The following is a 72,089-nucleotide window of genomic DNA, read 5'->3' on the forward strand; positions in this document are numbered from 1 at the left end:
CAACTAAGATCGTCCAATCAAGCCCTCGCCGCAGTCCCGCGTATCCGAAAATCCACAATGGGCGGCAGATCCTTCTCCTTCCTTGCTGCCAAGACCTGGAACTCACTCCCCACTCACCTCCGCCTTACTCAAAACCATATCTCCTTCAGAAAAGACGTCAAAACCTGGTTATTCGACAAATAATGAACCCCTTCCCCAAGCGCCTTGAAAACCTCCGGGTGAGTAGTGCGCTATATAAATGCCTGAACTTGAACTTGAACCGCATTGTGATGCAAGATAAAGCAGATCTACAGTTTTTCCATCTTGGAGTGGAAACTAAAGGAAGGCTGTTGAACTTTCTGGACGGTAAAAGAAGGATCTGCAAAAAATTTGGATGGAAGGTTGTTCAAAGGTTCCAGAAAAGATGTCTAGAAAAGTTTTGCACACATTGCAAATTCCTCTTGGCCGTTTAAATACACATCTTTTTTCTGACATTTTTATAATATCTTCACTATTTGCATAGGGCATAACACAGTTGTGTCAAGGGCATGTAGCCTTGTGTTTTCTCTGAGTGGCACATCGATATTTAACCATTTGCATTGGGCCTGTTCACCTGTTCAACATGTAATGTAGTACTCCAGTAGTTATATTTTGCATATTTGCAAATTCTCTTTCATAAGGGCCCAATTCACGAAGGCATTTAGGAGTATGTGAATTTGCACTCCATTAATACTACTTCTCGTACTACTAAATGCAATGTGCTAAGTTGCAAGTAGAGAACGGGCCCAGTTAACAAAGAGTTACTTTTTTAGTATGCTTGCATTCCAGTAGTAAGCCAGAAGCATTCCTGAATTTAGGACTAAGTGCCTCATTATGAATTTTGGCAGTCCTGAGGCATGCCAACGCTCTGCTCCAGGACAATCAAAACTCACCACCGCCCGCCATATTACAAGTAATTCTGTGGTGTGGTGGGCCGGCTTTGTGGCAGTCCCACGGCGGTGCTCTTTAAAGGCTCATTGTAAGCCCTAAACAGCACTGCAGCGGGACCACCAGTGCACATTCCTGCACAGGAAGGAATGCACCATGCTGTGCATTTCTTCCTGTGAAGAAACTGAGGGTGCAAAACTACATGTGCCCCCTACTTGCACCCCCTTGCACAGAGGCATAAAGGGGCCTTGTGGAGACCCCTTTGTTGGGGGAACATCACTTACAACGCAACTTTTACCACGCAGTGCTTTTACATCGCAGCTTTTACAACGCAAACCATTACAACGCATTGCGCTGGGGGGCGCTCTAGGATAGGGAATATATTTAATTTACTATCCAACACCTTCCCTACTATCCACGGGGACTGGAGTTGGAATAGTAAATTAAATAAATCACTATCCAGCGCCCCAAAGCACTATGCGTTGTAATGGTATGCGTTGTAAAACTCGCGTTGTAAAAGCATGCGATGTAAAAGCATGCGTTGAAATGTCGTACATCCCTTTGTTGCCTCACTGCCACACTTTTCATGGTGATTTTACCCCCATTAAAAGGGTGGCGGTGAGACAACTCAAAATATGCTTTGATCTCATATTTTGACCCCGAACTGCTGCCAGACAGCCGCAGGATCCTTGATCCAAGGCAGTAGCAGCAGTTCAGTGGCGGTCTGACCTCTACACTTATAATACTGCAGGCGGTCCCAAATTGTGTGGTGGTCGGACTGCCACCACGGCTACAGCGGTCCCCGGAACCACTATAGTCGTAATAAGGCCCTAAACCAGGATTAATACAAGAACAAGTAACATGTACACAGAGCAAACCTTTCTAAATGAGACCCATCTTGTGTTACACCTATGCCTTCAGCAGTAGTTTGAGACTTATGTCCTTAAACTAATTTGTGAAACTCAGTATCATGATTGACATAAAAATCATTTTAATCTTTTTTATACATTCAAGTTTCTAGCGATACTCCAAGGAGAATTTTCATACAATTTGGGAGCTGCCCTAGGGGTATTTTCTCATGACTTGTTTGGATATAGTAACACGACTAGAACTGTGTTGAGTTATGAACATTGAAAGCAAAAGAACTCCTGGGCTACCTTGTTCTTCAGAATATTATTTACCCTGGTTCCTTTCTAGGACTATAAGTTTGCTGTGCTTTGTAGCTGCAGATTCTATAGTAAGCAGATTTGAACCTACATGATACCCCTATCCACTTACACCGCTCCTATACCAGGGGTTGGATCTCGATCCCCAAGGCAGCCGCTTGGCTGGTAGCCAATCCCCTCCCTGTAATTTCACTAAAAAAGCATGGGCTGGATCTGATTGGCTATGTTTAAATTATATTTAAATTCTGCACCTGGTTTTGATTGCACAATTACAGTTATATTTTTAAGATGAAAATGACATTTCTCACCTTGAGTTCATGTATCATGGGCGAAAAAGAGTTCTTGAAGGCATACATTGTAAGGGCTCCTTCTCTAAGTGGTATATTTGTATTCTTTTCTGCAGTCGGTATTCTGAGTTCGCCGGACTACTTAAAACGAGACATCTTTCAGTTTCGCACTTTGTTTCTCGTACATTTTTCTTGGCATTTCAACATTTCAATGAAAAATGCCGTAACATTTAACATTCTAGTACATTGTCTGGTTCCCAGTTTCCTGTCATTGATGCCTAATTAATGGTTCAAGGGTTGTTCCCACTATTAATTCTCTAAAGTAAGGCAATGTAGACTGTCTCCTGTTGGCTTCATTTCTTCATCATAACCAGTAACAACCAGGTTTCTTTCCCAGAATGTTGGCAGGTCTCTGAGGTGGAATGTGGACTGAGCAAACCGATCGGACATGCATTTTTCCGTAAATCCTTGAATACTGGTGCAATCCTGTCGATTTTTGGGATTGCAGCATTTTAATAAACCATTTTATTGGCATTTATGAAGAAAAAGAGGTAGTGAATATTTATTACATTAAAAGGCCGCGAAATAGACTTTAATATTATAAGTAAAACATGAGCAAAAATTAATGCATGGCATTAGACGGAGGCTAATGGCAAGGCACTCTGAGGTTCTGATTTATGGGGAATTTTTGGAAAGTGCTATGGTTCAAATTACTTTAAAGAAGTTCATACATGGCCTGCTGATCGTGCCACATTTATGAGGACAGCCCTGGCCTCTTGTATCCCACACTCCGTGATTCTGCATTCATCCATTCTCAGCACCCCTGTATTTCTGGCACGCACCAGTTTTTGGGCAAAGCTCAGTCGACTGAGTTACTTTTCCTCGAAAATGTTAAGAAAACTATCTGAGGACGTAAGAGTCACACGTGAGCCCCATACCTCTGAAAGCACGTGCCACCACACCCCAGAAATGTCGCATGATCTGACAACCCCACACACTATTAAAGGAAGGTATCTCCCTTGGCGGTCTCCATCTCAAGCACACTAATGGCGTGTCATGTGTCATGTCCCAGAATAAAGTTTGTGTGGAGTAGGCTCCTTGTAGGTAATAAAATTGAATGATAGAGAAGTAGGTTGATATTACAACCACATGTGAAACTATGAAGACTGTCCCCCGTTCCGCATCATCTGATGATCCAAGATTTGCCTCCCAAGTAAGTTAAAATTTTGGGAGCGAGGCTCCGGGGTGTTAGCAAGCAGTCACCTCTAGATCTTTTTTGCTGCACCCACAAGCTTAGTCAGCAGGTCGCTAATTCTGGACAAGTCAATGAGGCCAGTGATACAAAATGGAAGCATGTGTTGCAATTGCAGATATCAATAGAATTGCATGGGCAGCAGCCCCAAGTCTTCGTGTAGGTCCAAAGAAGAACATATACATTTTTGACTTGTTCCAGAACATGAGTTATGGGTCCATTGTGAGATCCACCCCTTGAAGCCCTGCAGGCCAGCCACCTGTGTCATAACCCATGACAACCCACAAGGGAATTCTCTAGTGAGTTTATTAAATCACCCCATGATCTTCAAGGATTCAGGCCATACTTCAAGGGCCACCATAGTTACCCAAAGTTCTGTTCTAAATCGGAGTCAGCTATATAACCAAAGATTAATCCCCAGAAAAAAGGAACAGGATTGCAGCAATCTAACTTTTACTTTGAAAATCCAGGATAGAAAAGTTCCTCTTCTTCAATTGTTATAAGACTTTCAGATTTGGGTGCATTTTTAAGTTATTTTGTTGGACAAACAAGACAAAAAAAGACAGAGAAAGTTTAGAAGTTCAAAGTTCTCATTCAGTGTATGGACATAGGTAGGTAGGTCTGCCAAAAAAAAAAGAAGTGGAGCCACAGGACAGAAATGGGCTACTGGGCCCTAACCATGTTGGTTGAGGGTGTTTGCTATAAGTTTCCTGGGGTCCGTCCTACTATGGCTCTGAAAACTGGGTGATGTACAACCCTTTCTGCACTTGACTCAGGGTAAGGGGGGTAGCAACCCTGTACTTCTCGGGAAGGTAGTGTGGGGGTTAAAGCAAAAAACTCAATAATCAACCAACAGGCACAATAACTTCAATGTATAGTCCAGTGTTTGTTTTTTGGAAAATAAAATACTTTCTAAATTTCACAGCAGTACTCAACACTCCATAAATTAATCAAAGTTTACAGGTTGGTAGCCCTGATCACAATTCTCCAGTGGGTGCTGTTCCCCTGACCCGCTACTACGTGCTCTTTCACACTCAGGTGACCCTAGTTGGAGCTATCCCTCAGAAAATATGTGGTAGAAGCATGAATAAGGCACAGATCCAGATGTTTCCTTACAAGTTAAATTCACATTTAGTTCATTAGTTAACCCTTGTGAAGTAGTAGGTAGGAATTCAGGGGCAGATTTACTAGGATTTGCATTGTGCACTCATCATGGCAGTTTCATCCCAACCCAGGCCAATGAATAGGTTGAGGCAGTTTCAGCACACCTGGGCTGACCATACCCATCAAGGCAGGGGCAACCCCAACCTGAGTCTACAGCAAGACAGTTGCAGACATGAACTGGTCAACAACAAGGCAGATGGAGCCCAGACCTGGGTTGACAGCAGGGCAGTACACCCTTAACCTGAATCAAAAGTGAGGCATATGAAGCCCTGACCCGGGCCGACAGCAAGGCAGATTCTGCCCGACTGGAGCCAATAATAAGAGAGATGCAGCTTGCCTTGGACAAGGTCAATGCTGATAGATTTTTGAGATTCTTACCAGGAACCGCTGAGAGACTTGGAGTTCAAGTGTTCTTCTCAGACTGCTCTCCAATGGTATACTGATGAACTAAAGAACCAGAGAAGAAAAGTGAGATAACTTGAGGAATACTAGCCAAATAATCCATCTCTTAACTCCTTACAAACCCTCAGATAACGGAGGAGAGAGTTCAAACACAAGACCTGCATAGGTAATGAACAGTTTATTAGCTTCCAATAGAAGCAAACATGAACCAGATCTGAGAAACAATGTTATCCTTTAAATAAGGAGATGGTCCAAACCTCGAGACATCTAAGGCATATAATGAAAACTGCTCCAAAGTGACAGCATTATTTACTAAAATATATTCATCATGTGGTTGATGCACAAATCTCCCAAAATTATTCTACTAATATACAGCCCAAAATGAAACGGAACTGGTCACAAATCTAACCTTTAACATGACCTCCTTTGCTAAGGCAGTCACAGACGGGAAACAGCATTTACAACGCTTTCATCACATCGCAGTGCTTTTACAGCAGACTTGTGACAACGACCGCGTTGTTAGTACGTGATACCTTTACATCGCAAGTCATTATAATGACTTGCTGTAGGGGGCACTAAGGTATTGGATATGAAATCCAACATCTTCCCTGCAGTTGCGCAAACTGAAGTAGGAATGGTAAATAATACTATTCCTAAGTTCAGCACGCCCCTACAGCAAGTCTTTCAAATGACTTGTGATGTAAAGGTATCGCGTACTAACAACGCGGTGGTTGGTACGACCCTGTTGTAAAAGCACGCGATGTAATAGCATGTGTTGTAACATGCTCTATCCGCACAGACACCTGACCTCCTTACTCATATGCTGATAATCCAGTACCTGATCCCTTGTAAAACAAGCTAAGCTCAAACTTAAATGTGATTTTGCTCAAAATCATTAATGCTGCCCTCGGCCAGGACAATATTACTGACTCATTTAAAGTTGGGCAAAAGTCTAGTAGTGACCTGGCTACTCCTAACAACTACTGTCTCTTCACCAATCTCACGTTCCTGGCAATACTTATGTAAACTACTTGGCAAATCAACTGAATAACAATCTAACCAGCAATTACCTGAACAGTTACATTGAATCAGATCTTAGACCAGGACATAGCACAGAATCTGCTAGTCTCAAGGATGTATATGATGCACGAAATGTCTTTGATCCTGGTAAATCCTGTCCCCTAGTGCTTCGAGAACTATAGGCTGGAGTCACTTTACACTAATATTCCCCAAGTTGACTCGATGCTTGTCATCGACGGGTTCTGAACAAACGTCCTGGACCACATGCAGTGCCCACATTATTTATACTGCAGCTCCTAGAAATTTGCCTGACCAAAAATGTCTATCTCTTTGGTGACCAATACTATGGCCAAGTCAGGGGTACATCTATGGGAGCAGTCTTCACCCCAAACTTGGTGATCCTGTATATGGAGGACCTCGAATCAAGACGTATCCTTAATTCTATGACCTGCCAACAAATGCAGATCAACCGGATTGGAAGAAACCAGACTCCAAGGAGTGTGAATTATGCGGGGCCGCAAAACAAGACCTCATCCACCTATTCTGCATCTGTCCTGCACTGGACCAGGAACGTCGGCACTGGTTAAAGGCGAAGTATAATGAACATGGAATACGTACCTGCCGCTCAGCCATTATACAAGTCCTGTGCACAGCAGACCCACAATTAATTTGCAGATCAGTGAAGTTTGTTTTGAAGTTCGAGAACAAAAGAGGTGTCATGGTAAAGAGCCGTTAAAAATTCTGATCACGCTGTTACATAAAGAAGCCATAAGAACTCTGTATTTGCAACCATGTAAGAAGTTCACGTTGTAACATAAAGAAGTAATAAGAACTCTGTACCTACAATCACTCAAGAAGCCGCATTGCCATTCTCCCCCAGTCGAAAGTCTCAGATAACTCGCAGTAGATCGAACTAAACTTACCTCAATCTTGAGATAGAAGAGTTGCATCCGCCGTTTTTCACCTGTTAAGGGATCTATCTAAATTGAGACCAAGATTGTGAAAAAAGGGCATTTTCTGTATAGAACTAACACAAAATCGGATTATGTAGTTTGGTATTAATTTTCCTAACATGTAACATGTAATGTATATGTTATCAATGTTTTTAAATTTAAATCTCGCACGCATATTGACCAATTTTAAATTGATGTATTTTTTACTTTTGTAATGGTTTTTACTAACTACACAATAAAAGTCTATCATCATTCATCCTTATTTCTATGAACCCCTTCCACAGCGGCATTGCCCTGTGGAAATGGTACATAGATGGCATATTCATGATCTGGCAAGAATCGCATTAGCTATTAACACAATTTCTCCACTGGCTGAACAATAATTGCAGCGGCCTTACGTTTACTCTCTCTGAAAACAAACAAATTATCCAATTTCTCGACTTAAAAATCCAGCACCACCAAGATGGGCAGTTGATAACCGGCCTATATAGGAAACCAACTGAAAGCAACACCCTATTGAGTTATAAAAGCCACCACCCACGTGTCCTCCGCGACTCACTCCCCCTACTCCCAGTTCCTCCGTATAAAAAGAAATTGTTATCGAAAGGAAGACTACTTCCGTGAAGCACAGACATTGAGTGAGAAACTCTGTACCAGAGGTTATCCATGCAAACTCGTTCGCAGTTCCTTAAAAAGGGCCTGGTACTGTCCAAGAGATGTGCTTTTGGAACCAAAGGCAAAAAAGACACAGAGCTGGCTGTGTTACTACCTTTTCACCTGCATCAAAGACCATCAGAAAAAGCATTAAGAAACATTGGGAAATAATCAATGCAGGCTCACTAAATCTAGAACGCCCCCTATTTACATTTAAAAAGTCAAAAAACATGAGACCATTTAGTATGCGCAGCACTAACCTCCACAGAATTCAAAAGAACCCTGAGTGACCTGTGGGGGCTCCTGCGTCTAGCGGGACACGCAGAATGTGTTGAATGTATCGTCTGTGACACCACTTTGGAAGGAATAGACTTTATATATGAAGAAATAAAGTTTGAGAGAAAGCATTTCACTAATTGTAACACCACAAATGTTATTTATGCAATCTTTTGCCCTTGTAACAAAATATATATACTAGTATACTGTATACTAAACCCAATGCAGACCACACAGAAAGCACGTATCCGGATCTGCCAACATCGGAGTAGGATTCGGTGCTGAACCCCCAACGCACCTCCGGTGTATCACTTCATCACGACTGGTCACATAGAAATGGATCTAAAATGGACAATTATCACTGTGATAAGAATCCCACTGAGAGAAGCAGATGTCCATCAGCTTCTTAATAAGGAGGAACTAAAATGGATACTAAAATCCAGAAGTATCCACAATGGCCTCAATCGCCTTGAGGACTGGACCTCCTTGCTATAACTTTCCTGAACTTGTTGCCCAAATACTTCTGTTACTGAAACTGTTTTACTCACAATGTTTTGACTTCTAATTATCTGGTCTCTTCTCCCAGTATACCACTTTTAATGGTATCGTAATTTTAATTTGCTAGGAAACACACAATTCTGTATACTTTCCATGTTTTAAGCCTTCTATTTTCATCCCTTTCATACCCCTCTAAGATGGCCACCACTTTGATTCACTCACTCACCCCGTACTGCCCTCAGCAATTGGTTGCTGGCGGGTCACATGATCGCGGTCACATGACTCTCCAACGTACTTAACTGCTCATTCCAATTCCCGTCCACTTCAACACGAGCAGCGCCTCAAACCCCTGCCAGGACCCCACCGTTGGCTCCTACCCGATAACCAATCAGTAAGTTTGTTCGCCGTTAGACAGGGTAGACGCGTTGCCTTGCCTTGCCTACTACAATGCCGTAAAACTCCCCTTTTGTCAACAGGTCCCCATAGTGGATACAGCCGCCGCTCATTCACTGTGCCTTGCGACTGACTCGTTTTGGGTAAGCACTGCCTTGCAGGTCCTCTAATACCCAATTGTCAACAAGGCACTAGCTTGTCGTTTATAGAACCTTTGTTCCCCTTTTCAGAGTCCTACCACAACTCCAACACGGAACCCTCCATTGGTAAGATATTCTTCCCTGCACATGCGATTCACGGGGTGAATGTTTTGCCATTGTGCAATATTCCGTCCATCATCTTGTGTGTTTTGCTGTTCACTCTATGTGGGAAGGGTATGCCCAGACGTGGGTCCCGTGCTCACTAAGCCACTGGAGTCAAGCTATCCTGGCTGAAGACGGCTGATAGCCAGAAACCGGTCCTAGGATGCTTGATTCTGTTCCAGGGAAGACATGGCTTGGCAGTTCGGGCTCGACTGCTCCCATGAGGCACAGGGTCATGGCTGATTTGCATATGGCCATATCTGAACTGGAGTGGCTTGGTGAGCAAAATAACGATGGATTAAACCCAGATCTGTGACTGGGGGGGAATGTTTTGCCATTGTGCAACGTTCCGTCCATCATCTTGTGTGTTTTGCTGTCCACCCAGCATGAGGTCTAACGTTTTATCTTAATCCCAGGATGACACATCCGTTTGTCCGGTCAATTTACCCAGCACCACCACCATGAACGCTCTCTACTAGACGCTCACTAGGTAAGGTCACTTGCGGCTTGTAAATATGCCACGATTCACTTGCGATACTAAAAACGGCTATGACCCCTTCAAGCGGTCCCTCCTATTAGTTTTGATCTCTGGCACTCCTCCACCGCATTTCCTTCTTGTATCCCACCACAGCAATTGTACCCACTCCGGTTGCCGGCTAATTAACCAAGCCCCACCACCGCGATTGCCCTGAACTAGATGCTCACTAGATAAGATCACTTGCAGCTCATTGAAGCATAACACCATGAGTCACTCGCATTACCAAACACGGCCAATACCTTCATACTTTTCACAAGGTGCCTCATGAATATTACTCTCTGGCACTTCTCTACCGCTTTCCTCCATGTATTCTGCCATCGCTATGAACCCACTCCGGTTTCCGTCACTTACACCACTCACCTGCTGTTAAGTTGTTGGTTCCACCCATGCCCTTATTAATTATATGTTTGTTTATTTTCCCTCCTCTGTATCTTATTTCCCCTTCTCCTCCATGGTTTGCACTGTATGTAGCAATTGTTGCTAAAATTCTTGGACAGAAATATCTGTACTGTCCTAAATGTAATGTATACAGGCATGAATACAATGTCCTGAAGATGATCCCTCTATTCCCCCGTAGGGATCAAAACACCATTGACAATATATACACTATATGCTTGTAAATACACTGTATATACTTTTCTGCAATGGTGTACTCTCGTTATATAAGTCTGCTATATTGTATGGTTCGCAGACCCCTCTTCCTTGCTTGAACTTTCTCTTATATGTTGTTTGTTTAATGTGGTAGTAGGATGCAGGTTGTGTCCCACTTAAATTTTCTGTAATAATTTGTTGCTAATTTGCTTATTGAATATTAAATTCTGTCCGGCTGGACAAAGAATATAGAAACTATTTAGTCTATATTTACTACACACTTGATCTGGAACTGTCTAGGTACCTCTGTCTTTAGAAATCATCTAGAACTATAGGCAGCAACTGAACCAATCCACTACAATGTGCTCCTCAATACTCTACAGAAAAAGCTGAGTTACATGTTCTTGTGGTTCAAATCATTTTTCTCTAACAGGAAAATGGAAAGCAACATGAGCAATCGCAGATCTCCTACCTTTTCCACACCATACAGTGTCCTTCAATGTTCCTTACTCACCACCAAGTTGTTAGTTCAGTGTTTATGTGGAGCCCTTAAGTGACCCTTTCAAGAAAACTGGTATAAAAGACTGAATACATTCTGATGATATTCAGCTATATCTCAGAGTAATTTATCTTCAGGACAAATCCAAATCAAGATTTGCTCCATTGAAAGCAGTCCTTTGTACAACTGCTAGGGTTGGTAGCAGAACATATTTTATGAACTCTCAAAGAACACAAATTGGCTCCTATTGTAGTCTAAATGGTATATTAAACTAGCATGCATAAGCTACAAAGCAGTCCACCTAAATACCCTGCAATCCTTAACACATAAGGCCAAGATTTCCGAAGGCTTCAGGCTCTTGTAGCAAAAGCTCACTGTGACTAAAGAACATAAAAAGTCAAAGGTAAAGCACCTTTAGACAAACTTTCTCTGACAATGCCCCAAAACTATGGCACTCTTTGCCACTACCATCAAGAAGGCTCCTTCATTGCACGCCTTCCTAAGGGAGCCTAGAACCCATCTAGATTGGTGAGCTTTGCTAAGTTGCTAGTACACAGACGCCTAAAATTACATACTCCTCTAAACTGTCTTTTGTCTTCTCTTGTTTATCTGATTGTAAATGACAAAGAGGACTCATACTGAATATCATTGTAGAAACCAAGATTCTGAATGAAGTCACTGTTATTGCTCCTTCATTACTCTCCTCCTGTAACACGATTGAGGAAACTATGGGACAAGATCATCAAGCTTGCCTTGATATCTAGGTGCCTTGCATTTGTGTTGTATGACAGTCACTATTCTGCAAGAAGTGCAAATCAAATCTTTTCCCCGTGATCTAGAAACATTTTCATCTCTAACCTGGTGTACATAGCTCTGATGCCAGGGAGGGCTAATCTGTGCTATTCAAAACTCTGCAAATAAAATACATAGTTAATAATGAATAAATCAAATAAAGCATGCCTGTTCAGATGGGAATATCCCCTGCGTGGTGTATATTCAGTGCATGGTTTTTGATGCAAATCCCTATCTACAAAGATTTGTGAAAAAATACTATGGCTCAATGAAGCAGGTGCAACCAGGAGAAATGTTTTAGTTTTTCCTTGGTTTTCCTACTTTGTGTGTATGCTGCCCTGTTCGGCACATACACCAAGTGGGAAAAGCCTTAAAGCATAGTTTTTTGTACTGGAAGGGACTCCTTCCAGGGCAAAACCTATGTTTTAGAGAACGCAGACACCCTTGCACCACGGCACAAGGGGATCTGCGTTCAGCACGGCTGCCAAAGGTGCACCAGTGCAGGGTGACAGGAGAACAGCGACACGTACTAGTAGAGATGGCTCTGATCTGCGCTCTACCTTTCACACAAACCAGCACAGCAATCTTAGATGCTGCACTGCATTGTGTGACTTCTTAGAAAATCTGGCCCTTGGTGTTTGTGAATGTAGAGCAAGACAGTTCTAGTTCTGGGAGGATCTCTGAATAAACGTCCAGATTTTCTTTTAGGGTTGCCTAGCACTGGAGATCCTCCTAGAGCTGGGTATTCATCTTCATGTCTTATTGCTGAAACCATATATTTTGAATAGTAAGTTTCAGTCAAGTCTGGAGGCACGCATGGGTGAGATCTATATCCACCAAGTAAATATGCATGATCTCCTTGGGTGTGACATTTGAGAAACACCAGTCCATGGAGAAGGGAGTACTCATAGAGAGGGTAACTAGAAAGCATTATTTTCTACTGTTAAATCACATTTACAATGTCCAAAAAAGATACTGAAGAAATTTGCTACCATGTGCTCCCAAATAAATCCATGACTAGTCATTAAAAGATGAGTCACGTCTGACATGTGATTTTAAGGATTATTGAACTTTTCAAAGCCTGGGAAAGAAGGGGGGACATACTGGAACACACTTGTAGTCTATGCCCAAAGTAGAAAAGCTGAAGGCAAGTGTCTAAAATTGATGCTTATTCTGATCAAAGGATTGCTATTTCCTACATCAACAGGCATGTGTCTGCAAATCCAACAGGAGGAAGAGATAATGATCTTTCTGTATTTCTCCAGCAACAACATAAAGGAGTTATCCTTAGCTCCTTACAAGGAAGGGTTCAATACCGATTGATTTTTTAAATAATTCTCCATTCTGTGACGTGGATGTACCCCACCACCAGTCAGATGTTCATAGCAGCAAGGAAGATAGCACGACAAACCTGACATTCAGAAGTAGGAGGTTTCTCACCTCAAACGGAGACAGAAGCAATGAGAGGCTGCTGGGCCAACATTTCATGGTGGTGGGGCAGGCAAAGGATGTGGGTAAAAGTGACTTCGACCCACCAACAAGTGACAAGGCTGTGACAGAAACAGTTTCAGCTGATAATCTGGGGGCAGGCACAATCACTGAAGCAGCGGCAGGAGCATCATTGTCTCTGGGGGGAATGACTCATTACAGGGACAAAAGTGGATTAAAATTGCCATGCCTAAACATTTGACAGCTCTGTTTATGATGGGCAGGATCTGATATGGTCCATACTAGCAAGACTGTAGTCTTTCCCTGGAGTATATGGAGATATACACAGCCAGCAGACTTGAGGGAATGTCAGGCCTCAGTTGGACACTCACATAAGGTAGCTCGCACCTGAGAACGAAAACTGTTGACACATTGTATTAAGCAATTCTGCAATATTGTAAAAAAGCACCATCATTTAACTGCAGATCCAACTTAGCAGAGGAAAAAGGGGTATTTGAGGGAAAAATCATGTGTCGGCCGATGACTGTTTCATACAGGATTCATTTTGTCTTCTGGGAAGGGATCATGCTCAAGGACCACACGATTAGTGTGAGAGCATGGGGCCATTTTAACTGTGTCTCTGCACATATCTTAGCTATCCTATTTTTCAAAGTCCTATTATGCTTTACCCACTGACTCCGGGTGAGAGGCACAATGGAAATTTGGATTTATTCTTAGAGTTTGACAAACTAATGGCACTACTGCAGACACGAAGTGTGCCTCCCAGTCACTACTAATTTGGATTGGTACCACAAACCTAGGAATGAAGTCTCTGAGTAATCGTTTAGCTACCGTAATAGCAGCTGCACAGGCACAGGGGTACAAGTTCAACCATCCTGAAAGCTATGGGCCTGATTCACAAAAGTAATCTGAGACACAATCCTAACTTTATGACTTTCGGTATTCAGAAAAGGCATTTAGGAGTAGTAAAGTTTGGCTAACTTTACTACTCCTAAATGCCTTTTGTGAATACCTAAAGTTATAAAGTTAGGATTTTTTTCAGTTTAGGAGTAGTAAAGTTAGGAATCCTAACTTTACTACTCCTAAATGCCTTTTTTGAATACTGAAAGTCGTAAAGTTAGCATTTTGTCTCAGTTTAGGAGTAGTAAAGTTAGGAATCCTAACTTTACTACTCTTAAATGCCTTTTGTGAATACTGAAAGCCGTTAAGTTAGGAGTTTTCTCAGTTTAGGAGTAGTAAAGTAGGAATCCTAACTTTACTACTCCTAAAAGCCTTTTGTGAATACCGAAAGTTGTAAAGTTAGGATTTTGACTCAGATTACTTTTGTGAATCGGGCCCATACATACCATGGCGAGGCATAGAAGTAATTTACACATTTTGTTAATTGGATAAAGTCAATCTAAATGTCAACAAAGGGTCCCCACAGGTTAGGTCAAGCAATGGGATGGCCCTAACTCCTTTCCAGTATTGAATTATAAGCATGTGGTGCATGTGGTGCAGTGGCATGTGTCATTCCATCTCTACCATCGTGTGCTGCTCCGTGATAACACCTGGTGTGGATGGGGAGTAGAAAATGTTATGTGACCACACACTCCGTGCTGTCTCTTTAAACTCTCTCAGGATCTCTTTTGCATTGTTGTTGGATCGAAGATTGTTTTGAATTTTTAGAGGCTTGCTCCTGCAAAGGAGACAAATCTTTTACTTTTGGGACAGGAAATAAATCAGTTTTCACAACATACATGGCAACACCAGCAATTTTAGACAGAGCAACATTATTAGCGACTTAATTAAGAGGGTGCTGGTGAGCAGCACACTTTTCTACTGCTACCTTTTCCTGCAATTGCAAGGCATTTATAAGATTCAAAACATTCAGCCCAGGTCAGGAAACATCTCTGCATCCATACAACCCCAAAGTCATGTGTTATACCAAATGTGTACTTTGAGTCTGTGTATACAGTAACAGTCTTTTCTTTGGCTAATATTCAAGCCTGAGTGAGAGCGATGAGGATGACTGTGGGTAAATTACAGCATCACACACAGGGAGACAAATTTGAGCTTTTCCCTTGAAGCTTTGTAACAACTTTTAGCCAAAGAAGAAATACTTTGGTCGATCTAAAAAGCACATAGATCATAAAAGCACAGAGCACAATTTACAATAAAATATCATCTACAAGAAGCATTTAAAAGGAATCAGATAAAACACATATTTAAAAGACAGCTGGTTCCAAATTACGTCATAAGCCTTCTTGCTTTTATCGCTAACAATACAAAAGATGCCACTGAATAACAAATAAAAAGATCCTATAACAAGTGCAAAAAATATAACGCTACTCGACATTGCCTAAAATTATATTTGCACATGATTGGAGCTATTCATTTTTTCCAATAAAGTGCATTGTGTTTACAGAAAAAGAGGAAGTGCAAATCACTTTGAGTCGAAACTCCATAACATTAACACAAAGGCAAAGCTTGTTGCAAGTAGATACCAGAAGGATAGCCCAACATGCAGGGGATAAGATTTAATATGAACCTTAACAATACAAATAGGTGCTGACGGTTTGTTACAAATGACAAACAAGCATTTGCAATGCAATAGGTCTCGCATTATGAAAGTTTGAGCTATTGGTCTTGTAGATGACACATTTTTAGGTTTCGCCCTGGCCGTAGCACTGCGAAGCAGTGCTCCGCCCAGGGCGAAATCTAATGTTATCTCAGTAGTGGGGACTTGAAACCGCCCCTTCTTCCATTGGCTAGCTCCATAAATGGAGGCTAGCCATTGGAAGACATGGTTGTCCATCATTCTTTCCCCGTCAGAACGCGAATCGTGGGCGTTTCTGACTCTTTTTTTAAGTCCCGCCCCTTGTTGCCGTGTGTTCCGGGCCGCGCTGTGATTGGCTGCCAGCCTGGGACAACCCCCTGACGTCATTCCCCGGGCCGCGCTGTGATTGGCTGCCGGCCCGGGACACCTCCGTGACGTCATTCCCGGGCCGCGCTATGATTGGCTGCCGGCCCGGGACCTGACTTGTTTTTCTAGTTTCACAGACCCCTGTATTCTATACCCTCTTAGCCCACGGCCTCTTCCAGTACCCAGCTCCCCAGCTTCCCCCAGCGCCCACCCAATACCCCCTCTCCCCTGCGTCCTTACCCCAGCCCTTGCCTGTTGTAGCCCCAGCTATTCCCACAGTGTTCACAGCGCTCTGACTAACTGGCAGGAAAAAACTGGAGCAGGTCAACCCTTCAAACTCTAAAAATACTATGACTGCTACTAATAAAAACATCTACACATTACATTATTAGGAACTTGTCTGACCTTGAAAATAGAAGCAGGGAAACAAATGTGCAGACACCGGCTCAGCCAGAGCCGATCAGGTAATTACATCTCACTCTCTACCAGCCACCGCAGCCCGCGCCGCGCCGCCCGCCCCTCGGCAACCGTCGGATCTCTCTGTGGCACTCCCGCTGTCTTTCTCACGCTCTCGCTAGAACTCTCTCTTTCTCCCCACTCTCTCCCTAAAGCTCTCTCTTTCTCTCCCTCTCTCTCGCACTCTCTCCCGTCTCTCCCTCCCTCTCTTTCTCTCCCTCCCTATCTCGCATTCTCTCCCGTCTCTCGCTAGAACTCTCTCTTTCTCCCCGTCTCTGTAGAGCTCTCGCTCTCTCACACTCTCTTACGTCTCTCCCTAGAGCTCTCTCTCTCTTTCTCTCGCACTCTCTCCCGTCTCTCCCTCTCTTTCATGCACTCTCTCCCGTCTCTCGCTAGAACTCTGTTTCTCTCCTCCTTTCTCTTCCCCCTCGTAGCACTTGTTATTTTGTCCTAACCCCACTGCTCCCTTTCTCCAGGCCCTGTCAAAGTTACTTTAGAGTAGAAATAATCTAAGAGCAGCGAGGTCTGCAACTTTTGTTTACATGGTGGCCATGTGGGGGCTACAGTAGCAGTGCTGTGCTCTGAAACGGTTCTATTAATGTGACACCCACTGGGAGACGTATCCCGCCGCTACTGGAGTCTCTGTTGGCCCTCGGGCGAGGGTGAACTCCGTCCCCACAGGGCCGAACCAAGTTACGCGGGGACCGAACAATGTGGCCTTGAGTGAATGTTTATGTAGTTGCAGTTTACTGAGAAGAATTCCTACAGACCAACGGTAAGCAGGCAAACCAACCCCTTCTTTCTACACGCTGCAGTACGACCCCTGTAGTCAGCCCGAGTGCCGAACGTCATGCAACTTGCTTCAAATTCAAAAAGATTTGGTGTGCGCGCCAGGAGCGGATTTGTTCAAGTGTCTATGCTGGATGTTTTGCGCGTTGCCTGCTACACTTATCTATCTTACAGACCGAAAAAAATAGCAAGTGTGTTTAGGTAAAATAAATGCTAGGAGCATAAATAGACCTGCTATAGAGATGTACCTGTCTGCATTTGTCCATAGTATTATTATTGAAGATATCCAGGTGACTGCTGTGTAAAGTAAAAGGTGCAAGGTGTAAAACAAATATGACAGTAAAAGCGTAGACCTCTCATTTCTCAAACTTTTTTTTAACTTTTTTATTTTTATTTTAATATGGTACTACAACCTGCTGTTTCACTCGACATTTAATAGGGAAATCCGCAATACAAAGAAACACTTAAGGAGTAGAAAATAAACACACTGCACCATGACAAATCTTACTGTTTTCTGAGTCATCGAAACCCAAGTCCTGCTGAACTTTTTTCAAAAATATCATTTTGTTAGTAATTGGCCCCTTATTTCCGCTCTGTTTTATTTTAGGCACGATCTTCACGTTTGCTGAACCATCTTCTATCTGTGAAGTTTGTTTATGCTATGTCTGTCTTTGCATATAACATCAGCAGCAGCTACCTGGTTATGTGGATTGCACAATAGCCACATGTGTTAGCAAAGTGGTTCTAAGTTTATAAATTAGGAAAACACCTAGCAGGTGCTGGTTGTTATGGTGTGTAAGCGAAATTGAAACTTTTCTCCATGAAGATAGGGAACACTGAATGTGATAATTTTTTATTTATGTTGGGAGGATGGTGGGTGTGAACAGAAAATAGATCATAGAAATCAGTGCATGGAAATGCTCACAGGCTTTTGACATTTTTAGAAATCATTGTTCATATGGACATCAATTCCATATGCAAACTGGTTGCTTAAGTGTTGTAATGTGTCGGAAGAAGGTAAATAATTTCCGTTAGATAACATTTTTTTTATTCGTCTTCCGTTTTTTCTGCTTTGGCCTTGTTCAAAGTGTTTACATTTTGGCAGTTTAGGAGAACAGTCAACATGTATTTCGCCCTATTTGGCTAGTATTGCGCGAGGCTTTTTCAAGGCCTGCACAGGTGTTTCAGGTTTGAGACTTGTGTGACTGCGTTAAAGACTTTGTTCTGAGACTGCGAGTTGCAGTTCGTACAGATGTGCACATGTTCATCATGTGTGCCATGTCTTCCTTGATGTCACCTACCCTCCAGCATGCATATACAATTTTGAGGTCTCGCCTAGGCAGCCAGCATGCGCTGTGCTAGGAAAACTATGTTTTGAAATCGCTCTGCACTTTTCACACGCACGCTCGTGCATGTGAAAAGGCGGAAGGCTTATGGTTACGAGCAGCGCCGCGCCGTGTGCCATCTGTTGTGTCAGATTTCACACGAGGGCGCGCGCACCACTTGCGGGACGCTGCAGCAGAGTAGACCAGCATTAAAAATGCAATAGGTCTCGCCTTTCATAAGTTAAAGCTATTTGCTTAGCTGTGCAATACCATTAGCCAAGCAAACGGCTTTAACTTAATCCAAGGCGAAACCTATTGCATTTTCATTGCTTGTTTATTTATGTTGGTTTTGAAAATAGCGAAACTAATAGCTTTGTCATTTACAATGCCAATACTTGTATCTTTTGCAAATGTGACACCTATAGCATTTGTAATGCAACACGTTTTGTATTTACGTGACTTAGATGTATTGATATTACAAATAGCAATGGCTTTCAATTTTTTTAATAATTAACCCCTTCTGTGCTGCGCGAATTCTGCTGCGGTGCTGAAGGTTCTAAAGAACCTATGGACTCATGACGGAACAGTTCCGTCATGAGCACAGGCTAACCGACGCTCATGACGGAACCGTTCCGTCATGAGCACCGAAGGGGTTAATACTGAAATAAAAGTTATTGTAACTTATAAGGGCAATAGCTTAAACTTTTGAAAATAACTTTTGTGAAGATTATGTTCAGTGTATTTTATTGTGACAAAAATCCAAGAACAGAAGTGAAATATTAACATCTTTTTGTGACATTTGTAATAAAGTTTGAAACATTGAGAGAACATATTTGAACCAGTTGTTGTTGAATGGTTGCACAGATTGATACTGTGGTGGCGCTGAGTGATGTTGTGGTGGTGACGAGTGATGCTGTGGTGTTCAGTGATGCTGTGGTAGCGCATAGTGATGTTGTGGTGCCCCTGAGTGATGCTGTGGTGGTGCGATAGATAGATAGAGTGAGGGTGATATATAGCTAGAGGGAGGGTGAAAGATAGATAGAGTGAGGCCGATAGATAGATAGAGTGAGGGCGATAGATAGATAGAGTGAAGGCGATAGATAGATAGAGTGAGGGCAATGGATAGATAGAGTGAGGGCGATAGATAGATAGAGTGAGGGCGATAGATAGAGCGAGGGCGATAGATAGAGCGAGGGCGATAGAGTGAGGGCGATAGATAGATAGAGTGAGGGCGATAGATAGATAGAGTGAGGGCGATAGATAGAGTGAGGGCGATAGATAGTTAGAGTAAAGGAGATAGATAGATAGAGTGAGGCCGATAGATAGAGCGAGGGCGATAGATATAGTGATGGCGATAGATAGATACAGTGAGGGCGATAGATAGAGTGAGGGCTATAGATAGTTAGAGTGAGGGAGATAGATAGATAGAGTGAGGCCGATAGATAGATAGAGTGAGGCCGATAGATAGATAGAGTGAGGCCGATAGATAGATAGAGTGAGGCCGATAGATAGATAGAGTGAGGGCGATAGATAGAGTGAGGGCGATAGATAGAGTGAGGGCGATAGATAGAGTGAGGGCGATAGATAGATAGAGTGAGGGCGATAGATAGATAGAGTGAGGGCGATAGATAGATAGAGTGAGGGCTATAGATAGATAGAGTGAGGCCGATAGATAGATAGAGTGAGGGCGATCGATAGAGTGTGGCCGATAGATAGATAGAGTGAGGGCGATAGATAGATAGAGTGAGGGCGATAGATAGAGTGAGGGCAATAGATAGAGTGAGGGCGATAGATAGAGTGAGGGCGATAGATAGAGTGAGGCGATAGATAGAGTGAGGGCGATAGATAGATATAGTGAGGGTGATAGATAGATATAGTGAGGGCAATAGATAGAGCGAGGGCGATAGATAGATAGAGTGAGGGCGATGGATAGATAGAGTGAGGGCGATAGATAGATGGAGTGAGGGCGATAGATAGATGGAGTGAGGGCGATAGATAGAGTCAGGGCGATAGATAGAGTGAGGGCGATAGATAGATAGAGTGAGGGCGATAGAGTGAGGGCGATAGATAGATATAGTGAGGGCGATGGATAGATAGAGTGAGGGCGATGGATAGATAGAGTGAGGGCGATAGATAGATAGAGTGAGGGCGATAGATAGATAGAGTGAGGGCGATAGATAGAGTGAGGATGATAGATAGATAGAGTGAGGGTGAAAGATAGATGTGTGTTGTTGTGTCTGTGTGTGTTGTGTGTGTGTGTGTGGTTGGGTGTGTGGTTGTGTGTGGTTATGTGTGTGTGGTTGTGTGTGGTTGGGTGTGTGGTTGGGTGTGGTTGTGTGTGTGGTTGGGTGTGGTTGTGTGTGTATGGTTGTGTGTGTGTGGTTGTGTGTGTGGCTGTGTGTGTGGTTGTGGTTGTGTGTTGTGGTTCTGTGTGTGGTTGTGTTTGTGTTTGAGTGTGTGGTTGTGTGTAGTTGTGTGTGTGGTTGTGTGTGTGAGGTTGTGTGTGTGGTTGTGTGTGGGGTGATGTGTGGTTGTGTGTGTGTGGTTGTGTGTGTGTGGTTGTGTGTGTGTGGTTGTTTGTGAGATTGTGTGTGTGGTGTGGTTGTGTGTGTGTGTGTGGTTGTGTGTGTGGTTGTATGTGTGTGGTTGTATGTGTGTGTGTGCGTGGTTGTATGTATATGTGTGTGCGGTTAGAGAAGGATGTATGTGGAAGAGAGCAGCATATCAGCACAGGAGAAGAGAACAGGGAGTTAAAGAAGGAGGAGGGTAGAAGAGAGCAGCAGATCAGCACAGGAGAAGAGAACAGGGAGTTAAAAAGGAGGCGGGTGGAAGAGAACAGCAGATTAGCACAGGAGAAGAAAACTGAGTAAAATAAGGAGGCGGTTGGAAGAGAGCAGCAGATCAGCACAGGAGAAGAGAAGAGAACAGGGAGTTAGAGAAGGAGGCAGAGTGGAAGAGAGCAGCAGATCAGCACGGGAGAAGAGAACAGGGAGTTAAAGAAGGAGGCGGGGGAAAGAGAACAGCAGATCAGCGCCGGAGAAGAGAAAAGGGCATTAGAGAAGGAGGCGGATGAAAGAGAGCAAAAAGATCATCACCGGAGAAGGCAACAAGGAGTTAGAGAATGAGGCGGGTGGAAGAGAAGAGCAGATCAGCACAGGAGAAGAGAACAGGGAGTTAGAGAAGGGGGCAGGTGGAAGAGAGCAGCAGTTCAGCACAGGAGAAGAGAAGAGAACAGAGAGTTAAAGAAGGAGGTGGGGTAGAAGAGAGCAGCAGATCAACACAGGAGAAAAGAACAGAGTTAAAGAAGGAGGCGGGGTGGAAGAGAGCAGCAGATCAGCACAGGTGAAGAAAACATGGAGTTAAAGAAGGAGGTGGGGTGGAAGAGAGCAGCAGATCAGCACAGGAGAAGAGAACAGGTAGTTAGAGAAGGAGGCGGATGGAAGATAGCAGAAAGATCATCACCGGAGAAGAGAACAGGGACTTAGAGAATGAGTCTGGAGGAAGAGAACAGCAGATCAGCATGTGAGAAGAGAACAGGGAGTTAGAGAAGGAGGTGGTGGAAGGGAACAGCAGATCAGCACAGGAGAAGAGAACAGGGAGTTAGAGAAGGAGGCAGATGGAAGATAGCAGAAAGATCATCACCGGAGAAGAGAACAGGGACTTAGAGAATGAGTCTGGAGGAAGAGAACAGCAGATCAGCATGTGAGAAGAGAACAAGGAGTTAGAGAAGGAGGTGGTGAAAGAGAACCTCAGATCAGCACAGGAGAAGAGAAAAGGGAGTTAGAGACGGAGGCGGGTGAAAGAGAACAGCAGATCAGCACAGGAGAAGAGAACAGGGAGTTAGAGAAGGAGGTGGTGGAAGGGAACAGCAGATCAGCACAGGAGAAAAAAAACAGAGTTAAAGAAGGAGGCGGGGTGGAAGAGAGCAGCAGATCAGCACAGGTGAAGAGAACATGGAGTTAAAGGAGGAGGTGGGGTGGGAGAGAGCAGCAGATCAGCACATGAGAAGATAACAGGGAGTTAAGCAAGGAAGTGAGTGGAAGAGAACAAATTAGCACAGGAGAAGAGAACAGGGAGTTAGAGAAGGAGGCGGGTGAAAGAGAACAGCAGATCATCACAGGAGAAGAAAAGCGAACAGGGAGTTAAAGAAGGAGTTGGGGTGGACGAGAGCAGCAGATCAGCACAGGAGAAGATAACAGGGAGTTAAAGAAGGAGGCGGGTGGAAGAGAACAGCAGTTCAGCACAGGACAAGAGAAGAGACCATGGAGTTAAAGAAGGAGGGTGGATGAGAGCAGCAGATCAGCGCAGGAGAGGAGACCAGGGAGTAAAAGAAGGAGGCGGAAGAGAGCAGTAGATTAGCACAGGAGAAGAGAACAGGGAGTTAAAGAAGGAGACGGCGTGGAAGAGAGCAGCAGTTTAGCACAGCAAAAGAGAACAGGGAGTTAAAGAAGGAGGCGGGTAGAAGAGAACAGCAGATTAGCACAGGAGAAGCGAAGAGAACAGGGAGCTAGAGAGGAAGGCGGGTGAAAGAGAGCAGCAGATCAGCACAGGAGAAGAGAACAGGGAGTTAAAAAGGAGGCGGTGGAAGAGAACAGCAGATTAGCACAGGAGAAGAAAACTGAGTAAAATAAGGAGGCGGTTGGAAGAGAGCAGCAGATCAGCACAGGAGAAGAGAAGAGAACAGGGAGTTAGAGAAGGAGGCAGAGTGGAAGAGAGCAGCAGATCAGCACGGGAAAAGAGAAGAGAACAGGGAGTTAGAGAAGGAGGTGGGTGGAAGAGAAGAGCAGATCGGCACAGCAGAAGAGAACAGGGAGTTAAAGAAGGAGGTGGGGTGGAAGAGAGCAGCAGATTAGCACAGGAGAAGAGAACAGGGAGTTAGAGAAGGAGGCGGGGTGGAAGAGAGCAGCAGATCAGCAGAGGGAGTAAAGAAGAGAACAGGGAGTTAGGAGGTGGGTAGAAGAGAGCAGCAGTTCATCACAGGAGAAGAGAACAGGGAGGTGGAGAAGGAAGTGGGGTGGAAGAGAACAGCAGATCAGCACGAGAGAAGAGAACAGGGAGTTAAAGAAGGAGGCGGGGTGAAAGAGAACAGCAGATCAGCACCGGAGAAGAGAAAAGGGCGTTAGAGAAGGAGGCGGATGAAAGAGAGCAAAAAGATCATTACAGGAGAAGGCAACAAGGAGTTAGAGAATGAGGCGGGTGGAAGAGAAGAGCAGATCAGCACAGGAGAAGAGAACAGGGAGTTAGAGAAGGGGGCAGGTGGAAGAGAACAGCAGTTCAGCACAGGAGAAGAGAAGAGAACAGAGAGTTAAAGAAGGAGGTGGGGTAGAAGAGAGCAGCAGATCAACACAGGAGAAAAGAACAGAGTTAAAGAAGGAGGCGGGGTGGAAGAGAGCAGCAGATCAGCACAGGTGAAGAAAACATGGAGTTAAAGAAGGAGGTGGGGTGGAAGAGAGCAGCAGATCAGCACAGGAGAAGAGAACAGGTAGTTAGAGAAGGAGGCGGATGGAAGATAGCAGAAAGATCATCACCGGAGAAGAGAACAGGGACTTAGAGAATGAGTCTGGAGGAAGAGAACAGCAGATTAGCATGTGAGAAGAGAACAGGGAGTTAGAGAAGGAGGTGGTGAAAGGGAACAGCAGATCAGCACAGGAGAAGAGAACAGGGAGTTAGAGAAGGAGGCAGATGGTAGATAGCAGAAAGATCATCACCGGAGAAGAGAACAGGGACATAGAGAATGAGTCTGGAGGAAGAGAACAGCAGATCAGCATGTGAGAAGAGAACAGGGAGTTAGAGAAGGAGGTGGTGAAAGAGAACCTCAGATCAGCACAGGAGAAGAGAAAAGGGAGTTAGAGACGGAGGCGGGTGAAAGAGAACAGCAGATCAGCACAGGAGAAGAGAACAGGGAGTTAGAGAAGGAGGTGGTGGAAGGGAACAGCAGATCAGCACAGGAGAAAAAAACAGAGTTAAAGAAGGAGGCGGGGTGGAAGAGAGCAGCAGATCAGCACAAGTGAAGAGAACATGGAGTTAAAGGAGGAGGTGGGGTGGGAGAGAGCAGCAGATCAGCACATGAGAAGATAACAGGGATTTAAGCAAGGAAGCGGGTGGAAGAGAACAAATTAGCACAGGAGAAGAGAACAGGGAGTTAGAGAAGGAGGCGGGTGAAAGAGAACAGCAGATCATCACAGGAGAAGAAAAGCGAACAGGGAGTTAAAGAAGGAGTTGGGGTGGACGAGAGCAGCAGATCAGCACAGGAGAAGATAACAGGGAGTTAAAGAAGGAGGCGGGTGGAAGAGAACAGCAGTTCAGCACAGGAGAAGAGAAGAGACCATGGAGTTAAAGAAGGAGGTGGGGTGGATGAGAGCAGCAGATCAGCGCAGGAGAGGAGACCAGGGAGTAAAAGAAGGAGGCGGAAGAGAGCAGTAGATTAGCACAGGAGAAGAGAACAGGGAGTTAAAGAAGGAGACGGCGTGGAAGAGAGCAGCAGTTTAGCACAGCAAAAGAAAACAGGGAGTTAAAGAAGGAGGCGGGTAGAAGAGAACAGCAGATTAGCACAGGAGAAGCGAAGAGAACAGGGAGCTAGAGAGGAAGGCGGGTGAAAGAGAGCAGCAGATCAGCACAGGAGAAGAGAACAGGGAGTTAAAAAGGAGGCGGGTGGAAGAGAACAGCAGATTAGCACAGGAGAAGAAAACTGAGTAAAATAAGGAGGCGGTTGGAAGAGAGCAGCAGATCAGCACAGGAGAAGAGAAGAGAACAGGGAGTTAGAGAAGGAGGCAGAGTGGAAGAGAGCAGCAGATGAGCACGGGAGAAGAGAAGAGAACAGGGAGTTAGAGAAGGAGGTGGGTGGAAGAGAGGAGCAGATCGGCACAGCAGAAGAGAACAGGGAGTTAAAGAAGGAGGTGGGGTGGAAGAGAGCAGCAGATTAGCACAGGAGAAGAGAACAGGGACTTAGAGAAGGAGGCGGGTGGAAGAGAGCAGCAGATCAGCAGAGGGAGTAAAGAAGAGAACAGGGAGTTAGGAGGTGGGTGGAAGAGAGCAGCAGTTTAGCACAGGAGAAGAGAACAGGGAGGTGGAGAAGGAAGTGGGGTGGAAGAGAACAGCAGATCAGCACGAGAGAAGAGAACAGGGAGTTTAAGAAGGAGGCGGGGTGAAAGAGAACAGCAGATCAGCACCGGAGAAGAGAAAAGGGCGTTAGAGAAGGAGGCAGATGAAAGAGAGCACAAAGATCATCACATGAGAAGGAAACAAGGAGTTAGAGAATAAGGCGGGTGGAAGAGAAGAGCAGATCAGCACAGAAGAGAACAGGGAGTTAGAGAAGGGGGCAGGTGGAAGAGAGCAGCATTTCAGCACAGGAGAAGAGAAGAGAACAGAGAGTTAAAGAAGGAGGCGGGTGGAAGAGAGCAGCAGATCAGCACAGGTGAAGAAAACATGGAGTTAAAGAAGGAGGTGGGGTGGAAGAGAGCAGCAGATCAGCACAGGAGAAGAGAACAGGTAGTTAGAGAAGGAGGCGGATGGAAGATAGCAGAAAGATCATCACCGGAGAAGAGAACAGGGACTTAGAGAATGAGTCTGGAGGAAGAGAACAGCAGATCAGCATGTGAGAAGAGAACAGGGAGTTAGAGAAGGAGGTGGTGGAAGGGAACAGCAGATCAGCACAGGAGAAGAGAACAGGGAGTTAGAGAAGGAGGCAGATGGAAGATAGCAGAAAGATCATCACCGGAGAAGAGAACAGGGACTTAGAGAATGAGTCTGGAGGAAGAGAACAGCAGATCAGCATGTGAGAAGAGAACAGGGAGTTAAAGAAGGAGGTGGTGAAAGAGAACCTCAGATCAGCACAGGAGAAGAGAAAAGGGAGTTAGAGACGGAGGCGGGTGAAAGAGAACAGCAGATCAGCACAGGAGAAGAGAACAGGGAGTTAGAGAAGGAGGTGGTGGAAGGGAACAGCAGATCAGCACAGGAGAAAAAAAAAAAACAGAGTTAAAGAAGGAGGCGGGGTGGAAGAGAGCAGCAGATCAGCACAGGTGAAGAGAACATGGAGTTAAAGGAGGAGGTGGGGTGGGAGAGAGCAGCAGATCAGCACATGAGAAGATAACAGGGAGTTAAGCAAGGAAGCGGGTGGAAGAGAACAAATTAGCACAGGAGAAGAGAACAGGGAGTTAGAGAAGGAGGCGGGTGAAAGAGAACAGCAGATCATCACAGGAGAAGAAAAGCGAACAGGGAGTTAAAGAAGGAGTTGGGGTGGACGAGAGCAGCAGATTAGCACAGGAGAAGATAGCAGGGAGTTAAAAAAAGGAGGCAGGTGGAAGAGAACAGCAGTTCAGCACAGGAGAAGAGACCATGGAGTTAAAGAAGGAGGTGGGGTGGATGAGAGCAGCAGATCAGCGCAGGAGAGGAGACCAGGGAGTAAAAGAAGGAGGCGGAAGAGAGCAGTAGATTAGCACAGGAGAAGAGAACAGGGAGTTAAAGAAGGAGACGGCGTGGAAGAGAGCAGCAGTTTAGCACAGCAAAAGAGAACAGGGAGTTAAAGAAGGAGGCGGGTAGAAGAGAACAGCAGATTAGCACAGGAGAAGCGAAGAGAACAGGGAGCTAGAGAGGAAGGCGGGTGAAAGAGAGCAGCAGATCAGCACAGGAGAAGAGAACAGGGAGTTAAAAAGAAGGCGGTGGAAGAGAACAGCAGATTAGCACAGGAGAAGAAAACTGAGTAAAATAAGGAGGCGGTTGGAAGAGAGCAGCAGATCAGCACAGGAGAAGAGAAGAGAACAGGGAGTTAGAGAAGGAGGCAGAGTGGAAGAGAGCAGCAGATGAGCACGGGAGAAGAGAAGAGAACAGGGAGTTAGAGAAGGAGGTGGGTGGAAGAGAGGAGCAGATCGGCACAGCAGAAGAGAACAGGGAGTTAAAGAAGGAGGTGGGGTGGAAGAGAGCAGCAGATTAGCACAGGAGAAGAGAACAGGGACTTAGAGAAGGAGGCGGGTGGAAGAGAGCAGCAGATCAGCAGAGGGAGTAAAGAAGAGAACAGGGAGTTAGGAGGTGGGTGGAAGAGAGCAGCAGTTTAGCACAGGAGAAGAGAACAGGGAGGTGGAGAAGGAAGTGGGGTGAAAGAGAACAGCAGATCAGCACGAGAGAAGAGAACAGGGAGTTAAAGAAGGAGGCGGGGTGAAAGAGAACAGCAGATCAGCACCGGAGAAGAGAAAAGGGCGTTAGAGAAGGAGGCAGATGAAAGAGAGCACAAAGATCATCACATGAGAAGGCAACAAGGAGTTAGAGAATAAGGCGGGTGGAAGAGAAGAGCAGATCAGCACAGAAGAGAACAGGGAGTTAGAGAAGGGGGCAGGTGGAAGAGAGCAGCAGTTCAGCACAGGAGAAGAGAAGAGAACAGAGAGTTAAAGAAGGAGGTGGGGTAGAAGAGAGCAGCAGATCATCACAGGTGAAGAAAACATGGAGTTAAAGAAGGAGGTGGGGTGGATGAGAGCAGCAGATCAGCGCAGGAGAGGAGACCAGGGAGTAAAAGAAGGAGGCGGAAGAGAGCAGTAGATTAGCACAGGAGAAGAGAACAGGGAGTTAAAGAAGGAGACGGCGTGGAAGAGAGCAGCAGTTTAGCACAGCAAAAGAGAACAGGGAGTTAAAGAAGGAGGCGGGTAGAAGAGAACAGCAGATTAGCACAGGAGAAGCGAAGAGAACAGGGAGCTAGAGAGGAAGGCGGGTGAAAGAGAGCAGCAGATCAGCACAGGAGAAGAGAACAGGGAGTTAAAAAGAAGGCGGTGGAAGAGAACAGCAGATTAGCACAGGAGAAGAAAACTGAGTAAAATAAGGAGGCGGTTGGAAGAGAGCAGCAGATCAGCACAGGAGAAGAGAAGAGAACAGGGAGTTAGAGAAGGAGGCAGAGTGGAAGAGAGCAGCAGATGAGCACGGGAGAAGAGAAGAGAACAGGGAGTTAGAGAAGGAGGTGGGTGGAAGAGAGGAGCAGATCGGCACAGCAGAAGAGAACAGGGAGTTAAAGAAGGAGGTGGGGTGGAAGAGAGCAGCAGATTAGCACAGGTGAAGAGAACAGGGACTTAGAGATGGAGGCGGGTGGAAGAGAGCAGCAGATCAGCAGAGGGAGTAAAGAAGAGAACAGGGAGTTAGGAGGTGGGTGGAAGAGAGCAGCAGTTTAGCACAGGAGAAGAGAACAGGGAGGTGGAGAAGGAAGTGGGGTGAAAGAGAACAGCAGATCAGCACGAGAGAAGAGAACAGGGAGTTAAAGAAGGAGGCGGGGTGAAAGAGAACAGCAGATCAGCACCGGAGAAGAGAAAAGGGCGTTAGAGAAGGAGGCAGATGAAAGAGAGCACAAAGATCATCACATGAGAAGGCAACAAGGAGTTAGAGAATAAGGCGGGTGGAAGAGAAGAGCAGATCAGCACAGAAGAGAACAGGGAGTTAGAGAAGGGGGCAGGTGGAAGAGAGCAGCAGTTCAGCACAGGAGAAGAGAAGAGAACAGAGAGTTAAAGAAGGAGGTGGGGTAGAAGAGAGCAGCAGATCATCACAGGTGAAGAAAACATGGAGTTAAAGAAGGAGGTGGGGTGGAAGAGAGCAGCAGATCAGCACAGGAGAAGAGAACAGGTAGTTAGAGAAGGAGGCGGATGGAAGATAGCAGAAAGATCATCACCGGAGAAGAGAACAGGGACTTAGAGAATGAGTCTGGAGGAAGAGAACAGCAGATCAGCATGTGAGAAGAGAACAGGGAGTTTGAGAAGGAGGTGGTGAAAGAGAACCTCAGATCAGCACAAGAGAAGAGAAAAGGGAGTTAGAGACGGAGGCGGGTGAAAGAGAACAGCAGATCAGCCAAGGAGAAGAGAACAGGGAGTTAGAGAAGGATGTGGTGGAAGGGAACAGCAGATCAGCACAGGAGAAAAAAAACAGAGTTAAAGAAGGAGGCGGGTGGAAGAGAGCAGCAGATCAGCACATGAGAAGATAACAGGGAGTTAAGCAAGGAAGCGGGTGGAAGAGAACAAATTAGCACAGGAGAAGAGAACAGGGAGTTAGAGAAGGAGGCGGGTGAAAGAGAACAGCAGATCATCACAGGAGAAGAAAAGCGAACAGGGAGTTAAAGAAGGAGTTGGGGTGGACGAGAGCAGCAGATCAGCACAGGAGTAGATAACAGGGAGTTAAAGAAGGAGGCGGGTGGAAGAGAACAGCAGTTCAGCACAGGAGAAGAGAAGAGACCATGGAGTTAAAGAAGGAGGTGGGGTGGATGAGAGCAGCAGATCAGCGCAGGAGAGGAGACCAGGGAGTAAAAGAAGGAGGCGGAAGAGAGCAGTAGATTAGCACAGGAGAAGAGAACAGGGAGTTAAAGAAGGAGACGGCGTGGAAGAGAGCAGCAGTTTAGCACAGCAAAAGAGAACAGGGAGTTAAAGAAGGAGGCGGGTAGAAGAGAACAGCAGATTAGCACAGGAGAAGCGAAGAGAACAGGGAGCTAGAGAGGAAGGCGGGTGAAAGAGAGCAGCAGATCAGCACAGGAGAAGAGAACAGGGAGTTAAAAAGGAGGCGGGTGGAAGAGAACAGCAGATTAGCACAGCAGAAGAAAACTGAGTAAAATAAGGAGGCGGTTGGAAGAGAGCAGCAGATCAGCACAGGAGAAGAGAAGAGAACAGTGAGTTAGAGAAGGAGGTGGGTGGAAGAGAGGAGCAGATAGGCACAGCAGAAGAGAACAGGGAGTTAAAGAAGGAGGTGGGGTGGAAGAGAGCAGCAGATTAGCACAGGAGAAGAGAACAGGGAGTTAGAGAAGGAGGCGGGGTGGAAGAGAGCAGCAGATCAGCAGAGGGAGTAAAGAAGAGAACAGGGAGTTAGGAGGTGGGTGGAAGAGAGCAGCAGTTTAGCACAGGAGAAGAGAACAGGGAGGTGGAGAAGGAAGTGGGGTGGAAGAGAAGAGCAGATCAGCACGAGAGAAGAGAACAGGGAGTTAAAGAAGGAGGCGGTGTGAAAGAGAACAGCAGATCAGCACCGGAGAAGAGAAAAGGGCGTTAGAGAAGGAGGCGGATGAAAGAGAGCAAAAAGATCATCACATGAGAAGGCAACAAGGAGTTAGAGAATAAGGCAGGTGGAAGAGAAGAGCAGATCAGCACAGAAGAGAACAGGGAGTTAGAGAAGGGGGCAGGTGGAAGAGAGCAGCAGTTCAGCACAGGAGAAGAGAAGAGAACATAGAGTTAAAGAAGGAGGTGGGGTAGAAGAGAGCAGCAGATCAACACAGGAGAAAAGAACAGAGTTAAAGAACGAGGCGGGATGGAAGAGAGCAGCAGATCAGCACAGGTGAAGAAAACATGGAGTTAAAGAAGGAGTTGGGGTGGAAGAGAGCAGCAGATCAGCACAGGAGAAGAGAACAGGTAGTTAGAGAAGGAGGCGGATGGAAGATAGCAGAAAGATCATCACCGGAGAAGAGAACAGGGACTTAGAGAATGAGTCTGGAGGAAGAGAACAGCAGATCAGCATGTGAGAAGAGAACAGGGAGTTAGAGAAGGAGGTGGTGAAAGAGAACCTCAGATCAGCACAGGAGAAGAGAAAAGGGAGTTAGAGACGGAGGCGGGTGAAAGAGAACAGCAGATCAGCCAAGGAGAAGAGAACAGGGAGTTAGAGAAGGAGGTGGTGGAAGGGAACAGCAGATCAGCACAGGAGAAAAAAAACAGAGTTAAAGAAGGAGGCGGTGGAAGAGAGCAGCAGATCAGCACAGGTGAAGAGAACATGGAGTTAAAGGAGGAGGTGGGGTGGGAGAGAGCAGCAGATCAGCACATGAGAAGATAACAGGGAGTTAAGCAAGGAAGCGGGTGGAAGAGAACAAATTAGCACAGGAGAAGAGAACAGGGAGTTAGAGAAGGAGGCGGGTGAAAGAGAACAGCAGATCATCACAGGAGAAGAAAAGCGAACAGGGAGTTAAAGAAGGAGTTGGGGTGGACGAGAGCAGCAGATCAGCACAGGAGTAGATAACAGGGAGTTAAAGAAGGAGGCGGGTGGAAGAGAACAGCAGTTCAGCACAGGAGAAGAGAAGAGACCATGGAGTTAAAGAAGGAGGTGGGGTGGATGAGAGCAGCAGATCAGCGCAGGAGAGGAGACCAGGGAGTAAAAGAAGGAGGCGGAAGAGAGCAGTAGATTAGCACAGGAGAAGAGAACAGGGAGTTAAAGAAGGAGACGGCGTGGAAGAGAGCAGCAGTTTAGCACAGCAAAAGAGAACAGGGAGTTAAAGAAGGAGGCGGGTAGAAGAGAACAGCAGATTAGCACAGGAGAAGCGAAGAGAACAGGGAGCTAGAGAGGAAGGCGGGTGAAAGAGAGCAGCAGATCAACACAGGAGAAGAGAACAGGGAGTTAAAAAGGAGGCGGGTGGAAGAGAACAGCAGATTAGCACAGCAGAAGAAAACTGAGTAAAATAAGGAGGCGGTTGGAAGAGAGCAGCAGATCAGCACAGGAGAAGAGAAGAGAACAGGGAGTTAGAGAAGGAGGTGGGTGGAAGAGAGGAGCAGATCGGCACAGCAGAAGAGAACAGGGAGTTAAAGAAGGAGGTGGGGTGGAAGAGAGCAGCAGATTAGCACAGGAGAAGAGAACAGGGAGTTAGAGAAGGAGGCGGATGGAAGATAGCAGAAAGATCATCACCGGAGAAGAGAACAGGGACTTAGAGAATGAGTCTGGAGGAAGAGAACAGCAGATCAGCATGTGAGAAGAGAACAGGGAGTTTGAGAAGGAGGTGGTGGAAGGGAACAGCAGATCAGCACAGGAGAAGAGAACAGGGAGGTAGAGAAGGAGGCAGATGGAAGATAGCAGAAAGATCATCACCGGAGAAGAGAACAGGGACTTAGAGAATGAGTCTGGAGGAAGAGAACAGCAGATCAGCATGTGAGAAGAGAACAGGGAGTTAAAGAAGGAGGTGGTGAAAGAGAACCTCAGATCAGCACAGGAGAAGAGAAAAGGGAGTTAGAGACGGAGGCGGGTGAAGGAGAACAGCAGATCAGCACAAGAGAAGAGAACAGGGAGTTAGAGAAGGAGGTGGTGGAAGGGAACAGCAGATCAGCACAGGAGAAAAAAAACAGAGTTAAAGAAGGAGGCGGGGTGGAAGAGAGCAGCAGATCAGCACAGGTGAAGAGAACATGGAGTTAAAGGAGGAGGTGGGGTGGGAGAGAGCAGCAGATCAGCACATGAGAAGATAACAGGGAGTTAAGCAAGGAAGCGGGTGGAAGAGAACAAATTAGCACAGGAGAAGAGAACAGGGAGTTAGAGAAGGAGGCGGGTGAAAGAGAACAGCAGATCATCACAGGAGAAGAAAAGCGAACAGGGAGTTAAAGAAGGAGTTGGGGTGGACGAGAGCAGCAGATTAGCACAGGAGAAGATAGCAGGGAGTTAAAAAAAGGAGGCAGGTGGAAGAGAACAGCAGTTCAGCACAGGAGAAGAGACCATGGAGTTAAAGAAGGAGGTGGGGTGGATGAGAACAGCAGATCAGCGCAGGAGAGGAGACCAGGGAGTAAAAGAAGGAGGCGGAAGAGAGCAGTAGATTAGCACAGGAGAAGAGAACAGGGAGTTAAAGAAGGAGACGGCGTGGAAGAGAGCAGCAGTTTAGCACAGCAAAAGAGAACAGGGAGTTAAAGAAGGAGGCGGGTAGAAGAGAACAGCAGATTAGCACAGGAGAAGCGAAGAGAACAGGGAGCTAGAGAGGAAGGCGGGTGAAAGAGAGCAGCAGATCAGCACAGGAGAAAAGAACAGGGAGTTAAAAAGAAGGCGGTGGAAGAGAACAGCAGATTAGCACAGAAGAAGAAAACTGAGTAAAATAAGGAGGCGGTTGGAAGAGAGCAGCAGATCAGCACAGGAGAAGAGAAGAGAACAGGGAGTTAGAGAAGGAGGCAGAGTGGAAGAGAGCAGCAGATCAGCACGGGAGAAGAGAAGAGAACAGGGAGTTAGAGAAGGAGGTGGGTGGAAGAGAGGAGCAGATCGGCACAGCAGAAGAGAACAGGGAGTTAAAGAAAGAGGTGGGGTGGAAGAGAGCAGCAGATTAGCACAGGAGAAGAGAACAGGGAGTTAGAGAAGGAGGCGGGGTGGAAGAGAGCAGCAGATCAGCAGAGGGAGTAAAGAAGAGAACAGGGAGTTAGGAGGTGGGTGGAAGAGAGCAGCAGTTTAGCACAGGAGAAGAGAACAGGGAGGTGGAGAAGGAAGTGGGGTGGAAGAGAACAGCAGATCAGCACGAGAGAAGAGAACAGGGAGTTAAAGAAGGAGGCGGGGTGAAGGAGAACAGCAGATCAGCACCGGAGAAGAGAAAAGGGCGTTAGAGAAGGAGGCGGATGAAAGAGAGCAAAAAGATCATCACATGAGAAGGCAACAAGGAGTTAGAGAATAAGGCTGGTGGAAGAGAAGAGCAGATCAGCACAGAAGAGAACAGGGAGTTAGAGAAGGGGGCAGGTGGAAGAGAGCAGCAGTTCAGCACAGGAGAAGAGAAGAGAACAGAGAGTTAAAGAAGGAGGTGGGGTAGAAGAGAGCAGCAGATCAACACAGGAGAAAAGAACAGAGTTAAAGAAGGAGGCGGGATGGAAGAGAGCAGCAGATCAGCACAGGTGAAGAAAACATGGAGTTAAAGAAGGAGGTGGGGTGGAAGAGAGCAGCAGATCAGCACAGGAGAAGAGAACAGGTAGTTAGAGAAGGAGGCGGATGGAAGATAGCAGAAAGATCCTCACCGGAGAAGAGAACAGGGACTTAGAGAATGAGTCTGGAGGAAGAGAACAGCAGATCAGCATGTTCGAAGAGAACAGGGAGTTAGAGAAGGAGGTGGTGGAAGGGAACAGTAGATCAGCACAGGAGAAGAGAACAGGGAGGTAGAGAAGGAGGCAGATGGAAGATAGCAGAAAGATCATCACCGGAGAAGAGAACAGGGACTTAGAGAATGAGTCTGGAGGAAGAGAACAGCAGATCAGCATGTGAGAATGTTAAGTCTAAGGTCAAGGGACAATCGATATTTGCCCGGCGGTATCGCCTCTTTAACCCACGAATTATTAATCAATGAAGAGGCAGGCGCTGGAGACGGGAAGGCAGGAAACAAGGTTTATTCTCTCCGGAGGAGAACACATCTCAGTTCAGACAGCAGGTATCGTCATGAGGTGCTCTAACCGCATCCCTGAGGCCTGGCCTCTTATACACAGTAAACTGAATTTTATTGCAGGTAACACAGTTTTGTAATGTTTGGAAGTATGAAAGGACATCCTCTGAATCTCCCCTACAGGCCCGTTCCCACACACATTTACAGTTGAAGTCCCCACCCCGGTCACAACAGGTGATGATTATCGCGCAGCTGGACATTCCGCCGATTCATGGAATGTGGGGGTTTGGTCGGATCTCATAGGGTGAGGGCTTTGATCAACTCGGGGGTCCTTTGATGAGGGAAGCTTTCTACTGTACGGGGAGGGGCAAGGAACAGTATCGGCAGAGCTAGGTGTCGGCCTGGGAACGAGGAAGACAAACGGGCACACAGGAAAAGGGGTTTGTATCAAAAAGGGCCTGGGACCATAAAGGGAATGAAGGGAGGTGTCGCGCTGGGGACAGGATGGGGTTCTGAGGCAGAGCTGCGCTGAAGTGGGGTTTATGACCCAAGGCATGTGCGAGCGGGGGTTGTCAGAGTGCGGGCTTTGTGAGGGAGGAGGGCTATGCTGGGGGCCAGAGGCATGCAAAAGGGTTGTTCTGATCGAGGCGCCTAAAATGGCGGGCGCGCACGACAAAAAGTGTGGCATCGGGAAAAAAGGCAAGATGGCGCAGATAATGTTTACCAAACCGTACCAATTTTCCACAGTCCTCCCTTTACTATATTGAGACATCTTACTGGCCTATTTCCTATTCATGTCTACTGTGGTGGTCATAAGAAAAGAAGTAGGTACCCAGGTGAAAACATTACATTTTAAAATCTTTCATCTTAGGAGGCGGGTCTATCGATAGAAAAACTCGTTTGCAGGAAAGCCATAGTAATGCAATAATAGACAAAAAATGATTCCGTAGTGAGAGCATTGAGTACATTTCATAGCTACTTATAGTCGTTTGGAATGTAAATTGATAGGTCATTACGTATGTGAGTTCTGTTCACGTTTGATTGGAGCATAATTAATACAATGGTGGCTGGGAGAGAAATGAGACGTAGTAGAAACGATAATTGAGAGTGTCAATGTTCGAAGTAAATGAGTTCGCAGCATTCTTTGTCGTCTTTTGTTGGCGCTGTGGAGCACCGGCGGTGGAGCTATGGGTCCAGCTCTATTCTAGGTCCCGCGTGGCAGGGCACGACCTTTTCCTCGCGTTTCTGGTCAAAAAGGTCCTTTTCGCCCTGTGTCCTTTGAGTTGATTGTCAAAAAGGTTCAGATGGAAGAAATGTGCGTGTGAGCAGTCCTTTAGGGTAGGTCGGAGAAAAAGGGGGATGGAGCTGGGCCAGATCGGGAACAGACTAGGGGGACGGAAAATTTCAGGTAGGCGGGCTCATGACCGAGTTTAGAGAGCGGGGACTTTTCGGCATACATTTGAACATCGAGCAGGGGCATCAGGTCAGCCCTTTCCTCTCATTTTGTCGAAAACAGTGCCTCGTCCTGCAGCTCCTTACTGTCGCGGTCTCGCCTTGGCCAATGTCGCAGATGTTCCATAGTCTGTAGTCAGGCCACGTGCTCCCACATCCGGTCCTTCTTTCCTCCGACAGCCGTACCCTTAAATGAGTTTGAAAAGACAGTCTTTAGAGAATTGGCAGAGGAAGGTAATCACATAAGTCTATTTCTCTCCCAGCTCCCGGCAAAAATGGAAACATCCGTCATATTAGGATTTGCAACTAACATATAAATGATTGCATTATGGGCCTGCTGGATTTACTATAACTTTCCTTCACAACCATTTCTTTGGTGTTTGTTGGTCGTGAGACGAGATCTGGTACCTTTTATTGCATTACAGTTACGTCAGTTCTTCTGACGGAGACCCACCTTCCTAGTACGAGCCTTACAAAGCTATACCGTTCTCCAGGGCTTTATATTTAAAATGGGTGCTGTGTGCTATCACCATGGTCTGACAGGTATCTTGCTGAGAGATAAACATAGGCTAAACATTTTTCATTCTATCAATGCATCCTGCCTTTCAGCTAAACATTTTCGCTTTCAACAGGGTTCATTGCAATGATTTCTTCGCTTCGGTCTAATTTTTAACTTTGTAAAACATCATTCTGGCTCCTACGTAGCCTCTTACGGCCTGACTACTTAATTAGAAAAGACAGGGGTCTTATGGGAAACAACTAGGGACATAGAAAACTGTGGTAAGGGCGTAAGTCGACCCATCTCTTACCACCGGGGGTGAGGGACAGTTTTATAACTCTCGTCTGGGGCAGCTGATACGAAACAGGGGGCGTTCCGGGGACATGAGGATGTTTCGATCACCTTTACTGTTTGGGTATTGCGACAATTCGGGACGGGGAAGGTCGCGTTATCTGAGGCATCTTTTTTATAACACAGGAGCCGCTGACATGTAGTTCCCTTATTTCGGGTCAGATTAGGGAACCTCAGTCGTCTTACCTGTCCTTTCCCTAATGGCCAAATCTCGGTTCCATCAATTTTAGCAGAAAGGAGAGGTAGTGACACGGCGTCAGGGTGATTTTATTTAAGATACATTTTGTGCAAATACTTGCGGTATTTGGAGCCAATTGGGTGGTGCACTAGGGGTGGCGGTTTGCCAATTTAGGGGCTAGTCGTTCGGAAGAGCGAGAGAGAGAGAGAGAGAGAGAGAGAGAGAGAGAGAGAGAGAGAGAGAGAGAGAGAGAGAGAGAGAGAGAGAGAGAGAGAGAGAGAGAGAGAGAGAGAGAGAGAGATGCAACAACAAGCTAAATAGTGCACGTGCGACATGGGGAGTGGCCGTGCATTAAGATAGGCTATTCAGCGCATTATACAACATAAGACATTACGGGTCCGTGTTAGAAGGTTGAAAGCATGCAGTTTGGGATGGACGAGCATTAGGCCGGGTACAGGGGACATGCATCGAGAAAAAAGGGCACCATTGTGTCGCATTTCTTGCATTCTCGGTCCTTTAACCAGTTAAGTCAACGCGTCAGTCATACACAAACATCATCTCATAGTTTCAGACATACGTGACAGGTGTCCATTCACGCAACACGGATTAAGGGTGAACGCTTTCATCATGTCATACACTTTATTGGCTCTCCTGGTACAAGAGCAGTTTGTGGGTGTGTTTAGGTGCCACCAGGCAGTGTTAGTCCGCTTCGTGTATCAGACATGGCGAGGCTTCAGATCTTCACCATACCTTGGTCGTGATTCCGATGTGGCCTGCAGGGGGGGAAAAAGGAGGGGAGGGGGACAACATTCGGGCATATCAAAAGCACGGGTACGAAGGTTTTTTACTTACCTCATACTCGTCTTATCTCCTCGGGATAGAATCCCTGGGGTTGTGGTTTCTGGAGCAAAAGGGGGGGGGGGGCAGTGTGTCCTTATAGGCTGTGAGTAGGAAAACGTTAGAGAATCAGAGGCACTTAGCGCGAGGTTTCTAGTTGGTAGGTGTATGTAACTATCGGGGTCCTTAAATCTCTTTCAACGCTGTGATGTTTTAAGGTTTATCAGCTCTTTGGTCAACTCTGTTCCCTAGTACCTTTGAGTGTCGTATCTTTATAATATTCTATCATTTACATCGTTTCACTTTACCCATCCTTTAAATTCCATCTTTTACACCATTTCGCTTTTACCCATCCCCAGAAGTCGAGGTCTTTCTCCATGCGCGAGTCCCTGAGTCAGTCGCATATTTGATGGCACAGTGTCGTGTCTCAGATTCGATCCTCCATCCGGGGCTGGGCAACCATCTTCTATTAACCTTAAAGAGAGAGCAGAGTAGGGTGCACAGAAAAGAACTCTCCCGCCGATCCCACATTTTTAAATAAAGCATGCAATACTCGTTCATAGTTTCGAAAACCTTTATTTTCACAATTGTTAAGCATGTTGATAGGACAGTGTGATCGGGGTTGGCCGGATACGGCAATGGCTAAAGTGCGTACAGTAGGGGGGGCTATTTTGTAGGAATAAAGACATGTTTTAAAAGGTTCATTCATTCATTTGCAGGAAAAAACATCTATCGAATAGTTGAGGGACCAAGGAGCATTCATTTCATAATTGGAAACACAGTTGGACTAGTTGTAATCAAATTCCTATAGGTATACCATGGGAGTGCGTCATAAGCGAGGTTATATGTCAGACATGATAATATCATAATGAATCGTACATTTGAAAAACATTTTTCACGCGGTCCTTTTATATGTTCGTCGAGTGAATCCTCCCTCTTTTCCGCCAAGTGTACAAAGGATCATAACATATCTTGGAACATCGAGTCTTTTTAGCAAAAGAAAACACCACGAGGCGTTCGTGAGTTCCTATTGTTACCGGCGCCATTTTGGGCGGGGCCGGGTTGGTCCGGAAGTAGTATCAAGGAAAAAAATGTTTCCTACAACCGGCAGTTGGACCAGAGTCCTTTTCGGCAGTTCGAGAATTCATGCTAACAGAAGGAGTGGCTATGTCATGCTTATTTCGTTAGCGATCAAGGCAGTCGACCCTCACCGGAAGCCTGCAGGGGCCGAGGGCTCCGGGGACTTTTGTAGAATCTTCAAGGCTGTGGGGGTGCTGTCGGAGGTGGGGGCTCGTGCCCCGGTGGGCAAGCGCCCGAGTTACATTGCTGTTCAAAGTTACTCTAGCAGCCGAGACCCGCCTTCCAGCGGACCCAGACGCCATTTTGAGGCCCTGCAGCAGCCCCCCTCGTCGAGTCTGCAAGAGTGGAAGAGACCTTTCTGGGGACAAATAGGGAATGGAACTCCGTGTTGTGGGAGCAGGACGTTCGGCTAGGGCGCAGCTGTGGTGCCCCCACCTGGGGGGCGAGGGAGACTCGTTCGCGCCGTCTCCCTCTCCCGGTGCATTCCATGCCGCTCTTTTTCATGGGCATGCACGATGGTCTCTCCACACCCTGTGCTCCACAAGTCCCATGTCCGGTGCTGCGGAAGTATGGCCACCTGCGGCGCATGTTCGGTGCTGCGCAAGTACTGGGGCGCCACCATGGTATGTTCGGTGCTACGCAGGTATTGGCACCACCGCCTGGCTGGAGGAGTTCGGCGCTGGGCCGGGAGCTGGGAAACCTCCTATCCGTGGAGGTGGGAGAGGCTCGTCCGCGTCGCCTCTCCCTCCCAGCCCGACCTGGACTAATTTTCGCGGAGGTATGTACAGGACATCCCTCCCTCCCCAGAGTTGTCGCAGCCATTATTCAAGTGGCGCCTGGCGTGCTGCTGCTGCCATAACGGAGGAGAAAAGGAAGAAGTGTCCTGTCCTTCTCTGGACCGGGCTTCCGGTGGATGTCAGCCAGACGCCCCTTGCTCTGGCCCCATGAACGGGTTCCTTGGCTCATCGGCTGCAGCCGGATCCAGTTGGCCCCAGTCCCTGGCCATTGGTGGCCGGACCGGGAAGACATGTGGCAGGACTACCTGCAACTCCCACGCGCCACCGTGGCCGGACTGGGGGAGAGAGAGAGGGGGGTTCAAGGACATAGACATTCCCCCCCCCTACAACTCTCCGGTGTGGTCAAGGTGATCCCCTGGCTGGGCCCCGCTGGCCCTTGTCTCTCCTCCGGCTCCACCCTATGTTACGATTTCCTGGCCGACTGTTGGCAGCAGGACCCGCCTTATATGGGTTGCTGCTGGCTGGGCGTAGCCGTAACCCTGCCCTACTTTGGAAGGTTCCAGAGTGGAGGGTGAATGTTCTGCTGACTTTCATTTTCTAGTTTACCGTTCTTGTTTCAAACGTTTTCTGTTGTTAGGGCATTAATAGGTGTTATTATTACGTATTGTTATTTGTTTCTTGTTCGTTATGTTAAATAAAAGTTCAAGTTCATCAGTGGCCTACGGATTTCGTTTTCCCATTCCTTTCTTTCCAGGTTGTTCCATGCTAGAGCTTCTGATAACAGAAGTTTAAGTACCACGGTAACACAGGCAGAGGAATGACGCAGATTCATACATCACGTACACACAAACTCGGACGGGGAGACAGTACAAATATTATATAAAAAGACCCAAGACAAACATAAAACAGTTATTGGCCATAATTATCTTATTTCTATATGCTGCGCATACTTTTTGTTAGAGCAATGGAGCAGGCTTTAGTTATATGCCTATAAGGATGCGTTCGGAAGGAGGTAGTAGGTTTCCAGACATTGGCAATATCCCTAGTCCTCTCGGCGAAGGATACTTGTGTAACCCTTACCTCGAAATACCCTAAACTTTTCCCTACTTGGCTAAACGTAAGGATGCTTGATCATGTGTGTACGTTATTCTTTCTGGTTTCTTCGGGGTTTGTCGTCTGTCAATTTAGAGCTACACTGGGTTTTCCCGTCTTATCGTTGTTTGATCTATGAGGACTCGAACATGTCGCTGAAATCGGCTTGGCGAAATCTGTGCCATCGGGCATAATCGAACGTGGTGGTTCTATCTGGCCTGTCCAAGTCAGTCTGATTCATCTTTGTCTCGCGCCTTTTCCCTTTCTGCCGGCCTGTTATTCCTGTCGGTCCTCTGCTCCTACTCACGCTCAGTAGAGTCGGGCATTGGGCTTTCCAGTGCCCGGCATATCTACAAAAAGCACATTGGTTTTGCCCTAAGTCTGGCCGTCCTGTGCGTAGTGTCGGGGGATTACTTTCGGGACGTTGTGTCCTGGGGTCGTCCTGTCGATATGTTCCTTTACCTGCTCTGTCTTCGTCTTTATTCTTTCGTTGCATTGCTTCTTTGCGCCACATACCGAGGCAGTCGAGCATAATAGGCGTTGTCTTATTATCACGAAGGGCTATTTCTAACGTTTCTATTTTATCAAGATCGAAGGATCCTATCAGTGGCCACTGTTTCTCTTTTCTCTTGACTTTCTTTGGTATACCTGTGCCACAGTTTATTATAGGCTATGGTAACTAATCCATAGTTTATGAACATGTCTTTATTAGGGGTGCCTTCCAGCGGAGCTAGATGATCCACCTCTAATAAACGGTCCGGGCTGAACCAGCTATCGACCAGTGGGGAGAAGACAGACATGACAGCTCACAACGAGGGACAAAAAGTCAGCACTGCCTATCTTATCACTGTATGCAAAGACTAGACAGAATATTTCTATTCTACGTTGTTTGCACGCAGTGAATACCTCATGAACCAATAAAAATAAAAAAACAATTCAGTGGGAAGAATAAGTAGATTCGCAAAAGGTCTGCGTCCTCTACCCTTTCACTATCTGCAAAGGGGAACCTGTTCTTTCCTGTTTGTAGACAGAGAATCTCCAGAAATTAATCCGCGAACAGTAGCTCGGGGTCAAAAACAGTTAATCAGCGTCCGTTAAAATAAATAATTAATCAGTGGGGGAGAAAGATAGGCACGACGGCTGCGTTACCTATCCTTCACTGTTTGCAAAGAGAAAGAGCCTACTGTTTCTTCGTGTGCAGACAGTGAATCTCCAAATAGGTCAACAAAGAGTAATACTAGTATTTTCTGAACAAATAAACAATCATTTCGTGATTCGTTGTGTCTACACGACCTTACCCGGACCGTATGGACAGTTTCTTGTCTTCCGAATCCAGCGCCCGATCGACCTCTTTTCTTTGTATTCCTCGCAGCACTCCTGATGGTTCCCAGTCAGGACCGTAGATCACTCGAGAGAGGTCTGTTCGGAACCAGTGAAGTTCGGATGATCGGCTGCCAGACGAGGGTCTATTGGGCAAGAGCTCTCCCGATCGTTGCAGTCGTTCACTCTGTCGTCAGGACCTCTCCCACTGGATCCACGAGTCGCTGATGGGCCCCACGCTTGGGACGCCAATTGTTGAGTCTAAGGTCAAGGGACAATCGATATTTGCCCGGCGGTATCGCCTCTTTAACCCACGAATTATTAATCAATGAAGAGGCAGGCGCTGGAGACGGGAAGGCAGGAAACAAGGTTTATTCTCTCCGGAGGAGAACACATCTCAGTTCAGACAGCAGGTATCGTCATGAGGTGCTCTAACCGCATCCCTGAGGCCTGGCCTCTTATACACAGTAAACTGAATTTTATTGCAGGTAACACAGTTTTGTAATGTTTGGAAGTATGAAAGGACATCCTCTGAATCTCCCCTACAGGCCCGTTCCCACACACATTTACAGTTGAAGTCCCCACCCCGGTCACAACAGGTGATGATTATCTCGCAGCTGGACATTCCGCCGATTCATGGAATGTGGGGGTTTGGTCGGATCTCATAGGGTGAGGGCTTTGATCAACTCGGGGGTCCTTTGATGAGGGAAGCTTTCTACTGTACGGGGAGGGGCAAGGAACAGTATCGGCAGAGCTAGGTGTCGGCCTGGGAACGAGGAAGACAAACGGGCACACAGGAAAAGGGGTTTGTATCAAAAAGGGCCTGGGACCATAAAGGGAATGAAGGGAGGTGTCGCGCTGGGGACAGGATGGGGTTCTAAGGCAGAGCTGCGCTGAAGTGGGGTTTATGACCCAAGGCATGTGCGAGCGGGGGTTGTCAGAGTGCGGGCTTTGTGAGGGAGGAGGGCTATGCTGGGGGCCAGAGGCATGCAAAAGGGTTGTTCTGATCGAGGCGCCTAAAATGGCGGGTGCGCACGACAAAAAGTGTGGCATCGGGAAAAAAGGCAAGATGGCGCAGATAATGTTTACCAAACCGTACCAATTTTCCACAAGAAGAGAACAGGGAGTTAGAGAAGGAGGTGGTGAAAGAGAACCTCAGATCAGCACAGGAGAAGAGAAAAAGGAGTTAGAGACGGAGGCGGGTGAAAGAGAACAGCATATCAGCCAAGGAGAAGAGAACAGGGAGTTAGAGAAGGAGGTGGTGGAAGGGAACAGCAGATCAGCACAGGAGAAAAAAAACAGAGTTAAAGAAGGAGGCGGGTGGAAGAGAGCAGCAGATCAGCACAGGTGAAGAGAACATGGAGTTAAAGGAGGAGGTGGCGTGGGAGAGAGCAGCAGATCAGCACATGAGAAGATAACAGGGAGTTAAGCAAGGAAGCGGGTGGAAGAGAACAAATTAGCACAGGAGAAGAGAACAGGGAGTTAGAGAAGGAGGCGGGTGAAAGAGAACAGCAGATCATCACAGGAGAAGAAAAGCGAACAGGGAGTTAAAGAAGGAGTTGGGGTGGACGAGAGCAGCAGATCAGCACAGGAGTAGATAACAGGGAGTTAAAGAAGGAGGCGGGTGGAAGAGAACAGCAGTTCAGCACAGGAGAAGAGAAGAGACCATGGAGTTAAAGAAGGAGGTGGGGTGGATGAGAGCAGCAGATCAGCGCAGGAGAGAAGACCAGGGAGTAAAAGAAGGAGGCGGAAGAGAGCAGTAGATTAGCACAGGAGAAGAGAACAGGGAGTTAAAGAAGGAGACGGCGTGGAAGAGAGCAGCAGTTTAGCACAGCAAAAGAGAACAGGGAGTTAAAGAAGGAGGCGGGTAGAAGAGAACAGCAGATTAGCACAGGAGAAGCGAAGAGAACAGGGAGCTAGAGAGGAAGGCGGGTGAAAGAGAGCAGCAGATCAGCCAAGGAGAAGAGAACAGGGAGTTAGAGAAGGAGGTGGTGGAAGGGAACAGCAGATCAGCACAGGAGAAAAAAAACAGAGTTAAAGAAGGAGGCGGGTGGAAGAGAGCAGCAGATCAGCACAGGTGAAGAGAACAGGGAGTTAAAAAGGAGGCGGGTGGAAGAGAACAGCAGATTAGCACAGCAGAAGAAAACTGAGTAAAATAAGGAGGCGGTTGGAAGAGAGCAGCAGATCAGCACAGGAGAAGAGAAGAGAACAGGGAGTTAGAGAAGGAGGTGGGTGGAAGAGAGGAGCAGATTGGCACAGCAGAAGAGAACAGGGAGTTAAAGAAGGAGGTGGGGTGGAAGAGAGCAGCAGATTAGCACAGGAGAAGAGAACAGGGAGTTAGAGAAGGAGGCGGGGTGGAAGAGAGCAGCAGATCAGCAGAGGGAGTAAAGAAGAGAACAGGGAGTTAGGAGGTGGGTGGAAGAGAGCAGCAGTTCAGCACAGGAGAAGAGAACAGGGAGGTGGAGAAGGAAGTGGGGTGGAAGAGAACAGCAGATCAGCACGAGAGAAGAGAACAGGGAGTTAAAGAAGGAGGCGGGGTGAAAGAGAACAGCAGATCAGCACCGGAGAAGAGAAAAGGGCGTTAGAGAAGGAGGTGGATGAAAGAGAGCAAAAAGATCATCACAGGAGAAGGCAACAATGAGTTAGAGAATGAGGCGGTGGAAGAGAAGAGCAGATCAGCACAGGAGAAGAGAACAGGGAGTTAGAGAAGGGGGCAGGTGGAAGAGAGCAGCAGTTCAGCACAGGAGAAGAGAAGAGAACAGAGAGTTAAAGAAGGAGGTGGGGTAGAAGAGAGCAGCAGATAAGCACAGGAGAAAAGAACAGAGTTAAAGAAGGAGGCGGGTGGAAGAGAGCAGCAGATCAGCACAGGTGAAGAAAACATGGAGTTAAAGAAGGAGGTGGGGTGGAAGAGAGCAGCAGATCAGCACAGGAGAAGAGAACAGGTAGTTAGAGAAGGAGGCGGATGGAAGATGGCAGAAAGATCATCACCGGAGAAGAGAACAGGGACTTAGAGAATGAGTCTGGAGGAAGAGAACAGCAGATCAGCATGTGAGAAGAGAACAGGGAGTTAGAGAAGGAGGTGGTGGAAGGGAACAGCAGATCTGCACAGGAAAAGACAACAGGGAGTTAGAGAAGGAGGCAGATGGAAGATAGCAGAAAGATCATCACCGGAGAAGAGAACAGGGACTTAGAGAATGAGTCTGGAGGAAGAGAACAGCAGATCAGCATGTGAGAAGAGAACAGGGAGTTAGAGAAGGAGGTGGTGAAAGAGAACCTCAGATCAGCACAGGAGAAGAGAAAAGGGAGTTAGAGACGGAGGCGGGTGAAAGAGAACAGCAGATCAGCCAAGGAGAAGAGAACAGGGAGTTAGAGAAGGAGGTGGTGGAAGGGAACAGCAGATCAGCACAGGAGAAAAAAAACAGAGTTAAAGAAGGAGGCGGGTGGAAGAGAGCAGCAGATCAGCACAAGTGAAGAGAACATGGAGTTAAAGGAGGAGGTGGGGTGGGAGAGAGCAGCAGATCAGCACATGAGAAGATAACAGGGAGTTAAGCAAGGAAGCGGGTGGAAGAGAACAAATTAGCACAGGAGAAGAGAACAGGGAGTTAGAGAAGGAGGCGGGTGAAAGAGAACAGCAGATCATCACAGGGGAAGAAAAGCGAACAGGGAGTTAAAGAAGGAGTTGGGGTGGACGAGAGCAGCAGATCAGCACAGGAGAAGATAACAGGGAGTTAAAGAAGGAGGCGGGTGGAAGAGAACAGCAGTTCAGCACAGGAGAAGAGAAGAGACCATGGAGTTAAAGAAGGAGGTGGGGTGGATGAGAGCAACAGATCAGCGCAGGAGAGGAGACCAGGGAGTAAAAGAAGGAGGCGGAAGAGAGCAGTAGATTAGCACAGGAGAAGAGAAAAGGGAGTTTAAGAAGGAGACTGCGTGGAAGAGAGCAGCAGTTTAGCACAGCAAAAGAGAACAGGGAGTTAAAGAAGGAGGCGGGTAGAAGAGAACAGCAGATTAGCACAGGAGAAGCGAAGAGAACAGGGAGCTAGAGAGGAAGTCGGGTGAAAGAGAGCAGCAGATCAGCACAGGAGAAGAGAACAGGGAGTTGGAGAAGGAGGTGGGTGGAAGAGAGCAGCATAACAGCACAGCAGAAGAGAACATGGAGTTAAAGAAGGAGGCGGTGGAAGAGAGCAGCAGATCAGCACAGGAGAAGAGAACAGGGAGTTAAAAAGGAGGCGGGTGGAAGAGAACTGCATATCAGCACAGCAGAAGAGAAGAGGGAGTTAGAGAAAGAGGCGGGAGGAAGGGAGCAGCAGATCAGCACAGGAGATTAGAACAGGGAGTTAAAGAAGGAGGCGGGTGGAAGAGAACAGCAGATCAGCACAGGAGAAAAGAACAGAGTTAAAGAAGGAGGAGGGGTGGAAGAGAGCAGCAGATGAGCACAGGAGAAGATAGCATGGAGTTAAGGTAGGAGGTGGGGTTGAAGAGAGCAGCAGATCAGCACAGGAGAAGAGAACAAGGAGTTAAGGAAGGAAGCGGGTGGAAGAGAACAGCAGATTAGCACAGGAGAAGAGAACAGGGAGTTAGAGAAGGAGGTGGTGGACGGGAACAGCAGATCAGCACAGGTGAAGAGAACATGGAGTTAAAGGAGGAGGTGGGGTGGAAGAGAGCAGCATATCAGCACATGGGAAGAGAACAGGGAGTTAGAGAAGGAGGCGGATGGAAGATAGCAGAAATAGCATCACAGGAGAAGAGAACAGGGAGTTAGAGAATGAGGCGGGAGGAAGAGAACAGCAGATCAGCACAGGTGAAGAGAACATCAAGTTAAAGGAGGAGGTGGGGTGGAAGAGAGCAGCAAATCAGCACATGAGAAGAGAACAGGGAGTTAAGGAAGGAAGCAGGTGGAAGAGAACAACATATTAGCACAGGAGAAGAGAACAGGGAGTTAGAGAAGTAGGCGGGGTGAAAGAGAACAGCAGATCATCACAGGAGAAGAGAAGCAAACAGGGAGTTAAAGAAGGAGTTGGTGTGGACGAGAGCAGCAGATCAGTAGAGGGAGAAAAGAAGAGAACAAGGAGTCAGAAAAGGAGGTGGATGGAAGAGAGCAGCAGCTCAGCACAGCAGAAGAGAACAGGGAGTAAAAGAAGGAGATGGGTGGGAGAGAGGGCCACAGATTAGCACAGGAGAAGAGAACAGGGAGTTAAAGAAGGAGGTGGGGTTGAAGATTTATTTATTTTTTTTTTTATTTTAAGAGTTTTATATAGCGCTGCTAGACCCGGAGGTATCAGAGCACTTTACATGAGGAATTTAGCATTTAGCATATTACAAACGTTACAAAATGTACATGAAAGATCGTTGCGAGGAAGAGGAAAAACAAGCTTATACAAATACATCTAATGATTAGATCATTACAAAAACAGAAGATATGAAGGAGCAATGGGAGCGAGGGAAAAATAGGGGTAAGGGAAAAGAGGGAGAAGGCAAAAGTGGGAATGAGTGGGAGCAGGGAGAAAGGAACTGACAAAGGACGGAACAAGACGCCAGGTCAGGATCAGAGGAGAGCATGAGAAGGAAGATGGGGACAAGAAAAGGGGTTCTGAGAGAGGGAGAGGAGGTCATCGGAGGAAGATTTAAAGAGACAGCAGCGAAAGGACGAGGAGTGCCATGCACCAATGTCCGGCTGGGTAGGTGAAGAGAGAAGCAGAACAGCACGGGAGAAGATAACAGGGAGGTAGAGAAGGAGGCGGGTTGAAGAGAGCAGCAGATCAGCTCTGGAGAAGAGAAGTGAACAGGGAGTTAGAGAAGGAGGTGTGTGGAAGAGAGCAGCATAACAGCACAGCAGAAGAGTACATGCAGTTAAAGAAGGAGGCGGGTGGAAGAGAGCAGCAGATCAGCACAGGAGAAGAGAACAGGGAGTTAGAGAAAGAGGCGAGTGGAAGAGAACAGCAGATTAGCGCAGGAGAAGAAAACAGGGAGTTAAAGAAGGAGACGCGTTGGAAGAGAGCAGCAGATCAGCACAGGAGAAGAGACGAGAACAGGGAGTTAGAGAAGGAGTCAGGGTGGAAGAGAGCAGCAGATCAGCACGGGAGAAGAGAAGAGAACAGGGAGTTAGAGAAGGAGGTGGGTGGAAGACAGGGAGGGCAATAGATAGAGGGAGGGAGGGCGATAGAGTGAGGGCGATAGATAGAGGGAGGGCGATAGATAGATAGAGGGAGGGCGATAGACTGAGAGAGGGGGATAGATAGATAGAAGGAGGGCGATAGATAGATAGATAGATAGATAGATAGATAGATAGATAGATAGATAGATAGATAGATAGATAGATAGATAGATAGATAGAGTGAGGGAGGGCAATAGATAGAGTGAGGGAGGGCAATAGATAGATAGAGTGAGGGCGATAGAGTGAGTGAGGGGGGTAGAGTGAGTGAGGGCGGTAGAGTGAGTGAGGGCAGAAGAGTGAGTGAGGGCGGAAGAGTGAGTGAGGGCGGAAGAGTGAGTGAGGGCGGTAGAGTGAGTGAGGGTGGTAGAGTGAGTGGGGGCGGGTGAGTGAGGGCAGTAGAGTGGTAGAGTGAGGGCGGTAGAGTGTTAGAGTCAGGGTGGTAGAGTAAGGGCTGTAGAGTGGTAGAGTGAGGGCGGTAGAGTGGTAGAGTGAGGGCGGTATAGTGGTAGAGTGAGGGCGGTAGAGTGAGGGCATGAGGGCGGTAGAGTGGTAGATAGGGCGGTAGAGTGGTAGAGTGAGGACGGTAGACTGAGGGCAATACAGTGGTAGAGTGAGGGTGGTATAGTGGTAGAGAGGGTGGTAGAGTGAGGGCGGTCAAGTGAGGGCGGTAGAGTGAGGGCGGTAGAGTGAGGGCGGTAGGGCGGTAGAGTGGTAGAGGGAGGGCGGTGGAGTGGTAGAGTGAGGGCGGTAGAGTGGGAAAGTGAGGGCGGTCGAGTGGTAGAGTGAGGGCGGTCGAGTGGTAAAGTGAGGGTGGTAGAGTGGTAGAGTGAGGGCGGTAGAGTGAGGGTTTGAGGGCGATAGAGTGGTAGAGAGGGCGGTAGAGTGAGGGCGGTAGAGTGGCAGAGTGAGGGCGGTAGAGTGGTAGAGTGAGGGTGGTAGAGTGAGGGCAGTAGAGTGAGGGCAGTAGAGTGAGGGCGGTAGAGTGAGGGCGGTAGAGTGAGGGCGGTAGAGTGAGGGCGGTAGAGTGGTAGAGTGATGGCGGTAGAGTGGTAGAGTGATGGCGGTCAAGTGGTAGAGTGAGGGCGGTGGAGTAAGGGTGTGAGGGCGGTAGAGTGGTAGAGTGGTAGAGTGACGGCGGTAGAGTGAGGGTGTGAGGGCGGTAGAGTGGTAGAGTGCGGGCGGTACAGTGCGGGCAGTAGAGTGCAGGCGGTAGAGTGCGGGCGGTAGAGTGAGGGCGGTAGAGTGAGGGCGGTAGAGTGAGGGCGGTAGAGTGAGGGAGGTAGAGTGAGGGAGGTAGAGTGAGGGCAGTAGCGTGAGGGCGGTAGAGTTGTATAGTGAGGGCGGTAGAGTGAGGGCGAGATGACGGTAGAGTGAGGGCGGTAGATTGAGATCGGTAGAGTGGTAGAGTGAGGGCGGTAGAGTGGTAGAGTGAGTGCGGTAGAGTGAGTGCGGTAGAGTGAGTGCGGTAGAGTGAGTGCGGTAAAGTGAGGGTGGTAGAGTGAGGGTGGTAGAGTGAGGGTGGTAGAGTGAGGGTGGTAGAGTGGTAGAGTGTGGGCGGTAGAGTGGTAGAGTGGTGAGGGTGAGGGTGTGTGAGAGGGTGAGGGTGTGTGAGGGTGGGTGAGGGTGTGTGAGGTTTATGGTGTTTGTGAGGGTGTGTGAGAGTGAGGTGGTGTGAGAGTGAGGGGGTGTGATGGTGTGAGTGGGTGAGGGGGTGTGGTGGTGTGAGTGGGTGAGGGGGTGTAGTGGTGTGAGTGGGTGTGAGTGGGTGAGGGTGAGGGGGTGTGAGAGGGTGTGGGTGGGTGAGAGGGTGGGTGAGAGGGTGAGTGAGAGGGTGTGTGAGGTGAAGGGGTAGGTGAGGGTGAGGGGGTGTGAGGGTGTGAGGGTGAGGGGGTGTGAGGGGGAGTGATGGTGGGTGAAGGTGGGTGAGAGGGTAAGTGAGGGTGAGGGGGTTGAGGGTGAGGGTTGTGAGGGTGATGGTGTGAGGGAGAGTGAGGGGATGTGAGGGTGACAGACGCACTACAGAGACGCATTGAGAGGCACATCAACAGACACACACCAAATAGACGCACTGACAGAGACACACTAAGAGACACGCACATACAGAGACGTGCATACAGAGACGCACACACAAAGATGCACAGAGACGCATATACCGAGACGTATATACACAGATGCAAAGAAGCAGAGACAGAAATGCGTACACAAAAGAGTGATACGCACACAGAGACAGTGAAGCACACAGAGACAATGATGTACACACAAAGAAAGCAACACACACACAGTGAGCGCATGTAAAGCATACACAACACAGACCCCGCCCGCCCCGCTTGTTTAATTGCCTGTTTAGTCTTTAAACAGTGCATATAAAAAATAGTATAATGAGGAGTTTTCTGTAAGCAGAAATAATAGCGAAACATTTTGTACAGCATGCAAAAAGCTGTTAATTTAGTTGAAAAGATAGCTGTTTAAAATATTTCAAGTATATAAAGGCACATAAAAGGCAAAAAGTTAGTAAGCAAAGTTGCACAAGCAAAAACTGTAGTTAATAATGTGTACAGTATAAGGTTATTGGCAGCATTCTGGTATTGGGAGTGTTTGTAAGGTGATAGGGGAGCCTTGGGGCAGCCTATTTAAGATAAAGTAGACCTAAAAAAAGACATGGTGAACAATAAAAAGAAGGCAGGACAATTGAGTTTGCCAATTGTTGTTAGCTTCATAAGCAACAACTATGGCGTTGTTGTATGTATAATATTATAAATGCTTCCATTTTGAAATGACGAGACTGTAATAGAACTATAACGTTTCTCTTTGAAGTCCTCTCAAAGGTAGTGAGCAATGGTACTGCAGCAAAGGTAAGATTTATATGTTCATCGAGGGGGAGGGCAAAAACATAGAGTCCGATAGGGACCCGCCTAGACACCTGCAAGACCCGGCCCACGTAAACCACCGCACTGTCTAAATGTGTAATTCTAAGCTTGGCACTCATTCACGTTGTGAATATACAGGTGTCTGTAAACGTTGCCACACGTTCGCATTGCTGATTTTAAAATGACATGTGCATCACAACTGTCCATCAGTGTTGGTTAGAACCCCCTAAACACTAGATTATTTATAAAAATGATAACGGTATTGTAAAATGCCAGGTTCTTAAAATGCACCCCCTCCTTCTCTCCTGTGGTTCAGTCCACGTGACAACAGACATAAGCAGAAGGAACATTTGCATGCTTATTGTGCGCTCGCGCAGTCACCAAGTGTTGTGTGAGGACAGGAGAGGGCCCAGTATGTATCATTAAACCATGCATCCCTGAGTGAGAGTGACGAAGTATCCACTGAGTATGGCGAGTGCTGAGACAGCATGTCGGAGCACCGAGGTCACCAATGAAGTTGAACAAAAAACCTCTAGATGACTTGATCCCTTCTACTGCAGCTATTTACATCATCAGACTTCGAGCATGTCTGAAGCTCCGTGCAGCAACATCATTGGGTCAGTGTCCTGGGTCCTACAAGGCGCCCCAGTTGTCCTTCAGCAACCTGCAGGTCTTAAAGACAGACATTTTCCAAATCATATCCAACGCTACGAGCTTAAGTTTTGACAGCCTGTGTATTTTGGGGGATTTTTTTTATTTATTTTATAAAGCATACCTTTGAAATTAAAAAGTACTAAATGTTCTTCATAAAATTAAGTAGTTCACTTGCATGTCAGTGTTGTCCATGTTCCATTTAATAAGCACAACAGTCAAACATCACTGTTCTTTATCATATTATACGACTAATCAACAAGTGTGCTGGTATGTCAGAATCACACTGCTCAGTTAAACCGCAGGTTCTAGCTGAGCTAGGAGGGAATGTAAGGCCTCTCAGAGCAGAACCTCGTGCTTTAGAGCTGGGTTTGCACGTTTAACTCGAAGAACCTTATAACGAGTTGCCATGAGGTCCCAACGGCGAGCCCTATTGGCAATGCTAATGCTTGTTAGAAACATGTTTACTGGCAGAGGGCAACAGACAGGAATTAAAACATCTTGCTATAAATATTTAAAGGGCTCGGAAGGAGAGGGCGCACATCTACACGCTGTGACCCATCAAAGAGGAATGTACCATCCATGTAACATGGTCCGTACCAATGCAAAGGGGAGCTCTCACGCTACAAGATCCGCACTTAGATTGAGCTAATTAACCGTATCGTAGTTACTACCGTGACCCCCAGTTCCTTTTCTTTCGACCATGTGCGCGCGGAAGGAGCCCCAATTGCTATCAACTTGCTTTATCCAGCGTCCGCCTTGGGACCGCTTCCTTGATCATTAACATTAAGTCTAAAGTATTGCATTGTGGGAGCAGTAGTCTAGTCGCACTTTCTTTAGTACAATTACGCGGAAGGCAATGATCTCTGGTGGAGAATCCCCGGGCTAGACACGTAACTCCCAGATCCTGTATAGCACGGCTTAGAACGGCTTAGCACAGCAGAGCACCTCAATACCGTTTAATGTAGGCGCTTGACAAACACATTAAACTTTACATAGGAGTGGCTGTGGCAGATTATTTTGTATTGATTGGGAGTTTGCAGAGAGGCATTTTCCGTGCCTTCATGTGACAGGCCAAGTTAGTGGAGGGCACGGCAAGGTTTTAGGTTTTTGCTATGGCATATGGAAATGTGTATTCTATTTGAGTGCCTGGATGCACTTTTAGCTGCACATGCCGCTTTACACAGACAACGGGATACCCAATAATGTGTACGTGTTTGCATACGTTTTATTTGCTTTTTTTCTCACTTTTCATTACTATTATGAATGGATTTCTATCCTAAAACAATACATTTCCTTCAGCGACTCATGTCGCACTCGGTCTCGTCCAGGGCATTTTCAGTGCATCTCATTGATTGAAGGCGAACATCTTATTGGGTGCTAAATGCCTACGCTGCTTAAAATGACACGTCGCTGACAGCTGCCATCCACAGGCCCTTCGTTCCTATTTTGTTTTAAATGCAGGGTGATGTGTAGAATTAAGTTCACCTTGTGTCTTAAACGCTGGGGAGAGTATATACAACAAGACCTCAGCATTTAGTTGCTTCGCCCCGTGAAATGGATAAACAAGAGTTCTGTCTTGACTCGCAAGAGGTGGTCGTGCCGGAGACGGCCCGAGAAGGTGAGGCTAAAGGTGGTATCAACGCAGCGCTGAAAATACTCCCCACTGCTTGGTGCGGGACCCACTAGTGGCAATGTTTTTTTTACTGCTTCCTCGCTGTAGTGCTGTTAGCACTCTAGTTTACCGATGCACGCATCCCCACATCCGCAGGCCAGGCGTGGCCTGCGGGGAGGTAATAAAAGGAAGGCGTGCGCTCGGGCACGTCACTTCCGACTGAGAAACCAGTGTGAGCCTCAGTAATTTATGCTGCGCGTCCCCACCCCTGCGCTAGCACATTGTGGCCTGGTGCCCAGCCTGGCACAAAACTACACTGGCGACGAGCGGAGGGGGCCCAACCCTCGCCCGTGCACCTGGTTCCTGTGGAGCGATCCGCTCCCCTCCGCGGCATCGACCGCGTGGCTGCAGGCTGGCTCTTGCCCTGTGAGCCCACCTCCTAAGGGGAACTCCTGCTGCTGTTGCTGCTTTATTTGCCCACTGGGGCGCAACACCTACCCCCTGGCTGCCCCCGGTGTGGGCGCGAGCCTTCGGCTGCCTCCCGCGACGTCCCGCTCCGAGGTTACGACGCCTTGCCGGACCTCACGCATCCCGCGTGGTCCGCGGTGCCGGCGCCCTGCCAAACCTCACGCATCTCGCGTGGGAGCGAGAAAACGCCTTGCCGAACCTCACGCATCTCGCGTGCAATGCGTTTTGGGTGTGCTGTGTTCCGGGGAGTGTGACGTCGCCTGGAAGGACCGCTGCCATCGCCTAAAGGCCCCAGAGGTTCGCCCAGAGCGGTCTTTGACCTTCCAACGCCCCGCCAGAAGCGGCGCACGTGACGCAGGGAGACGCCGAGAAGCGTGGTGAGCGGACGACGCGGATCATCACTCAGGTACACGTGGGTGCGACGCATCACCGCAAAGACTGTCCAGACCTGGGAAACGCCCCGCCCTAGCCGGGAGTCGACGTTATGGGGGACGAAGACGCTGCAGCGCCTGTTGTAAATATCCCTTTCCAGCACGCCGCGACTGGGGTTCTCCCGCCATTCAGTGAGGCGAGTGACCCGTCCATGGCGTCGCCTCGATGGAAAATCTGGCTGGAAAGACTTGAGAACTACTTTGTGGTTACGCGTGAGAAGGACGATGCAGTGAAAAGATCCTTACCACTCCACTACGCAGGGGACGAGATCTTCAGGCTCTTCAAACACCTCCCCAACACGGGTGCGGCGGTTAGCTACGCGGACGCAGTTGCCGCCCTCAACGGACACTTTGATCCCCAACTGAACGTGGATTTCGAGGTCTTCAAGCTGGGACAGGCACGTCAACGAGACGGAGAGACCATGGACCAATTCCACACGCGCGTCAGGGAACTGGCCAGTTCCACCGACGAGGACCAACCCAGAGCTATTAGGAGGCAACTGATTCAGGGATGCAGGGATAAGACACTGAGGGGCCAGATTCTCCGAAAGCCTGGAATCTCCCTTGAGAATATCCTCATCTTGGCCAGATCCCACGAACTCTCAGATGCCAGAGCGGCGGCTATGGAACAGGCCCTACATAAGACCCAGATCAAAGTGGAAAATATCAAGACGGAACGCGCGGATGCGGTGCGGCCTCGGACACGTGGTCAGGCGCCTAAAGGATTTCGGAAGAAATCACCTCAAGCCCGTTGTGGATACTGCGGCCATGAACCACACGCAGCCAAGGACTGCCCGGCCCAGGGACAGACGTGTGGGAACTGTGGAATCCCGAACCACTTTGCAGCTGTCTGCCGCAGGAAGAACCAGTCTAGGAACCCCAAGAAGTCGTGGACACCCACCAAAGCGGTCCGCCAACTGTCACTAGCTACAGCTGACCCGGGCCCAGAGAGGTCAGAGAGACACCTGCCCACGGTCTGCGACGACTCGGATTCGGAGGACGAGGAGGCGTATGTCGTCTCGTTTGCCTGGGAACTCAAGCAGCGACGGCGACCGCAGCCCACATGTGTGGTGCAAATGGGACTGAACGAGGTGAAGGCGATCATCGACACGGGGGCCACCGTGAACGTGATGGGACTCCAGCAATTCAACAAGTTACGTCCCCGACCAGAAGTCCTACCGTCCAAAACGAGGATCTTCGCATATGGCGCGGACACGCCTCTACCCCTCAAGGGGAAGATCGTGATACCAGTTCGGGCAGATGAGGAGGAGATAACGGCAACCATTCACATCATCAACCGGGAGGCTGATACTCTCCTGAGTAGCCACACAGCAGAGGATCTGAAACTGATAGCTTTCGCCAACCGGATCCGAGCCCACCAAGTGGACGAGCTGTTGGAGCGGTTCCCCGAGCTGTTCAAGGGACTAGGGTGCATCAAATGCGACCCCATCAAACTCCACATCGATAAATCAATCTCCCCCACGGCTTTGCGCCACCGCCGGATACCATTCCACCTCCGACCCTTAGTGGAAAAAGAACTGGAGAAGTTGGAGAACCTTGGGGTAATTGAAAAAGTGACGGGACCCACCCCCTGGGTATCGCCCATGGTGATAGTCGAAAAGCCCAAGCAGTCGGGCGAAATTCGGCTATGCATCGATATGCGGCTACCCAACACAGCCATCCGGAGGGAGAGGCATCTGACGCCTACCATGGACGACATAGTGGCCGACGTGAATGGCTCAAAATGGTTCTCCAAAATTGACCTCAATGCCGGGTATCATCAGCTGCCCCTTGCGGAGGAGAGCCGATTCATCACCACATTCAGCACCCACCTCGGCCTACGGCGCTACAAACGCCTCAACTTCGGCATATCATCGGCAGCCGAGGTGTTCCAAAACACCATTAGAGAACTCCTATCGGGACTGCCAGGAGTCATCAACGTCAGCGATGACATCCTCATACACTCATCCACGACATCTGACCATTACAAACACCTGCGGAACGTCTTGAAGAGACTGAGTGAACACGGAGCGACACTCCACAGGGACAAATGCCAATTCTTTCAGTCATCAATCGAATTCTTTGGCTACATATTCAATCAGGAGGGGATTCAGGTCGACCCAAGAAAGTCTAAGTCTATCAAGGACGCACCAGCGCCCAAATCGCCGACGGAGGTGAGGAGCTTCCTTGGGATGGCCACATACTGTGGCCGATTCATACCGGGCCTAGCCACCAAGAGCGAGCCATTACGAACCTCACCAAATCAGACGCTGTATGGCAGTGGGGCACCAAAGAAGAGGAAGCATTCCGGAGCATCAAGGATGCCCTACTGGAAAACGCGACACTGTCCTACTTCGATCCGGGGAAGCGCACCGAGGTCATCGTCGACGCCAGCCCAGTAGGCCTGGGAGCAGTCCTGACCCAGGAGCATGAACCCGGACAATGGACGGCCCTAGCGTTTGCCAGCAAAGCCCTGACCCCCACCGAGACCAGATACGCCCAAATAGAGCGAGAAGCCCTAGCGATTAAATGAGCCTGCAGCCATTTTCACCTTTACCTCCAAGGCCACCCATTTACCATGGTCACAGATCACCAACCCCTGGTACACCTCTTCAGAGGCACAGCCCCACATCCACCACCACGCATCGAAAGGTGGGTGATCCAACTACAATCGTATGGGATGGAGGTGGTATACCGGCCAGGAGCCAAGAACCCGGCGGATTACCTGTCACGCCATCCATCCCCCCAGGAACCGCCCTCCTCCGATGACGACTGCGAGGAGTATGCCCGGTGGGTAGCGCTCACATCGTGCCCCCTGTGTATGACCATCGACGAGATCAAAGAAGCAGCTGCTGACGACAACCCCTACATGCGATCAGTACAAGCCATACAGGAAGGCACGTGGGCCAACTACCTACACCCTCCCGATACCTGGACGGCAATGGACAAGGAGACCCTCACAAAATTCTGGCACGTCCGTCATGAACTCAGTGCTACGGATGATGGCGTGCTGCTAAGGGGGACACGACTGGTGATACCACAACGTCTTCGACATCGGGCTACCCAGCTGGCCCACGGCGGCCACCAAGGCACCACGAAGATGAAGGCCCACATGCGGGAGAAGGTGTGGTTTCCCGAGCTGGAAACCATGGTCGAGGACTACGTGAAAAACTGCCTATCCTGCCAACTGACCAGTGCTGCAGAGAGGCCGGCCCCAATTATCACGGAGGAGGCCTGCACGGCGCCATGGACCAAAATAAGTGTAGATTTTGGGAGTTTCCCGGGAGATGGACACACGCTAGTGGCCATTGACTCGTACTCGAAGTACCCTTTGGTTGAGAGGATCGACTCCACGGCCTTCTCGCATGTAGGACCCGCCTTAGAGAAAATGTTCTCCATGTTTGGCTATCCGGAGGAACTGAAAAGCGACAACGGACCACCCTTCCAGGGAATGGAATTCGCCACCTTCCTGAAGGCCAGAGGCATCAAGCACCGACGCATAACACCCCAATGGCCGCAAGCGAATGGAGAGGCCGAAAGGTTTATGCAAACTCTAAACAAGACATTCCGCATAGCGATGGTAGAACAGGCAGACCCTGAACAGAGACTACATGACTTCCTACGGGAGTATAGAGGGACTCCTCACTGCACTACACAGAGAAGCCCCTGGGCAGTCATGTTCCAAGGACACCGCAGGGATCTCCTCCCCACTGCTCCGGGGACAATACCAATCCCGAATGACGCGGAGGGAACCCAGGAACGGAGGCGACAAAATAATTGGCGAACAAGTCAGCGCCGGAGAGCGACTACGCGACAGCTGCGCCAGGGAGATCAAGTGGTTATACGGAACAGACGTCCTGGAGGAAAGTTCCAGACGCCCTATGAACCGGGGCCGTGGACTGTAACGGCCACGAAGGGAACCATGGTGACCGTACGCAAGGAGGGAGAAGAAGTGTCGAGGAACACCTCGTGGTTCAAAGCAGTAACCCCGGGGATAACCAACAATTCGGAAGTGCTGGAAAGTGCGGAGGCAGTGCCCAAGGCTCTGACCCAAGAGGATGGAAGCGACTCGCCGGCAGGGACACCAGAAGGCTTGCCGAAATCAGAAGATGGACCTCCAACGTCGCAAACCCCCACCAGGAACACCCCACACCATCGGGAATCTGGGCGAAGTCAGAACCTGCGATACAACCTACGGCCCAATCCACCCCCAAATCAGAAGCTACAAGACTATGCCTGTCAGCTAAGCCCCTGAATCCGTCAACAAGGGACACGCAAGTACAGCATTTTGTTTTGTTTGAAACCATGAGAGACTGGTTATCCCATTTCGAGACAATATGTGATGAAGATATAAAAGTTTGTAAAGTTGGATAGGGATGTAGTGCTGTTAGCACTCTAGTTTACCGATGCACGCATCCCCACATCCGCAGGCCAGGCGTGGCCTGCGGGGAGGTAATAAAAGGAAGCCGTGCGCTCGGGCACGTCACTTCCGACTGAGAAACCAGTGTGAGCCTCAGTAATTTATGCTGCGCGTCCCCACCCCTGCGCTAGCACATTGTGGCCTGGTGCCCAGCCTGGCACAAAACTACACTCGCCACAACTAACAACCGCTGCCGACTGCCACAAAGTGCATAGTTGCATGTTCTCTCGAGTCTCGTGAATTCTCGTCTAGCAACAGGGCGTTCACTCTTTCACAATCACTGCAAACTAACGGGGGTGTAGCCCCAGTGCGGATTTTTCTTCCCCCTCTCTCCTCTGGGCGGTGTGTTGCTCTCTTCGGGAGCAACCGCTGGCCCCCAGCTGGGTCGTCCCTCCCTCCCCCCCTCCTCGCAGCTAATTAGCGTCGCAGGTCAATTTGCGGGCTGTTTGCTGGACGGCTGGGGTCCGGAAAGCTGGAAAAGCGCTGTAGACCTCGCCGATCCAATCTCAATGTTATACTCCGCCCCTCGTAGCGTGTGCTTGCCTCCGTAGTGTAATTTCTTCCACATATGGAGATATCTGAGTAGCAAAGGAAACACTTGCACTCTGACAAGAAGAACAAGATGATTCTTGAAATCATGCACAAAGAAGCCAAAGACACGAAAACGGCTGATGATGTACCTTTGAAAATCCTTGCACATAACAACTTTGTGGGACAACAAATATCATTCAAGAGGCGGTCTGTCCGAGAGCGGGACGGAGGAGGGATGCAGGGGGGCGAGAGCAGGACGGAGGAGGGCTGCGGGCAGAGGGGGCGAGAGCAGGACGGAGGAGGGCTGAAGGCAAAGGGAAGGGGGGGGCGAGCGGAGCCGAGCAGCTCCAGAAAGAGCTGAAGGCGAGAGACAGACGCAACGCACATGGATCACATCAAGCCGGGGAAAAGAGTATGGGACCTCGGCGAGAGGGAGGGTGTGGGGGGCGGGACTTAAAAAAAGAGACAGAAACGCCCACGGATCGCATCTAGGCGGGGAAAATAGTAATTGGCACACCTCTCTTCCAATGGCTAGCCTCCATTTACGAAGCTAGCCAATGGAAGAGAGAGGCGGAATAAAGCACACTGTTGAAGTCATTAAATCTCGGGCTCAGCCCACACTGCTTACGCAGTGTGACACTAGGCCCGAGACCTAAAAAGAAGCGGTTCCCTCAGGGTTAACAGATATGTTCAAATAAGTTAAAAACTTTTCTTTTTGGGTTATTATATGCATATCTTACTCTTTCCATTTCGAATACAAATTTAGTTTTAATGAATTTTTTAGCTATTAACTCACAAGTACATGTGATCTCAAAAAGATGTTTCAGACCTAAAGTAGTGAGAGTACGTTAAACATATGAGATCCATGACATCTTATGAACTTCATCAAGCAAAAGGCAATCCTTAATGATATTTTGAGTTAAGTGTAATGATTCCCTTCGCCAGATTGAGTGCCACAACAGGATTGGTGCGAGACGTACCTGGTTGATTATATATGTTACTTCTAGCTCATGGTGGCAATTAAAAGAAGAACAGCTTCTAGGAAGGGATACTAATTTTTTCAAGAAAGTGTCTTCAGTGGACTGAAGTGACTCAGAGTTTGTGTATCCCTATAGTCCTTCTCCATATGGTGCAACAGTAATAGCTTTGGCTCTATATATCTGTTTTATAACATCTAGTGGTTTAGAGCCCAGTTTTTTTGATAAAACTAAAAATTGCATTAATACTTTTTCCTGAAAACAAGTTTCTGTTGTCAATCATATGGTTGCAAGTTGTGTTTTTATTACACAATATTACCAAATACGAAAAGGTATCTATTCGTTGAATTTTGCAGCCGTCTATGTGAAGGACAGGCTTTTTCTTTGCCAGTTGGCCAACCACTAGCACAAAGGACTGGACTCCATTTACATGGAGTTACAACTTCTCCATAAAAGACTCAAACTCCGTTATCAGTTTCTGCAGTGCCAAGCCAGTCTGGGCAATTAGCACTGCATCATCCGCATAAAGGAGTATGGGAGAATGCTAGTTTGATTTAGCATGGGAACATCTAAAATAGATTCAAGCAGGGGTGCCTCCACCCCATTAGTATCCAAAGCGAACAGAAGAAGGGCAAGGAGACCCCTCTTTCTATCCTAAAGCACCTTGTACATTCTCCCTTATTTCCATATCGTACACAGGCTGTAGCCTGTGCATACAGTTGTCTTATAAAGGAGATGATGGCTTTAATAATGCCCATTTTCTCCATAATAAGCTAGAATTGGGGGTGGAAAATGCAGTCAAAGACTGCTGTAAAATCCATAAAAGCCATGTAGAGCGTTCCGATTGTAGCTACGGTATATTTGGAAATAATCACATGTACATTTAAAAATCGATCCACTGTGCTTTTGTGTTTCTTGAACCATTTTTCACTGGAAACAGGATATTTCTCTGACTTGCCCAATCTTCTAGTCTATTTAGTAGGACGCATCTCATTAATTTTGCGGTGCTGTCCATCAGCGAAATGGGTAGATAATTTTTGGGGATTGAGCTATCACCTTTTTTGTGTATAGGGACTATAATTGATTTCAACCATGATTCTGGTGGTCCAACACTAGCTATTGCATTAAAAACATTGGTTAAAAAATGGGCACCAGGTCCGGTTGATCAAAAAAGAAATCAATAGGTACACCGTCCAGTCAAGCAGCCTTATTCTATTCCACTGCTCTATAGAATTCCTGATCTCAAAATCTTCAGAATTTAAGAAAGTATTTGCAATTAATAGGGGATCTTTCAAACGAGATTCCAGCTCACAAGAGATAGGACCAACATTTTTTTCTCTTAGCCAATTCAATGACCAGATACACTGACCCCCTCCTTGCGCTGATCTAGATTAATAGATGCTAACAGTAAATATTGAACATATTGGACTACAGTTGACCCATGGGGGAAAATCAAGATGTCTGAATCCCTCTTTAGGGCTTGTGAAAAGACTGATGGAGACTATAACTCTCGGTGGGGGACTAGTCCATGAAAGTTGGGGAACTCAGAATTTGAATGAGAAGATGCACTGACTTTCCTCATGTATGGGAACAGAAAATAAAGTGCAACAAGATCAACCACTATGGCCTATTGGCAGGGAAGCAGGAACGAATGGTGGCAGTGGTGGAGCCCACAGGAAAACTTAGGATCACCACAACATTGATATCTCTAAGGTCTTGCACAAATCTGTACATATTGGCTTTCCCCGCCATGCCTATTGGGAGAATTGGGGTGTTACATCCTCTAACAATAGGTACTAGAACCCCTTGCTTAATCTAATCAGCTATTACAGAGCAGATGCCATTGTGTGCCTTATTTCTTAACACATATTGAGGTATCCTGGGCAACTTCTTTTGTGGGTCAACCTTTATCTTTACTGGTTCCATCATGATGATGAATCTCTCATCATTGACCCTTGTGGACCACATTTTGGATGGTACCTTTGAAAAAAATTCTGTTAAATCAGGGGACAACATGCTTGCTTCCTCTGAGCAACTCAAGTTTTCACATAATAATGTAAGTACCTTATGTGAGAAAAGTGGATTATTATATGGTGTAGTTGTGTTACCTCACTATGCAAAATGGCACAATTCTGTATCTGGTCCGGTCAGGTTAATTTGTAATACCATAGCTCAGTCCTGGGTAGCTATGGCTCAGAGCAGACACACTTTATAAAAGGACAAGTGCAAAGCATTAAAAAGTGCAAAATCATTTGAATAGTAGGGAAACACAACACTATAAAATTCTGCTATCAACTTATAAAAATAGTTTGTATTTTTATCTGTAAATAGAAACCTCAATTACAATAATCAACCTGAGTGTTTAGAAGATATGAATTTTCAAAGAACAATAAATCACTGCTTTTCACTTAAAGCAATACTTCTTGGTGTACTACAGCAATTGGGGTCTAGAGTTAGCCACAACAAGCAAGCTGAAAACAGCTTCATTGGCACTCTTAGGGGTGCCAACTCCAAAAGGAAGTCAGTCACAGGGACCAGCCAGGTTCAGGGGGACAGTTACTTGTTGGTTTTAGCAATCTCAAGTTGTGTTCTGAAACCTATGGGCAACCCATCATTTAAGTCAATGGAGTGATCTCTTTACTTTTTCAACTTAACAGACATTGTATACCCCTGGTACCAAATACGAGGGACTTAAAAGTAAGTTAACTTATGCCAATTGTGGGTAAACCGATTCAACATATATATTTTAAGGGTAGGAGCACTAACACTGAGGCCTGATTGACAAGACTGAGTACACTTTTAGTAAGGTGAGTGGTGTGTTTGCCACTGCTGATGCAATTTGCATAAGGACCATTTTGATTTACAGGTATCAAGGTATTCATAGCACAGTCTGAACCTCTAGGGCTGTCCTAAAACTCAAGGTAAGGATTCTTTACAATTTGGCAATACCCAGGTTGTTCCAGCAGTCCTGGTGCACTGGGAGTGTTATTGGGACAGTCTTGCTTCCAATGCCACAGCTTACCACATGCAAAGTGAGACCGTTCCCACCCTGGAGCCTCTTCTTGCCGCCTTCCATTTCATAGCATTTGCTTGTGGGTTACCTCCTTGTGTTTAAGCTGCCCGTCCCTCAGGCCCTGCTCTATTTCTGGGTGCAATGCCAGCTGCATTTCCAGCCTCATTGGCCAGCACGGAGAACGTGTCCAACAAATCCTCCTCCTTTGTATCCTCGCTCTCATTCTTCTCTTGTGACTTAATGACCTCGGGGAATAGGTGGGGAGGAGGTGGAGCAGTTGGAGCACGTCTTGACCCTGTCACTATGGTGTATAATTTGATGTCCCAACTTCTCCTGAGTATTTTACATGCTCTGAAGGTGGAATTCATACTTGAATTTGTGTTCTTCCTCATGCTAATCCAAATTAGCTAACCTCTCTCTATCAGAGTTACAATGCTACAGAAATGACCTCTTCAAATTCTCAATAGTTAGTCCAACACACTCTTTTAAAATATTTTAATGTGCATTTATCATGTTATCTGTACAAGGTACGGACATGAGTCCCTTTTGGTGAGGGCTGGCTTCCTTAAGATTGTCCAGTCCTATCATGATCTTCTTATACTCTACTCATATTTGGGTTAAGGGAGAAGGGTTTGCTCATCAATTGAAGGGAGGTAGGGAAATAAACAGAAAGAGGGATAGGGTTCCCATCAGTTATTATTTCATCTAACTGATGTTGTGGAGGGGGAAGTGTCATGTGGCAGATATGGACATCGCAGACATCACTAAGTTAGCATGAGCCCTGCAGCCATGATGCCGCTTTTCCGCACGTTACTACACAGCTTTATTTTTGCCTTTCACATGAGAACTGTTTGCTGTGTTTGTCCTCTGCTTGTTCCTGGAGTTTAGTCTGAACATTGTGAGCAAGGTCGATAAACAATGCCCCTTGTTATTCTGTTCTGGTCAGTCTTTAGCACCTAGACAAAACACACTAGCGCTGCTGCTGCTGGAAGCTCGTACTTTGATGTTACGGGGATACATATTTAGTCAACGAACACTTGGAGAGGGACTTTTACAGGGAGAAGAGCAACACCCAGCTTCAATGTAGAAATCCCATCTATGCTCTAAGGTATGGGGTCTTCTAACAAAACCCAGAGATCTTCTATTATATAATAATACTAATTCCTACCAAGGGGAGGGAGGTTAGGCACGATAGTCCTTTCTCCATTGTCTTTATACAATGACATCTCCCTCCATAATGTATGGACTGGCTGCAATGCTTACTGTATTACTGTTATGCATTTTTCTGCTTGTTGTGGCATGTATACTGCATGTTAGAGCATGTTAGTTAAACATTTTGAACTATATTCATGTCTCGGTCAAATCTTATTGTGGACAGGAGCGACAGAGTGAGCGAACAGGTGTGTCTTGTTACAACGATTCCTGAGAGATCCGGGAGTGTTGTCTTCTGGGTTGTCTAATCACTTTCTTCTTCGTGTTTGTGTAGGAGAGCGACTGAGACACTATAGCTAGTCAGTCCTGGGCTCGGTATGCACTAAGGCAGTAGGAAGGCTCAGCCTCTATACACCCAGGTCCATAATCCTGCGCATAGTTCTGTGTATGTGCAGAATCCCTGCTACAGGAGGCCACACTTAAAGACCTCCTTGTGTTTGATGAACCTTTGGTTTATACCTGAAGGGTTCAGAGAATGGGTTGGGAGGCTAGATTGGGGTCCTTTTTCACTCACAGACGCGGCTGGAAGAGAACGTTGAGCGGCGCCACGAAGTGAAAGGAGTCTGCGATCGATAATAGGGGTAGCCCATGCAAATGGAGACAAGTGGCTGATAGAGTCTCCTCTCCCCCCCTGCACAGGCGGTCTTCTGCAGTGCACCGACGGGGCGGCCTACGCGCCTCAGCATGAACCTGTAAGAACAGGAACCGCCCCAGCCCGTAGACGGGCAGGTGAGTAAGACGGACCACTGCCCTCCGGTGCACATACCTGAAGGTGGTCCCACAGCGAGAGGAGCAGCAAAGCGCAGGGAGAGGTGGCGAGAGTAGAGACGAAGCCCACTGGGAATAGGCCCTAGATTTGAGTCCACCCGTGCCTGACTCCAAGATGGCCCCGGATCGGGACTCCTAAAGATGAGAGAAGTGGCGGGGGCAGGCGCACAATGGTGCTTGATCACCGTCTTGCCGGGTTACTCCCAAGAAACGGGATCGCCTGCTACAGCAGACTGGGGATGCCGAAGAAATAGAGTCTCAAAGGCTTTCTGACCCGGAGGCGATGGATAGAATGCGGGAGGCCTGCGCCCTCGACCACAACCAGGGCAATTTGCCAAGCGGGTCTTGAAGGGACTAACCACTCAAGGAGAATACGCAAGCAGAACTTAACGGCAGGAGAGGAGGACCCAAAGAAAGGGGTACTACTACAAGTAACGCTCTCTTCACAGCGAAAGAGAGACACAGACTCCCACAACCAGGATGGGAAAGGTGGCCTAAGAAGCACACAAACTGTGACAGGCTACAGAGGAAAGCCTAGAAGGAGTCCACATTGGCAGTGGAGATGAAGACTCCAATTGGGGAGCAAGGTGGTCATAAATATAGTACAACTGGAGACAAGCGCCAGATTTTAATTAGCAGGGAAAATGCTTAAACGGGGGACACCAGGCGAAAATGATTCTATACCTCTCTTCATGGCAACCTGAAAACTCGCGCCAAACGGTGCAGCCACCAAAGGTCACCCGGGAAAGGGCCAGAGCAGTGCGCAACCCGGCCAAATGGCCTGCACGGCCCAGTGTCACCATTGGGCTGCCCCAATCCCACCAAAGAAGACCCAGCAAAAATAGAGTGTCAAGTTATTTCTCGCCAGCGGAGACAAACCAAGTAGCAACCACAGAAGAAACCATGGCTTTAACCAAGGAGGACCTTATCGCCTCACTGCAGGACATCAAGAAGGAATTAAGAGAAGAAGTGAGAACCGACATGAATGCCTCCATTGAAAATCTGAAAGCAGATATCAATGGGCGTATAGTGTCGCTTCAAAACGACGTGGACTCAGTTGGCACGAGAACACTAGATTTGGAAGCCAAAGTGCACGAACTGGAGCAACAGGTGCACAATATTGAGGAAGTGGCTCATCACATGAAAATTCAACTTCAATATGCCACCCTAAAATGCGAGGACCTGGAAACAGGTCTCGTAGAGAGAATATACGCATCAGAAATCTGGCAGAATCAGTTGATGGGCTGAATCTGAAGGCCTTCATATTGGGAATGTTCTCAGAGCTGCTAAATGATACAACCACCAAAATAAAAACTGAGCGTGTACATCAAGTGGGACCGCAGCAGGAGGGCACTCAGAAGCGCCCCAGAGATGTTCTGGTGAAACTCCACTCATTCCCGGTGAAGAGGCCATACTACAAGAGGACGGCGAGGCAGACAAAGTCACCTTCCAGGGCCTATCATGCACACTATTTCAAGACAGCGCCCCAGCCACACTGTCTAGACACTTCCAATTTACACCAGCTATGGATAAGCTGCAGCAAGAAAAGATCTGATACAGGTGGACATACCCATTTGCCTGGCCTTTGAGTTGAACAATAAATCGCACCATGTTACTGACTTTAAAGATGCAGCGAAAATACTAGGGATCCCCCAGGAAGAAGAACAAGCATCAACTTCCAACATTGAGGAAGCACCCGGCACTACTAAATCAGCCAAAGAAAAGCATCAGTGGAACACACAAAAACGCACAAAGTAACTGAGGAAAACAACTGAGGCGAGGGAAAGCTAGATGACTGAGACAACATGATTTGAACAAAGAATTTTCTGGATGCTTGAACACACCAATTCCCCACAGGACACCTACTCAGATAAGCAAAAATGTCATACTAGGGCTCTCAAAGGTGGGTGGGCTCATTAGCGGCAGAGTATGGGACTATACGTGACCCAAGATTGAGTCGCCCATTTTTCAGTGTTTTTTCTATCGTAATTTTTTGTCTTTATCTCTCTTTCTTTTCCTTGAATTTCTTGTGGCCTGAGAGAGAAAAATAAATAGGCGTAAGTGGACTAGACCGCGAACCAAGAAGAATAAGATTAATGATACAACAACAGAAGAATGCAAATTCTTGTTGCAATGTTATGTTTAAAGTTAAAATTGTTAAACTGGTACATGGAACACCCAAGGGGGGAAGATGTGGAGGAGTCGAGAGGGAGGAAACATTTACACCTTGCAGAGGAGGGGGTGGGGTCAGGAAAGGCGAGCAAAAATAGCCGGTTTAAAAGCAGCTACCAAACACACTGTTGTATAGTGTTTTAGGACCCTAGTGTAATTTTCCAGATCCATGCCCATATATAGGTATACATCACTCTATCCTTATATAGGCATAGATATCATAACCATATTAAGACATAGCTTAAGTAGTCCTAATACGGCTTGGCTACTTCCACTAGTTCCGAAAATCTACAACGATTTCTTGGAAAAACCCGCCTTCAGCAGTCAGGGACTTCCCCCTGCATGAATATTGATTTAACCAAGAACTCATAGAGTTTTCAAAGAACTAACTATTTGATGACATTATTATGTCCACCCTTACGTCAAACTCAGCACCTTCAAGGTATAAATATGCCCACACTTGCCCAAACAGACACACGGTGGTTTGGAGCAGTTCGACTATCTACTTGCCCGACGCCCTGCTACAGCAAGTGCCGAACGAAGCCGGCCCTCCAGCAGACGCACTGAGAGAGACACTGTCTTTTCTCTTGCCGAGAAATCCAGCTCCAGTGTTTCCAACCTACCCTTGTGGGTTGTTGGGAAATCGAGTCCTAAAAGAGAGATACCAGACCTCCTTCATTCTAAACCAAGGTACGGAGCTGACTAGACCCCTAGAGAATTCTTGGAATAGATTCTTGGCAGAGGAATACTGAAACTAAGCTACACCTCACTTACTTCTTCCTTTGTACTAGACCTAGGTTAGGTACACCGGGGTAGGCGTATTTTAGAAGCACCAGTTGAGTACTTTTAGTCTTTATTTATTAATGTATGTATTCTATGTATTTTATGGCTTAGAAACCATATCATTCTTTTACAGTATTATTTTATAATACTCTACGTACTGTACGCATTATACTTTGCAACCAGTATTACGATTGTAGCAGTTCATTTCCTCTGCATGAGAAAGAAGACTGTTCAATAAATACTCTTTTATTGAAAACGCCCGTCTCTCTATTTCTCTGCACCTCTGGAGAAACGAAGCATGCACGATTGACTGAGTGAAATAACTATCTATTGTTTTCGCGACTCTAGAGATGGATGAAACAAAGTTGTCATGTTTATGCAGTTATCAGAAACTAATCCCTTCTTGTGTATTCGAGAAAGTTTCTAGTGATCTCTGAGCTAGCTGGCACTCACAATTAAGTCTAGTATATTCAGTAGAGACCTAGTCGACTTCAGTCCTATGTCAAATCTATAGGATATACTATTCCAATGTGCAGAGCCTATTGGGAATATAGGAATTACACTACATGGCGCCCAACGTTTGGTAAGGCGATAATTTAACGCTAGATACTAAAGTAACTCAGTTGTGCTTTTCACACAGACCCCTTTTTCCCGTAAAATACTCCAATAGACGTCTGGAGTGGGTTAAAGGATAAAAAATCCGCCATAACTGAGTAGGACGAAAAATCCTATGTGTTCGTTTTTGGTTTGTTCAACGTTGAAGGATACAGTGTTCCAAAATATTGTGCACCTAATCTTTGTTTCCTTGAAACTTGCTCTGCAAACTTTCGGTCAACAAAATGACTGAGAGTGACGACGAAAGGGAGAGAGCTGCAGCAGCAGCTCAGGCAGTCTTAGACGACACAAATCTCCAACAAAATGACGCAGATGCTATACTCATCCCGGCAAATATAAGGAAAACAATCACTATAAAACTTATAGAAAATGGAGTATCATTGAGAGGTGGTAAAGTAATCTTTGTTATAGAGGCTCATGAATATCGGCAGACAGAGGTATTCTATTCACGGATTTTGTTTCCTGCAGCAAATGCAGTAACACACGAGTTCCACTACTACAAAGTAGAGGAACCTCCAGCGGAATACATTCCTTCCGAGGACGTTGAAATTCCACTAAGTTACCAAGAGCATCAGCTCTGGTTTAATGGCGCCCTACAACATCACAATAACATTACCAGACTCGGTCCACTAAGTAGACCAGGAGCAACATGGCCGGTAATAGCCAGCTATACATCACATCCTGACATTGAAAGAATGACAGGTCCAGAATTATTAGCTCATCTAAAACAGCTAATTAAAATACATAGACAATTGGTTCAATATGTCATGCGGACTTTAACAGTCCAACCCACTATAAGGATTCTACAGTACACCCCTCATCAGGGGAACACAAACAAAATTACACCACAGACTATACAGTCAGTCATTGGTAAATTACCCGCAAAACAGGAACAAATTCCATTTTGGTTAGCCAAAAAAATTACTCAAATAGAGGCAGTATTCCCTGATAGTACACCTCATGAGAAACACAGGATTCTGACAATCTGTTTACCAATGGGTATTGCACCACACGTAGAGAACTGCGACACTTGGGGTACAGTCTTTGTTTCAATCTACACAAAAACACATGGTGTTCCGTTTATGGTGGTAATACCAGACATCCTAAGACAGATTCAAAATGAATACGGACCAGAACCTGCTTTAAATCTTGGTATGAAGTTACTGAAAGATTTCAAACAGGTCTCGGCTATATTATTAGCCAACATTAAAGGTGAAGCAGCATCCATGGCGATCCACCAAAAACTTAAAGAAACAGATATTACTGAGCAACCATATGAGCTTGCCAGAATTATTGAAAAATCCTATGAAGTACTAGGAAGAGATAGTTTGGGTGGGAAACCAGTAAAACCCCAACTAACTGAAAATTCTGAAAAAGTTTTAATTAAAAATAATCTCACTATTCCTAAGAAGAAGCGGGAAAACACTAAACAGACACTTCCTAGAGAGAAGCGTTCCCAGTCCAGAGGAAGGTCTCCTCAACAGGAGCCCTCTGAAAAGAGATATAACCTTAGAAATAGGGATAATTTGAGAAAACCTGATAGATATCAAGATATTGATACACGTTCCTCTCGTACCTTTTAGACTTCCTCACAGGAATCCGAAAGAAGAGGACGATCAGAACAAAAAGAAGAACGCGTGAAGTCCAAAGACGAACAGCACGTTACAAAAAATAAGAAAACTCAATTTACCAAGAGGAAGGTAGCAAGTCTAAAGATCAGACATGTCGAGGATCTTGAGGACACAACTCAAGAACGGGGAGTGGGCCCAGACAATGCCAGGTAGCGCAGTAGAGGTCACCATAGCTCGCAAAATCCTGAAGGATCATCTGAAGACAGTGGACTTGAATGAATGCATTCAAGTTGAAACTGCCGACACCAGGGTTAGTGTACCCCATACGTTATATGAAGTAACACTCCGGATGGAGGGGGACATAACTAGAAAAATAAAAGCAATCTTTTGGGAGAAGCTATCTAAGGGTTATGACATTCTTCTAGCTGAACAAGACTGACCACCTGAATTTGTCAGGGAGTGCCCACATGGCGAAGAGATAATTATGCCAGCCTTCTCTAATCACATTCCAATTCATAAAAAATACACCTATGCCAGGAAATGGGCTGTAGCCCAGGTTTCAGCATTATACAAAAATCATGTAGGATATGTTGAGGATTCCCCTTACCATAAAATCCAGTTGAAAACTCAACCAACAATGCAAAGGCAATATCCTGTAAAACAGGAAGCTAAAAAAACAAGTCAGGGAGATTTTAAATCAACTTGAATACCAAGGGGTGATTGAAACATGCACCTCATCTATGAACAATCCTTTGTTTCCTGTCTCCAAACCAGACAATTCATATCGTCTAGTTTTGGACTACAGACATCTAAACTCTTGTTGCAAAACTTTTGCAGTACAAAATGCACACAGTGCAGCACTGATGAATAACATTGTGATCAAAAAATATAAAACTACATTAGATATTTCTAATGGTTTCTTCTGTCAAAACATTGCACCAGAAAGTAGGTATTTGACCGCTTTCTCAATTATGGGGACACATGGACAATTTTGCCGTCTCCCCCAGGGATTCAAGAATAGTCCAGGTTTATTTTCAGCCAGAGTAACAGAGTTACTACAAACGTATGATGATGAGGCATTATCTTATGTCGATGACATCTATCTTACAGACGATGATTTGGATGTGCACTTGAAAAGAGTGAACACCATAATACTTGGGTTCGCTTCTGAAGGGTACAAATTCAATTTTAAGAAATCACGAATTGCCCACCTCAACGTCCTATTCTTAGGATACGAGTTATCAAGTGAAGGAAAAAGCCTGGCAGCCAACTTTCTAGAGAAATGTGCGCTGCTTCAACCTCCAAAAACGCTGAAAAACTTACAGTGAATTCTAGGTTTCCTGAATTTTGAAAGAACTTATGTTGTAAATTACGCAGAAATGGTTAGACCGCTCTACGAACTAATAAAACCTGATTTCAAATCAACCAATTTGACTCAAGAACACACAGAAATTTTGCGTTCAGTACAAACTGACATGTTAGCAAAAACACAGTTACAAACACGCGACAACGTGCGCAATCTTGTGATCCGAATCATCCCAGGAAGATGCGTATTCACATACCTAACCTTTAACGAAGGTAAAAAGGTACCAATAGCTTATAAATCACACTTGTACACCCAAGCCAAAATGAAATACACTCCAACAGA

This window comes from Lissotriton helveticus, chromosome 4_1, assembly GCF_964261635.1.
Source record: "Lissotriton helveticus chromosome 4_1, aLisHel1.1, whole genome shotgun sequence".
Lineage (NCBI taxonomy): Eukaryota > Metazoa > Chordata > Amphibia > Caudata > Salamandridae > Lissotriton > Lissotriton helveticus.